General features: G+C 39.9%; 6 protein-coding genes and 1 pseudogene across 6 annotated transcripts; 2 read left to right on the top strand and 5 right to left on the bottom strand.

The window, feature by feature from the left end:
- Window positions 1-17,611: 17,611 nt before the first annotated feature.
- LOC143637190 (uncharacterized) lies at window positions 17,612-24,080 on the top strand. The gene is made up of 3 exons (XM_077104638.1): window positions 17,612-18,323; window positions 23,645-23,971; window positions 24,013-24,080. The coding sequence occupies exons 1-2, from the start codon at window positions 17,625-17,627 to the stop codon at window positions 23,966-23,968; spliced, it is 1,023 nt and encodes a 340-aa protein (XP_076960753.1). The 5' UTR covers window positions 17,612-17,624; the 3' UTR covers window positions 23,969-23,971; window positions 24,013-24,080.
- A 1,392-nt stretch (window positions 24,081-25,472) lies between these two features.
- On the bottom strand, window positions 25,473-27,662 carry LOC143637183 (uncharacterized). Its single transcript, XM_077104631.1, has one exon. It carries the CDS (start codon window positions 27,660-27,662, stop codon window positions 25,473-25,475), a length of 2,190 nt encoding a protein of 729 aa, XP_076960746.1.
- Window positions 27,663-29,164: 1,502 nt separating this feature from the next.
- LOC143637182 (small ribosomal subunit protein uS3z-like) lies at window positions 29,165-31,512 on the bottom strand. The gene is made up of 6 exons (XM_077104629.1): window positions 31,401-31,512; window positions 30,373-30,479; window positions 29,982-30,298; window positions 29,834-29,891; window positions 29,631-29,762; window positions 29,165-29,546 (listed from the first exon to the last, which is right to left on the bottom strand). Exons 1-6 carry the CDS (start codon window positions 31,510-31,512, stop codon window positions 29,346-29,348), a joined length of 927 nt encoding a protein of 308 aa, XP_076960744.1. The 3' UTR covers window positions 29,165-29,345.
- A 2,102-nt stretch (window positions 31,513-33,614) lies between these two features.
- Window positions 33,615-34,862, bottom strand: LOC143637173 (uncharacterized). The gene has a single exon (XM_077104622.1). It carries the CDS (start codon window positions 34,860-34,862, stop codon window positions 33,864-33,866), a length of 999 nt encoding a protein of 332 aa, XP_076960737.1. The 3' UTR covers window positions 33,615-33,863.
- Window positions 34,863-36,897: 2,035 nt separating this feature from the next.
- Window positions 36,898-38,380, bottom strand: LOC143637181 (uncharacterized). The gene is made up of 3 exons (XM_077104628.1): window positions 38,161-38,380; window positions 37,799-37,923; window positions 36,898-37,247 (listed from the first exon to the last, which is right to left on the bottom strand). The coding sequence occupies exons 1-3, from the start codon at window positions 38,378-38,380 to the stop codon at window positions 37,071-37,073; spliced, it is 522 nt and encodes a 173-aa protein (XP_076960743.1). The 3' UTR covers window positions 36,898-37,070.
- Window positions 38,381-39,321: 941 nt separating this feature from the next.
- Window positions 39,322-43,218, bottom strand: LOC143637189 (SH3 domain-containing protein 2-like). Its single transcript, XM_077104637.1, has 10 exons — window positions 43,103-43,218; window positions 42,364-42,486; window positions 42,127-42,196; window positions 41,891-42,042; window positions 41,661-41,762; window positions 41,391-41,591; window positions 41,254-41,316; window positions 39,887-40,066; window positions 39,740-39,814; window positions 39,322-39,669 (listed from the first exon to the last, which is right to left on the bottom strand). Exons 1-10 carry the CDS (start codon window positions 43,160-43,162, stop codon window positions 39,553-39,555), a joined length of 1,143 nt encoding a protein of 380 aa, XP_076960752.1. The 5' UTR covers window positions 43,163-43,218; the 3' UTR covers window positions 39,322-39,552.
- A 6,266-nt stretch (window positions 43,219-49,484) lies between these two features.
- On the top strand, window positions 49,485-51,493 carry LOC143637180 (arginine decarboxylase-like; annotated as a pseudogene).
- The last annotated feature ends 19,962 nt before the right edge of the window (window positions 51,494-71,455 follow it).

The raw sequence follows: 71,455 nt of genomic DNA, 5'->3' as shown, positions 1-71,455 counted from the left end.
TTTGATTTTCAAGATTCTTTTTTATTATTGGGTTTTTTCATATTGTTAAAGTTTGTTTCTTTAAATTGCTAAGATATATATTAAAAACATAATTTTTGAAATTCTCTCTACGATGATATTTTTGTTCTTTTTTATAGATTTATTTTTATTAATGTGTTTTATTTATGCAGTTAAAGTTTGCTGCTTTAAACCGCTAGAAATTATAATATGTTGCACTACAACGGACATAAATAAATGTTAATGTTTGTAAATGAACGTACATAAACTAACATTAGTGGACGAAAACGAACATTAACAGATGTAAAAGAACGTAACGTAAACGAACATTAATGGATGTAAAAGAACGAACATAAACGAACACATTACCGAACGTCCATTAACAAGCATACACAATCGGGGCCTCAGTTCGTGTTCACTTATTTAATTAACCGAACATAATTCTTTCTTTATGTTCGTTTGTTTATTAAGCGAACACACACAAATGAATTTCCCGTCGAAAGGTTCGCCGAACGTTTGGTTTGTTTCCAGTTTCAAACACGCATAAAGTTCACATAAAAATAAATAAATAAATAAAACAGTTTTATATGTATAGTTGTTGCTTGTTTTCATTTGGCAGAATGCCCGTTTTACCCTTTAATCAATTTAAGATGAAGATTAGTTTGAATCATAATAATTAATGTAAATGAATAGTTTATTTTGTGACAATTTCAAAATAGAATTGTGGATAGTAGTTTAAAGGAGATGAAAGTGAAATAAAAGATTATGAATTAACATTTGTGTGGATATGTATTCAAGACAAAGATGGAAGTGAAAAGAATATAAAGAAAGGATTACCCTTTGTATCATTTTCGATATGCGACTCTGTAGAGTTCAAATATGGTGAACACCGATCTAAAGATGAATAAAAAAAAGTTACTTTTGGAATCAGGGGATGTTTTGATATTCGCCGGTAAATCGAGGTAATTTTAGATGTTTGTATCGTGAAATTCAATTCATGTCTTATATGGCTATCTTTTATAACTATTTTGGATATTTGCAAATGTTAAAAACAAGGACATAAATATGCTTTGGACGGAGAGTTTGGATACATCAGATCTGGAAGACGATCCAATGTGCGCAAACAGTCGTTAAGAAGCTAATCGAAAAACCCGTTTGAATTTGGGCTTGACTATTAGTTTTTGGTGAGAAATTGGTGTTTATTGGATCTTTTTGATATTTAATATGTCGTTTATGTTGGTATTTTAGTTGGTGGTCATCAAATTTTCATAGTTTTTTTGTTTAAATTGACAGTGATTTTGCTTATAGACAAATCGATGACGATAACAATACCATGCTCAGTGCATTTATATAAAAAATGGTGAGATTTTTCATCGCTCTTTAACAGTTACAAAAATAGTTTATCCATATTGGGGAGTTTTATGATCTATGTATTCCCGCGCATTTTTTATCAATGGCTATATGAAAACATGAATTTTCAATTATACTTAGCGCACCAACTATTTGTTCAATATGCAGAAAAGATGCTTGCAAACCAACCCAATAAGTTCTTACTCTTAGTAAAATATCAAACATGGCATTTGTATGGAAAACTATATTATACTTTTGATATATAATATTTTTAAAATCTCATTTTAGCTTCGACAATTGTAAAGTTTTTGTTTTTCAGAGAGCACTAGATGTTTTTGTTAGCAAAGAGAATCAGGAGAAAAAAAAACATTTCCGCCTATCATTTTCTGATATCTTTACCCAAGTGTTTGAAGGTCTTGGTATATCTTCCGAGGTATATATATTCTTTCTTGCATGACTTGTGGCCCGTTTACTTATTAATGGGCGTTTTTGGCTATTTGTATTTCAACGGGTCAAGTGACCCAAGTTATAAAAAATTTACCAAAAAGTAGGATCATGGTTGAAAGTTGTATTAGATCTTTTAATACAATGATTTAAAATTACTTTGTCATTGTTTTCATATAACAAAATGTGCATGGATAGCCATGGTAGACTCGAGCTTGGCTTGTTTATAAACCGAACAAATCATGCTTGGGCTGTTTATTTTAACGGGCCACTTTTTCATTTTTTGTTTTTCTGTTTTCCTGAAATCTTAATAGGTCATGTTGGTGGTTTTTTTTAACAATTTCCTGTAAATGGGTACTTGTTTGGTCATGTAATATATTTACAGAAATCAAAACTGGATAATAAAAGGTAGAGCTGTCAATGTCAACTAGGGGTGTTAACGAGCTGAAGTTGTTTGGCTTACGAGACCTCGAGCCATTTGGAGATCTTTTTCTAAAGCTTGAGCTTGGGCTCGACGCGTTTAATATTATTAACTAATTAAATACATTTTTAATTATTTTCATATACTTTTTAATTATTAACTGTATATAAATATTAGTAATTGTATCGTGATTTTATATATACTCAGTTTTATACAAATACATGTTTAACATGCTAAATAAAAATTATATTAAATATAGATTCATTTATTAAACAAAATTATTTTTAGACTCGAGCTCGTTAATTCAAGCCTTTAACGAACCCATTTCGAGTCTTTCACAAGCTGGCTTAACTTGTTTACACCCCTAATTTTGACCAATTTGTGGTTACCGCTTTATCTATGATGAGTTAAATTTTAAAATATTAACATAAAAAAGGAATTGGACCAAAAGTTAACACCACTATTGAAATAATGTAAACATTTGGACACTAAACACTTGTCATAACATCTTTCACACCAAAATAGCTTCAGGTCAACCCAAGTTGACTTATTTTGAATGGTACATAAAAGACTACCCGTTATGACTCATGTCCATTTTTATTTTTTATTTTTTTGCAACCATGAATAACAAAATAATTACTAAAAAGATGTAATATGCTGACAGACCGAACATACAGAGAAAAGTTTTACTTTCTCTTTCTTCTGTCAATTGCGTTTCTTTGTTGAGAGGCGGCCCAGAAGGTACACTATACTGCATAGGCGAGGGAACTGGCGGTGCAGCCACCGGAGCAGATGAGGACGCCATGGTGGTGGAGGCAGGGGGGTATAGGTGACGGCAGTGCATTAGATGGTGGTGCAGCTGTAGGTAATATTTGTATTAGGTGAAAGGGCCTTTAGTCATCCTTGTATTTCAAGCTAAAATCAACTTATGAAAAACTGGAGAAGAATATGAAGTACAATTTGAGTAATATTTGTTAGTTGTTACTTTCATGGCAAAAATGGAAACACTTTGTGATTTTTAATTTTGCTTGTACTTTGTAGCCATTTTGGCCATCAATGGCGAAGAGGAAATGATTAAATATTAAGCCAATAAATAAAGGCTTAAGTGAAAATAAAGTTAATAATGAGACCGATGATTGTATTTTATTTCATTTCATTTTTGTCGTATATGGATGCTCTAAAATTCCATATATTATATACTCTGTATACTTTTTTTAGGCAAATATGTTTAAAATGTGACATTATTTTCTAAACCTTAAGCCCAAATTGTCTAACTTATTACAGAAAATACATTTACACAAAACTTCCATTCAATGATCTAGACGAAGTGATGCTTGTAGGTGGTTCAACACACATACAACTGTTAAAGACGTTGAAAGAAGAATAATCGGATAAGAACCACATATTACTATTAAATAGTTGGAGTTGTACGTTAGGGGATCTGGGAGGTGGTACATTTGATGATTCAGGTGGGAGATTTTGGGGTAATAATCTTTTTGTAGGAGAAGAGAGTGTGGTTTTGCTCCCTATTGGTTTTATATAATTATGTTTAGTTTTATGCATTAAGAATTTTAATTAAAGTATTTTTGTCATGCAGATTTATTTATCTTGATTTTGTACACGTACTATTAAACGTGTTTTTGATATTTTGTTTTCATTGATCATGAATATAGTTCTTGAGGTTGGGGATGGAGTATTTGAGGTGCTCTATGTTAAATGCAATGTTCTTCGATGATGCAAAAACACAAAAGAAACTGAAGAAACACTAATTGACCCCGGGCAGATTACGGATAATCTGGGGGTTAAATAGATGTTTCCCACGAGGGTTATGTCCGGCAAAGATGGTTCTGATAACCTGCAAAACAGACACCGTGAGCTCGTCACTGAGAAGGGGGGGGGGGGATACCTCCTTGTGACCACTCTAAGGCGTGAGAATCAGACTAGATTGCTCTTGAATATAAGTGTATATTAAGAGATTGCTAGAAAAGATAAGATGTGATAAGGTAATGTAATGTGTCCCTACCATTCCAAGGTGTTGGAGTATTTATAGCCGAAGGTAGGTTTCCAAGCAGGTACAGCCGGCTGAATAGTATTCCTGTTCTGCCAACTGTGGGCTACGCACGTGCCATGCTGGTGGTTGGTGGGTAGGCAGCGGCTGATAGTGACCAGGCCGGCTGTGTACTATTCCTGTTCCACCAACTGCAGGCTATGCACGTCCTCCGACAGGTTGGTGAGTAGGCAGCGGCTGATAGTGACATACAGTACAAGAGCGTGCTGCTCGTCATGCTGTTGTCAGTGACCTGTCGTATCTTTGGTCAGATCTTTTGTCCATACCTCGTCAGGTACAGTACAAAAGATCCTCCAGTATCGTACGGACTGGCTCATTTGTGCGGGAGTGTTCCCGGCTTTGTGCGGGAGTGTTCCCGGCTTGCTCACTCCTTCTTCAGGTGACATTACTGAATTATTTAAGAGTTAAGTGCCTTGTGCGTGTAGCCTTGCTGCGCGGGTAGCCTTCCCTGATGGCTAGTATCCGTTGCTGCGGGAACAGGCGGAGTACGTCGACCATTGGGAGGCTTTTCCTGCGGGAACAGCTTGCGTACTGCGCGTAAGGACGTCACGTCTCTGAGCATGGTGGGTCCTGCGGATCCAGTTGGTTTCTGCGCAGACGTCTCTTCAAGGTGAGTCTTGCGAGTTTAGCCTTTGCGCAGACGTCCCTGTTGAAGGTGAGTCTTGCGGGTTCAACTGCGCAGACGTCCCTCTTTGAGGTGAGTCTTGCGGGTCCAACTGGGCTCTGCTGGGACCTACCTCTTCAAGTCCCCCCAGTCCAATGTTCTTCTCATGAATTGTTAATAAGTGAGGTGAACTTTTGGACTTAAGCAAAGGGTTTTGAAAAGGGTTTAGTTTTAAGGTTTTCCATGGGGATTCTTCCCGCGGAAGTCCTAATGTCACGTGCAGAAATTCCCGACTTTTCTGCTTGATCTTTGGGTATGATGCGGGTAGGTCTGTAACCTCCTCGCAAGTCAGGAGCGTTGAGTTCCACTTGTATAGATTCTCCATGAGGTTTTGGTAGTTTTGAACATAGTGATCAATTATGTTAAAACAACCAATTCCATCTTGGAGCTTTAAACAATCTAGTTCTCGACGTTCCCGCTATGCGGGGATGTTATTCCCGTTTCCGCAAGCATGGCCCAGAAGATCCTTCTTGTATCAATTCCCTGCGGAGTGCTAGGTATGTGAAGGGTATCGCCTTGACACTGTACCCGCACTCGTCTTATAGTTACTTTACTTCCAAGGTATTCCTGGCTTCAATTCCTTGCGGGTGCTAAGTATGTGAAGGGTTTTGCCTTGACACTGTACCCGCACCCGTCTTATAGTTACTTGGTCGCCGAGGTATTCTTGGCTTCAATTCCCTGCAGGTGCTAAGTATGTGAAGGGTTTTGCCTTAACACTGTACTCGCACCTGTCTTATAGTTACTTGGTTGCCAAGGTAAGGGGTATAGTCCCGCTTACTTTTGAATCTTTTTGAATCTTTGTGAAATTCGAAGAGTTGGTGAAAGGATAAGAACAGTCCAAACTGTTGAAACGTCGTCCGACGGTTTCTTCTGACAGTGTCAGGACGTGCAGGAAGTTATGGCGACGTGACAGTATATGGTCATTCCAGACGCATTTTCAGGCGCGTGGGCGCGAGTTTTCGGGCGCGTGGCCGCGAAGTTTACGGCACGCATCCTGTCAACAGCTGTTGCCAGCTTGCTTTTTCCACGTGTCATAGTTTCATTGCACCAGCGTTTTCCTCTCTCTTCCGCATTAAATTCATCGCATTCATTGCGATGAGTATATAAAGGGAGGAGATGTTGCATCTCAACTCACAGTTTCACCTCTCTTCTTCTTCTAAACGATTTCCGGCGAATACTCTTAACTTTTCTGTCGAGCATTCTCCTGAAATCGTTCTTGTTTACATCCCAAACATGTCTTCTCATGATCCTGAGGTTACTGTCGAGGTTTCCGATGTATACCTCGAGAATCCGTCGTCCACGTCGGACAAGGATGACAAGAGTACTGCTGGAGAGTGCCAGTGTGCTCTTCCGGTCGACCTCTATCAGTACGTCGTCAGGAAGTTCATGCTCGAGCCTTTCGAGCCTGAGTTTCCTGCACCTCATCAGACGGTGTACGATGCCCCCAAGGGCAAGATAGGGGTGTACGCTGCCTTCTTCGTCTATGGGAATCTCAGGTTCCCATTGACGAAGTTTGTATACCATGTTCTGGAGAGACACGGTGTGCATCTGAATGAGGTACACCCAATGGCGATCGCCAAGATCAGCCATTTCGAGTGGGTGTGTCTCATTCTGGGTGTGGAGCCCCATGTTGACCGCCTGATGACCTTCTATTCCTGGAGGTGCATCCAGGGGTGGTATACCTTGGTCAATCGGATCAAGGGTTTGAAGATCTGCGCTACCGAGCGCAGTCTTCGATCTTGGAAGCGGGAGTTCTTCTATATCTCCGCTCGCGTCGTCCCCATAGCGATGACGTTCAAGAACGGGAGAGCTCTCCCGAACCTTCACGCTTCCAACTACCAGGAGGCGGAATGGTTCTCCAAGGTTTCCCGGATCCAGTCTCCGGTTTACCGCTGAGTCCGGGATGGTGATGCTCGGGATGAGCCGGGTGTGGAAGGAGGCGTCACAGATTCCCATCGTCCTCGAATACGGTTTGAACTCTGTCCCTTACGGTATGCCTCATATTATCCGTTAATTTAGGGTTTTTGTTCTAACCGTTTTTTCTTTTTGTTTTCAGAGGGAAACGACTTGCAGTCTCTCCTGCAGCCGCGGGAGAGTGATGGTCCCGCTCGGATGGGTACTCGTGCTCTAGATGAGAACGAGTTGCCCATCCTTGAGCAAACGGCGGATCGGTTCGTGGAGGTCTACCCGCCAGGCCACGAGATCCTGAGCGCCAGGCGGCCAGGTAAAGAACTTTTTGACCCTCGCCCTCTCAATGCTCAAACCTCTGCGGGAATTCCTCTAATTTTGTCATCTTCTGATGAGGAATCCGCAGATGGTCCTTTCTTGGCGAGGAAGAAGAAGGCTGCTGGCGGGAAGGGCAAGGCGAAGGTTGCCTCCACTGCCGATCAGGGGAATCGGTCAGAGTCGGAGACCGAGAGTGAAGAGGTGGCGGGGAACCCTGGTGGTGATGAGACCACTGTTCCGGAGGTTGAGACAGCTGTCACCTTCGGGCAGCCTAGTACAACGACGGTGACCGGCGTGAAGAGGCCGGCTCCATCGGGTTCGTCCCCGCCTATTCGCACCTTCAAGCTCAAGAGGACTCGTAAGTGTAAACTTTAACTTTAACTTCATATCTTTCCGCCATTTTATTTAAATATGTTGTCTTCATGCAGGCGCGGATGCAACCGCATTCCAGGGTGGAGCTGGGAGGAGCACTTCTGGACCCATGACGGTAGGTTTGGTCAACCTACCCGAGGCGATGACCCAGGCGGCTGCGCCTGCTTCACGTGTTGGTTCAGTTGCTCACTCGGTTGAGGCAACTGTTCCAACTGTGACGTCGTCTCCGCCGGCTGTCAGTGCCATATTCACTGATTCCTTCACTGAGCCGGCGGTGAGTTTTTCTGCGGGCTCTTCCGCAGCGGCGACCACGGTTGTGAGTTCACCTCCGGTGAGTTCACCTCCGTTGGTTCCTACGACGGCGGCTTCAACCGCGCATCCGGCACCGGCGACCACCTCGCCCCCGGCCGGTTCAGCAGGTATGTTTGGGGTTGGGGCGTCTAGCCAATCTCTGCCTCCTTCCCATCTGCCTGACCTCTTGGATGGATATCCGCTAGGTTCGGGTGATGGGTTTGGTGGCTACAGGCCTGTCGTAGACCCTACAGGTGCGTAGGGTTATTTTGGCCTGTTATGTTTTTTTTTATCATCTTTTCCTAACTGCTTTTTGTTTTTGAAGTGTCGGATTCGAATGAGGTGTTGTTCCGCGGTGGAACATCCGCCGGGGAACCACCCTTCGGACGGCTGTGGACTGCGTCGAGTGGGCGCGCCACGCCGCCCCCAGTGGTGCACTGGAAGAAGCTATGTCAAGCTACCAGGAGGGTAGGCTGACAAACGAGCTTCGAATTCTCCTTGCCCGGATGCAGCCGCGCGTCGAGCTGCTTTGTCGTGAAAACGACAAGTTAAAAGCAGCTCGTATCCAAGAAGTAGCTCAGGCGCGGGCTGTCCGGGAGGAGAACAGGAGGCTCTCCGCCGTTGTTGCGGAGAAGGAGAAGGCCTTCAAGGCCCTTGAGGTTGAAGTTCAGGCCCGTCTCGAGGCCCGTTCCAAGGCTGCCCAAGCTGTTAACGAACAGCTTCGGTTGGCTAAGGAAACCGCTCGGAACGCAACTGAGAAGGCCACCAGGGCTGAAGCTGTTGCTGAGCCTCTACGCACCGTGAATGAGGAGCTCAAAGCCAAATTAAAGAGGCTCCAGCGGGCTCATGACGCCTTGGCCATGGAAGACGCCAAGAAGCTTCAAGAAATCTTGGACCAGAGGGGTATGCTTGACCATACTGAGCGTAAGCTAAGGGGCGTTGAAGAGGCTGCTGCTAAGGAAGTGTTGCTTGCCAACCTTAACAAAAGTGAAGCCTAACGCGCCCGTAACCAAGCTCAAGCTGCCCTCCAGGAGGCTCTGGTTACCAAGGAATGGCTTCTACGAGAAGCGTTGTCGCAGGTAAGCTTAGCTTCATAATGTCTTCACGCTTTTCTTTATACTTAGAAAAGGTTTTGATACTTGTATTTTTGCTTTGTAGGTTGTGCATCGGGTCTTCACGGACACATCATATGACGATGCCATGAGCGCAGCCCTCAACGTTTCTCATGAGGATGGGGAAAAGGCTGGCTTCCTGCTTGGTCTAGGGTTCGTTGAGAAGGGCATCCCGCCTTCCAACTTCCCTTTATATGATGTGGATATTGAAGCTGCTTATAACCAAGCAGTGAACCAGTATGCTGCCTTCCCGCATCCAGTGGTGGAGAAGGTGAACGAAGTTGCTGCCGCTGATGATGGGTTGACCATTCTCAAGACCTTCCTTGAACCGCCACAGCCAACTGATGGTGCGGGTACAAGTGGGTTTGGAGGGAGTGGTCCTGAAGCTTGAACCTTTAGATCCCTTCCCACTGTTAGGATAGGTTTATGTTTTTGTATAGATTTACACTCTTGTAGGCGGGTAGATACCCGGCCATTCTTGTAATACTTGAATTTTTATGGAATGTAAATCTTTTGTGCAGGTAGGACCGTCACTCTTGCTTTATAAACTTTTACGACTTGCTCATGCATATTATAGTTTAATTTGGCACTTGTTTTGCCGCATAAACAATATATGATTCGCTTGTGCATACTTTAGTTTAACTTAGCAATTTCTTAAGTACTTTGAATAAGTTAACCTATCAACGTGACAGATAATAGGTTAAAGTTTTGCTTCCTCTTTCGTGATTGTGCGGGTAAGACCGTCACTTGCACTTAGTAGAATGGCTAAACTTTACCAATATCTGACCTGCGTGGAGGTTTTCCTCATTTTTTCCTTGAAGATATTTTCTAAGTGTTCTGAATAAGTTAACCGTTCGACGCGCGGTTGTCAATAGGTTAAAGTTTAGTTTCCTCTATCATGATTTGTGCGGTTAGGCCCGGCACTTTCATTTAGTGGGATGACCGAACTTCACCTATGACTGACCTGCGTGAAGATTTGCCGTTTTTTGTGTTTATGCGGGTTTTGCCGCCTTCCACACGCAACGATTTCTTCACACTTATTTATGCGGTGAAAACCGGCATATCAGTGTTTTGAATAAATTAACCGTTCGACGCGCGGTTGTCAATAGGTTAGTTCGGTTTCCTCTATCATGATTTGTGCGGTTAGGACCGGCACTTTTATTTAGTAGGATGATCAAACTTTACCTATGATTGACCTGCGTGAAGGCTTTCCTTATATTTTCTTTAAAAATTTGTCGTTTTGTGTTTATGCGGGTTTTGCCGCCTTCCACATGCAACGACTTGTTTTCCCACTTATGTATGCGGTGAAGACCGGCATATCAGTGTGGAAAGTTCATTAAGTATAAATGTAAGACCATCAGCGTCAATGTGATAAGGAGAATCATTTCCATTAGAAGTGGCTCTGGGCCTTTTCTTTTACAAGTTTGGAATTGATCTACATGCAGACTGTGTAATTGAGCTCCCTTCCATGTTCTTGGGAGTGTCATCGAGCCTTTCGAGCCGATATGCACTTGGTTCGGAATCTCGTTGTTTACGCAGTAAGTAGTCTCCGACATTGAAGCTGCAGTTTTATTCGTGTTTTCCCCAACTGGGGTTCTACACGCATTAGCCTGCTCAGTGTTCATTACGCCACGAGGTGCGTGAGCGTCCCATCTCTGACAAATGCTTCGACGATGTCCTTCAAGTCTACGCATTCCTCGGTGTTGTGGCCTCTTGTCCTGTGGAAGTCACAGAATTTGCTCTGATCAGCGTTGTGACGCTCTCGGATTATTGGAGCCTTTGGCCATGGGAGTCTCTCGGTGTCGAATATCTCGGTGACGCTTTTGGTGAGTGGCGTCCATCTGGAGTTCCGGTTTGACGACGGCATGTTATCCTTTCCGCCTAACCGAGGGTGCGAGCCGGATGAGGTGTCAAAGTTTACCCTTGACTGCCAAATGCCTAGCTTCCTCTTTTTGTTTAGTCGGGCGGTAAGGACATTGTTTTCTCTTGTTTTCTGGGTGTAGAGGTTTGTGCTCTGGAGAAGATCTCTACCCAGTTGCTTTTCCGTTTCCGCGAAGCGTTTAGCTGCTGTCATGATGGCATCCCATGTGGATGACATGCCATCTTTACCCGTTAAGGTGCGGATGAGCTCTGGGTCTTTTGTGCCCTGGATGAAAGCAGCGCGAACAAGATCTTCGCTAATACTACCCAGACTTAGCTTCTTTGAGTTGAAGCGAGTGATGAAGTCTAGCAAAGATTCATCTTCCTGTCGAATGCAATTGAGGATTGTCCATTGCTCTTCGGTATACTTTCTTTGTTGGCTGAAGTGTTGGCTAAACTTCTGTTGGAAGTCTGCCCAATCATAGATGTGGTGGACCGGTAGACGGTCAAACCACGCTCTAGCCGCTCCAACTAGCGTCATCTGGAACATATAACACCACGTGGGTTCCGTCCAATTGCTGACGGTTGCCCCCGCTATGAATCTGTTCAAATGATCGTCTGGGTCGGATATACCATCATAAGTGCCGATGTTGGGCATCTGCTTGGCACTCTTCGGGGCGATTGCTTCCGCAATGTCCCTTGCAAACTTGGACGTTCCCGCATTTGCAACAGCTGGTCTAAAAGCTTTGGAGAAGTCACGTGGGTTTCTACCCGCGTTTTTTGGTTTGAAAGTTTCTCCCAAATTCCTTCTCGGTTGGAAGTCCGTGTCCTTACGCTTCCCTTTCGCCCTATGTCGAGGGTTTACGTCGGTGTCGGATTCCTCCGAATCATCGTCCAAGTACTCGCACTCATTGCTCATGTTGAGCTGTTGAGTGCTTCCAAATTCGTCAACCTGTTGGAGTGAACGTAGGCGTTCATCCAACTCAGCTTGGAATTCCCTTTGACGTTTTTCCGCCCACGCTTTAACTTGTTCAAGCGTTTGGCGGGGGTGCCTCGTCTGTTGTCTTTCCACCTGGGTATCAATGAATCCCAGGGGAGGATTGTTTACTGCACTTGCTCCGGCTCGGGTAACCGGGGTAGTGTTCGTAAATTTTACTGCACTTGCCCAGGCTTGGGTAACCGGGGTAGTGTTCGTAAAATGTGTGTATTCGCCGGGTTCCCCCCAGTAGCTGGGGTTGTGGTTACTGGGGTTTCTTGGTTACTCCCTGGCCTGGGGACCGGAGTAACGTTAACCATCTTTTCGGAGGTTTTGAAAAAACTGAGAGAATTAGTTCTAGCTTTTAAGCACGGATGGCGCCAACGAAGAAACACTAATTGACCCCGGGCAGATTACGGATAATCTGGGGGTTAAATAGATGTTTCCCACGAGGGTTATGTCCGGCAAAGATGGTTCTGATAACCTGCAAAACAGACACCGTGAGCTCGTCACTGAGAAGGGGGGGATACCTCCTTGTGACCACCCTCCGGCGTGAGAATCAGACTAGATTGCTCTTGAATATAAGTGTATATTAAGAGATTGCTAGAAAAGATAAGATGTGATAAGGTAATGTAATGTGTCCCTACCATTCCAAGGTGTTGGAGTATTTATAGCCGAAGGTAGGTTTCCAAGCAGGTTCAGCCGGCTGAATAGTATTCCTGTTCTGCCAACTGTGGGCTACGCACATGCCATGCTGGTGGTTGGTGGGTAGGCAGCGGCTGATAGTGACCAGGCCGGCTGTGTACTATTCCTGTTCCACCAACTGCAGGCTATGCACGTCCTCCGACAGGTTGGTGAGTAGGCAGCGGCTGATAGTGACATACAGTACAAGAGCGTGCTGCTCGTCATGCTGTTGTCAGTGAGCTGTCGTATCTTTGGTCAGATCTTTTGTCCATACCTCGTCAGGTACAGTACAAAAGATCCTCCAGTATCGTACGGACTGGCTCATTTGTGCGGGAGTGTTCCCGGCTTTGTGCGGGAGTGTTCCCGGCTTGCTCACTCCTTCTTCAGGTGACATTACTGAATTATTTAAGAGTTAAGTGCCTTGTGCGTGTAGCCTTGCTGCGCGGGTAGCCTTCCCTGATGGCTAGTATCCGTTGCTGCGGGAACAGGCGGAGTACGTCGACCATTGGGAGGCTTTTCCTGCGGGAACAGCTTGCGTACTGTTGGTTTCTGCGCAGACGTCTCTTCAAGGTGAGTCTTGCGAGTTTAGCCTTTGCGCAGACGTCCCTGTTGAAGGTGAGTCTTGCGGGTTCAACTGCGCAGACGTCCCTCTTTGAGGTGAGTCTTGCGGGTCCAACTGGGCTCTGCTGGGACCTACCTCTTCAGAAACAATTGTTGGTGGAAACAAAAGTGACAATGTATCGGTCTAATGCTTTGGAAAAGTGATACCTAAATTTGCATTCTCTTTTCATTGTCTTCTTCCATCTTTGGGTTCTAATTTTCTACAATATGAACGTGAATAGTTTGACCAAGTTGGTGATGAATGGAGGGCTAGGGAAACTGCAAACGAAACTGCTATGGACTAGGTTATTGTTGATTTTGTTTTCTTTCATACTCTTACTTTTCTGTTAATATTCCTATTTCTTTAGTTTCATGATCTGCATTTTCTTGGGACAAATTTTTTTACAGGTTAACAAAATGAAAAAATTTGCAAAGCAAAAGCTTATGAAGAGAGAAGACGATTAGAATCTTAGGTGATGATCTTGTTATATACACTTGTACATTGAATAATTCATTAGTCTTTTGCTTTGCAATTTCCTTGTAAAACATTTTCATTCTCTTTGCTTTGCAATTTTCTTGGTATAATTCTTTCAGGCCATATTAATCTTGTAATATATCGATTAGTAAATCTATATATTAATTTAAGACCTTATGGCTTCTTTAGTGTGTTTTGAACCATTTTCTCTTATGAGCAAAGCCGACTCGGGTTGTAGCCAATTAATATAATAAGGGGAAACAATCAGTTTACAAAGGGCATGTTAATGTTGCCATATGAATTTCTTATTTTATGTGTTGTAAACTATATTTAAAAATTTGGCGATACCAAATGCTGGTAACATAACGAACTAAGTCCTACCAACCTAATTCTTCTTGCATCCCGCCGCAACGCGCGGGCTCATCTACAAGTATATATATATATACATATATGTTTCGTTTAGTTATATTTATATATTGTTCGATGGTTTAGTTGACAATGTTTATACATAGAGATTCATATCGATTTACTCACGGGGATATTTGCAAAAACCAACTTTGTATGATATCACAGGCAACGACGACAAAATTAGATGTGAGGTCGAAGTCCCCTTCAAATATAAACCAAAAACCCTAAAAGATAACGGTAAATGGGTATCGAACACAAGGAGCTTGTGGAAAATGTGTTTACTAAGGAGCTCGTAAATTAACAATATTAAAATAAAAAAATGTTGAATAATAATCTCAAAGTTTTGTTTGTTTGATTTGTAGAACTGAAATTAAATTGCAAATAACTAAGAAATTGGTAAACAATTAAGAGTAAGAGTGTTAATCCCGGGATTTAGGTTTCATATGAACAACCTACGTTAATATTCAACTCGAAAGAGCGACATAGACATGATTCGTTCATGTGCAATTGTTTGTAATAAAAGGGGACCAAGTACTCGAATTACTAGTGCACGAGGTTATCACCCGATGATCAATCAAAATAGCCAACCCAAATCCCTCCCATTAAATTTCGATTGCCAATGGCACCAAGAACGTATGGATCAGAACTAGATCGAACAATATTAACAAACTACAAACGATCTCACAAACACAATAGTAATACTAAGCACAACTTACTAGATTACTATTCCAGAAATTAAAGAACATCAGCATAGTCATTCACAATAAAACCTTACATCCAGGAAGAATAAAGAAAATTAGCAACTCATCGTTTGGATGATCATATCAACATCAAATCCGAAATCCATAGACGAAATAGCTTCAATCCTTAATTAGAAATCACCAAATATTTTGTTCTAACCCTAAAAATCGCCCCAAGAGGTTTTGTTTCAGAACTATGACAAAAGATAGTGAAAGGTCGCTCCAAAAGTTAATTATAAAGCAAAAAAAAACGAAATTAGCGTCCAGTCTTTACCGTAAGCTACGGTGGCTATCAAACAGTTATTGTAGCTTCCCACTGAGCTACGGTGGAAATGTTTGAGTTTAGTCTACCGTAGCTTACGGTAGCTACCATAAACTACGGTAGTGATCCAATTCTTTAAAATTAAACAATTAAGCATACGATGATTATTATATTTATTATGGTAATTAAATGATACAATATTATTTAATATTATTTGATGAATTTAAAGTTTGATTTCAACGGAAACGAATAACCTTATTATGTTACATAATAATCACAATAGTAATTTTATTCTTAAGAAGTTTTATTTGTGAAAAAGAAATCGTATATGTCATTATTTGTAGAAATAAATATAAATAAAAACAAATGTGAATTATGAATAGAAATAAGAGCAAATATCATAAAAACCAAAATACTTTCTGTTTTTTCATACAAAAATCCCTCAACAATTTTTTGCACGTAAAAGTCTCTGCACATGTTAAATTTGAACAAAAAAGTGACGTAACTTTTAAAAACAATGAAATTGATTTTTTTTTCTTGTATATTTGATTTTTCCTCAAGTGTGTGTGAATATATAATTTCTTCCAACGCTATAGTTAATATTATATATGTATATAACTACAAAGAATTAAACAACTCCACTGTCTCCACCTAATTTTCCAATCCATCTATCAAAATTGCTACATCCAACACATAAAATCCTTGTGTAGCAAATAATAATAATAACAATGTAATAACCATGTCAAAGATGAATATGTGATGAATTTAAGCCAACATACTTACTATTAGTTAGCTGAAATAGTACTAAATAATTTAAACAAATCTGAACGCAAAAACATATAATAAGATTGTTTAAGTTGTCTGATACAATTTTAATCGTGGTTAATTAAAAATATTTGTGAATAGAAAAATGTTTTTTTGGCTATATCTTCCCAAGAATCCATTATACAAGGAACACGTCCTACTCACGTAGTATAAAGTTTAGGAAAAAACATTTAAAGCTTCAAAAAATCAATCTCATATTGTTTTTAAAAGTTACATCAATTCTTTGTTCAAATTTAACATGTGCATGGACTTTAACGTGCAAAAAATTATTGAGGGACTTTTGTGCGAAAAAACAGAAAGTATGTTGGTTTTTTATGGCATTTTTCCTAGAAATAACTAGCAAAATCAATCCGCGCGTTGCAGTGGAAATTCAGGAAAACAAAAGTTTTGTTTCAAGACACTAATAAATTGTTACCATTGTAAATGTTGTGCAACACTGCAACAACGTCCATTTACAAAATTACAAACACCCTGGATTCATTCCAAGATGATACAATCTATATGAAAAAAATTGATCTACAATTCTTCGGATGACTATGTTGTAACACGGATTAAAATATACAAATGAGTAAATTTGAACATAAATTGCATTTTAAAAGTTCATTCATATTAATATTCTAGCCACGCACCACTTTTTATCTACGTGTTATTTAGGCAAATCAAATTAATAACCGTATATACAACATGCATGCATCTCCCAACATGTAAATTATTAAAATTTCTATGGCTCTAGTTGTCTTCGTTCGGTAGGGGTGAATGGGTTAAAGTCAAGGCGTTTAGACGGTCCTTGCATTTTTACATCATCAAGTTGAACATTAGCGCCCGAAGCATGTGCTCTTGCAATCCGATGCCCGCAACCTCTCGCACTTCAAGTGAACGGCATGTTATGCCTGATTTTACCGTATTAGGTGCATTAACCACTTGCCACTACCGCAACCCGGTGCACGTGAATGGAGGGTGTGGCGGTGTGGTTGAAAATGATGGTGGCGGATTCGTGTCTTTTTCTAATGTCATTGGACGTTATGTGCCTGAACCACTCTCCACGGTGGTGCACATGGAGGGGTGGATTATGTGCGTGCTTGAATTGTAGTGTTGTCGTTATCCATTGTTGTGTAGGATTGATTGAACTTTTGAATAATAGAAATTTTGTGGATATGAAAGATGGATTTATAGGCAAGGCGGTTAACTTTGACGGTTGGCGGTTAATATTGGTGGTTATTTTGAGAAAAGACGTGACCGTTGAAGAATTTGTTAAATGGTGTCTAAAAAGATATCAAAGCAAACGTAATATATTACTTACTTTGACACAATTTATAATGTTGGATTCAATACAATATGATTAGGACGTAAAATTATTCTTGAAACATTACTTTTAAGTGTAACAATAAAATTTAATAAAAATTTAGGATGGAACTATAAGTATATGTAATTTATATGTAGGTTTATCTTATAAAAAGGTTGGAAAATGATTTGCTAACAATTCTAAATGTAGTAGAGATAATAATATAAACCGTGGCTCTAAACCCTAAACTTGAATAAAGCTCAAAACCCTATCGAATCTTTTTCTTCTTCTTCTTCCCGCCACCGAATCTTCAAGGTCAGTTAATCAGTTTATATATCCCTCCCTCCCTCCGTCGATTAACTTATTATTCTTGTTACTGGTTATTCATTTAGTTTTTTTTTAGTTTAATTTTATGAATGAATATGAACCCGCCCGTGTTTTAAATGAATAGATACCATGTTCACATTCGTTTCTTATTTATATACATGCTTCTTCTTATAGGTTTCAGCCCCTGAAGATAATAAAACATTCATAATAATAATAATAATAATAATAATAATAATAATAATGAAGAAGAAGAATCAGCTGCTGCTGCAAAAGGAGGATGCTGACCTCAAAACCCTAATCCACGACCACGCTCAGTTCTTCGACAGACTAGTCAAATTGATACCCGCAAAGTTCTACCTTCCCGTTTATGACGATTCCAAGCCCTGGTTTCAAGGCCTCAGCAAGGTCAAAAGGGCATCTTTGAAGCAGCAGACGTGCGACAACATTAAGAAGGCGCGTCGAGATCGTCTCGACCCGGAGAAATCACAGACCACAACGCTAGACCTTCTCAAGAAAAACATCAGTAACAGCGCCAATGAAGATGATTCAGATGATGACGAGGAAGAGATTGAAATCAAAGTCAAACCGATTAAGAATTTTGAAGGTGAAACCAGTAACAAGTCTGTTACGTACGAGGAGTTGCAGCAGAGACTGCATCATAAGCTTGAATTGCTTCGTGCCAATCGAGGCCAGGGGAAGAGGACAATGTTTATGAATGAGGTCAGAAAGAGGGATAACTACACCGACAAGAAACGCAAGAGGGAAGACAAAGAGGATCGTACCAATGGTAGTGATAAGGTGAATGTCGAGGCTGATTTTGAGTTTGGGAAGGTGAAACTGGGAGATGAAGACGGGAATAATAATAACAATAAGAAGGCGAAGAAGACCTCGAAAGTGAAGGAGTTGGAGAAAGCAAAGAAATTGAAGGAAGCCAATGATGCAGCGGTATAAACGAAATGAAGATCGAATCACGTTGATTCGGTGAATACCCGTGACGAACTTCGAAACTCTCAAATCCCACCCAAAGGTTCTAGGGAAAATGAAGAGAAAATTGATAATTATTAAAATTCAAGTCTACCTTTTGGAATTACATTACAAGCATATAAAAAGACTTCCAAATACAAAATGAGCCTAAAATGGGCCATGGGCCAAACACAAACCCAAAAACAAAAAGATAAAAAGTGTTGAAAAAAAGATAAAAAGGCCCAAAACTTTATTTAGGAGGCGTTTTTGGGCTTTGGACAAGTAGGCGGTTTGCCACAATGGGCTCCTCGTCTCAAGCTTCGATTTGACTGGTAATAGGCCTGAAACGTAGCTTCGTGGGCCAAGTTATGCCCGTTTTCGTGGGCCACCTTTGGAGACACGATCATGGGCCTCCAAATATAACATGGCCTGTTCGTCAATACTTGGGCCTTCATCATTCCCTCCTGGATAGACAAAATTCGACCTCGAATCTGCAGCAACCTCATCATCAGACGAATCCCCATAAAATGGCAGCAAGTGTTTGACATTAAAAACATCCAAACAACGAATATGACTTGGTAACTTCAGACGGTAAGCATTCGGATTTATTTTCTGCACAATCTCCACTGGCCCGATTTTCTTGGCTGACAATTTGTTATACTCCCCAACTGAAAAACAATCTTTAATTAAAACAGCCCACACAAAGTCTCCTACTTTAAAATCAACTTGTCTTTGTTTTTGATCAGCAGCCTGCTTGTACTTTGAATTGGCTCGAACCAGGTTGTCATGCACATCTTTATGAATCTCATGTAGCCCCTCAACAAAATCTTTCACTTTCTTAGGTACAGAACCAGGAACAGGAAGTGACATCAGGTCAAGGGGACCCCGTGGCTGAGCAGAATAAACCACCTGAAAAGGACTAAACCCAGTACTTCTATTGACAGCATGATTATGAGCAAACTCAGCTTGACATAGCTTTTTATCCCAAGACCTCACATGATCACCCACAAGACATCGTAAAAGATTACCAAGTGACCGATTAACAACCTCCGTTTGCCCATCCGTTTGAGGGTGATAGGCACTACTGAAGCTAAGCTGGGTGTTCACCATTTTCCATAGGCTGCGCCAAAAATGACTCAAGAAACAAGTATCCCGGTCAGAAACAATAGAAGATGGCAGACCATGCAAACGATAAACATCCCGAAAGAATAACTAAGCCACATTAACTACATCTGTCGTCTTCTTGCAAGGAATAAAGTGCACCATCTTGGAGAACCGATCAACAACAACAAAGATCGAATCGTTACCCCTCTGAGTCCGAGGTAATCCCAACACAAAATCCATACTAATGTCAGTCCAAGACTTTTAAGGGCCTGGTAAAGGCATATAAAGACCCGCATTAGTAGCTGTGCCCTTCGAGACTTGGCAAATTCGACACCTTTTGACATAACGATCTACCTCTTTCCTCATAGTAGGCCAAAAGTAGGAAGACTGCACCAAATGTAAAGTACGGTCACGACCAACATGACCCTCCCCATGTAACTCCTGAATAATTTTCAACCAAAGACTGGAGTCAGGAATACATAGCTGATTCCCTTTGAACAAAAACCCATCATGCAAAAGAAAGTCTGACTTCTGACCCGCTTGCACATCCTGCAATACAACTAAAAAATACGGGTCAGTGGTTAACTGCTCACGAATAACATCCAAGCCCAACACATTGATCCTCACAGCAACAAGCAGATTCCCCCTCCTGCTCATGGCATCAGCAACACGGTTTGAAACACCAGTTTTGTGTTTGACCACAAAAGTAAACTTTTCAAGAAAAGCTAACCAACGCCCGTGCTTATGAGATATCTTGTCTTGCGTGCGAATATGCCTTAGAGAATCATGATCAGTGAATAAAACAAACTCTTTATGAAACAAATAGTGACGCCAATGCTTTACAGCTTGGACCACTGCATAAAACTCCAGGTCATAAGTACTATATCTCAACTTTGCCCATGTTAACTTCTCACTAAAATAAGCAATTGGTCAACCCCCTTGACTGAGGACCCCGCCAATACCAACCTTCGAGACATCAGTATGAAGTTCAAAAACTAGTGAAAAGTTAGGCAATACCATAATTGGTGCGGTAGTGAGTTTTTCCTTGATAACCTGAAAAGCTAACTCTGCTCCCTCTGTCCATACAAACGTCTTTCCCTTCATGCAATCTGTCATTGGGGCTATAATGGAACTGAAGTGTGGAATGAACCACCTGTAAAAAGAAGCAAGTCCATGAAAACTTCGGACTTCAGTAATGGTGGTAGGAGTTGGCCAGTTTTGAACAGCTGCAACTTTAGATTCATCCACCTGTATCCCATCACCTGAAATAGCATACCCTAAGAACAAAACTTTAGGGGTCATGAACACACATTTCTTTGTTGCTGCATAGAAATTGTCTCTGCGAAGCTAGGCCAAAACCTCCTGGACATGCTCACTGAAAGAAGCACTATAAATAAGAATGTCATCAAAATATACCACAACAAACTTCCCAATAAAAGGCCTGAGCAACTGATTCATCACACGCATAAAAGTACTAGGCGCGTTTGATAAACCAAAAGGCATCACCAACCACTCATACAACCCTTCATGAGTCTTGAAGGCTGTTTTCCACTCATCCCCAGGTCTAAGACGAATCTGGTAATAACCACTCTTCAAATCCAACTTTGTGAAAACAGTGGCACCACTAATCTGGTCAAGTAAATCATCAAGTCGAGGAATAGGAAACCTGTACCTCACAGTAATCTTGTTGATGGCTCGACTGTCAACACACATCCGCCAGGTACCATCCTTCTTTGGAGTTAACAAAGCAGGAACAGCACAAGGGCTCATACTTTCACGAACATGACCCTTAGAAATCAACTCCTCAACCTGTCTACGCAACTCTTCATGCTCTCTCGGGCTTATCCTGTAATGTGGCCTATTGGGAAATTGTGAACCAGGCTCCAAATCAATATGATGTTGGATGTCACGCAAAGGTGGCAGCCCATCAGGCAACTCCTTAGGAAAAACATCGGAAAATTCCTCAAGTAAAGGAATCATAGCTTCAGGAACCTCAACTTCCTCGGCCACTGGCTTCCCTATCAAAACAAACACATTGTCTGCTTCCACCAACTCATCTTCAAACTGACTAATGGTCAATAGGTTACCCGACTGCTTTGTGACTAGCTGTTTAGGCTTGCTAGGAACAAGCGTTATCTTTACCCCACCAAACATGAAGCTATAAGAATTTGATCGTCCGTCATGTTCTATACTTCGATCATACTCCCAAGGTCTACCCAACAACAAGTGACACGCATCCATAGGAACCACATCACACACAACATCATCTTTATATGTGGTCCCGATAGAAAAAGAAACAAGGGCCTTTTTAGAGACTGTTACCTCTCCCCCCTTTTTAAGCCACTGAAGCTTGTAAGGCTTGTGGTGACTCTCCGTCTTCAAGGCCAACTTTTGGACTGCCTCTTCAGAAATCAGATTGTCACAACTTCCAGAATCGATAACAAACGTGCAAACCTTCCCCAAAATGGTACATGTGGAATGGAAGATATTATGTTTAAGTCATCCGTCTCCATCAGCCTTTGGTGTATAGCAAGAACGCCTAACCACCAAATTTACCCCCACATCACCGGTCACAAACTCCTCCTCGTACTGGGGTTCTTCATCATACTCTGGGGCCCTTTCATATTCTTCATACTATTCATCTTCGGATTCAACAAGCAAATGCCTCTTACCCGCCTGTTTACAGTCAACTTGTCGATGACCCGTCTCACCACATTTGAAACACTTCACCCCGCTACTACTAGACCCTTTAGAAGTCGACCCAGTGTTGTTGGCCCCCGACCTCTGTTGACTAGGCACGACACGAGGTCCTCCACTACCCGACCCCGAATTTCCTCCAGCAAGGGCTGGTGAATACGAACCGCCCACCCGACGGTTTTGTTTTTCAAAAGCCAAGGCCCTTTGGTATGCCTCGGGGACCGTTAACGGATCAAAAAGATTTACAAAGTCCATGATCTGAACCCTTAAACCTCCAATATACCGAGCAACGAGTTGTTCATCGGTTTCTTGAATATCATTACGAGAAATCAAATGATAAAACTCGGTCGTATATTCATCAACCGACCTGGATCCCTGTTTCAGATTCTGCAAACGTTGATACATCAACCGTTGAAAGTTGTGAGATAAAAAAGTGTCCCGCAAACACTTTCTCATCTTGGCCCATGTCACGATCCGTGACTTCCCGAGTCTATTTTGTGTCATCTTCAACTGTTGCCACCATGCTGACGCCCTCCCACGTAGCCTGGTAGCAATCAAAGAGACCCGCTTATTTTCAAGGACCTCTCGGAACTCAAACACCTCTTCTACAATAACCAACCAATCAATGAACCCTTCCAGATCCAAACTAGTCCTATCAAATTCTGGATATCAGTTCGGATCCTAGCATCCCAACGCCGGTTGCCATCACCAGGTTCTTGCCTTGGTCCCCTCTCGTACCCCTCTTTGAAAGACGAACCATCATGACCAAAAAATGGATTATCGAAGTCACGCCCGCCCCTCCCTGTTTTCAGGGACCTGTCTTCTACGATTCATCAAGTCAGCCATTCGATCAGTGAGTTGATCGACCACTTGATCCAATCGTTGCTCCACCCGCGCCATAAATCGTTGTTCCAACTCTCGTTCGTAAACCTCATCGAGCGGTCTCTGTTGTCTCCTTGGAGCCATATTGAGCCAGGAATTCGGCTCCGATATCAACTGATGCAGCGGTATAAACGAAATGAAGATCAAATCATGTTGATTTGGTGAATACCCGTGAAGAACTTCGAAAATCCCAAATCCCACCCAAAGGTTCTAGGAAAAATGAAGAGAAAATTGATAATTATTAAAATTCAAGTCTACCTTTTGGAATTACATTACAAGCATATAAAAAGACTTCCAAATACGAAATGAGCCTAAAATGGGCCATGGGCCAAACACAAACCCAAAAACAAAAAGATAAAAAGTGCTAAAAAAATATAAAAAGACCCAAAACTTTATTTAGGAGGCGTTTTTGGGCTTCGGACAGGGGCCAAACCACCGTAGGCCACAATGGGCTCCTCGTCTCAAGCTTCGATTTGACTGGTAATAGGCCTGAAACGGAGCTTCGTGGGCCAAGTTATGCCCGTTTTCGTGGGCCACCTTTGGAGACACGATCATGAGCCTCCAAATATAACATGGCCTGTTCGTCAATACTTGGGCCTTCATCAGCCAAGCAGGTGAGTACGGTGGTGGCTAAGAAGCATTCGTGGAAGGCTGCAACCGAGAAGGCGATGGGAGTGAAGGTTCATGATGACCCGAAGCTTTTGAAGAAGAGTTTACAGAAGGAGAAGAAGAGGCGGGAAAAGAGTGCCGGGAAGTGGAAGGACCGGGTGGAGACGCAGGAGAAGATGAGGGAGGAGAAGCAGGCGAAGAGGAGAGGGAATATAGAAGAGAGGGCGAACCAGAAGAAAGCGAGGAAGATTGCTAAGAGAGAGAAGAAGCTCATGAGGCCCGGGTTTGAAGGCCGGAAGGAAGGGTATATTGGTGAAAAAAGTGGTTAAAAGGTGCATATCCTTGTTTGAATTTTTCTTGTAGCTTCTTATAGTTGATGTCTTCATATGTATTTTGACCTTTGAATTTTGAAGAATTGATATAATGTTGGGAGCTTTGTTTGAATTGCCAGTATGTTGCTGACATTATTTACTTTGGTTTTGTCAAAAGTGGGACGGTTGTTAGCTAGCCCTTAGACGTAAGTTTGCCAATGGATTTTGTGTTACTTTTGGAGTGATAATGTAGGTCATTGCATTAGACTTGGTGGGATTAACAGTCGAGAACCATCTGCCTTTGTTGGTCACCAAATTATTTTTATTTGGACTCAATTAATATAAGTTGCTTTTGAAACAATTACTACCTTAAAAAACTTACATACTGGCAAATTATTACACTTAAATGACCATTCTAAACCATTTTTGTAAGTAGTAATTTCAACTGTGATGACCTGACCCAAATTGGCTCTTAACTTTTGAACCCCGAGCTCATTTACATTCGACTTGTTTTGTTGCAGTATTGAACCTGAATGTTTTCACAGGCTAAACTTTGTTTCGTCCTTTTTAGTTCCCGGTCACTATCCATTAATTTCGATTAAGTTTGGCATTGTTCATTAATAGGTTCTGAGAGTTGATTTTGTCTGCTGAGATATGGCTTTTATGTGGTCAACTGTTAGTTATGAAGCTGCCAGAAAACAGACTGTTGTAGTGAGATGCAGTGTTGAAGACAGAAAAATATATTGCCGGTTTTCTATATATTAGAGAAAATTAGTTAATTAGAAATAGAATACGAACTCAACGCCTAACTGCAAATTCAAAAGTCACATGGTGCTAGCTCTAATAAATGAATAACAATTTCATTTCATGTATATTTTTGTAGTTGTTTGTTTAGGAGGCAACCTTTTTGGTTGGTTCTCAATTATTTATAGTTATTTGTCTTTTTCTTACATTTAGTTTTTGAATAATATTGTAAACTGAAAGCAACTTATAAACAAACATTTTTAACAATATACATTTCTCCTTCATACTTTCTTTTTTGCTCATTTAAAAAGTAAAAGTAATAGTGACTTCATAGTTAAAAAAATGCAATTTGGGTTTATATGCAAAAGTAAACTTGAGAACCCTTCTGTTTTCTAATACACTATTCAAGTCATGTCATGATATGGTTTTGATGCCGGGAGTCTCACTGAAGCCAGACTCTACAGATAGTTTTTGCAGCGTTTGCTACAAGTGAAATTTTAATAGAATGGTGGTGGTTAAACAAAAGTAAACACAAAGTGTATACTAGATACATAGGCTTTAGATGCTGAATAAGGTCAAGAAATTGCATAATAAAAATGGTCTGCAAATATAAGTTCCAAGTTTTAACACATATCGAAACCGTGTATGTCACCAAGTTAACACGCTATACAAATCAGTAAACTCAATAAAAACACAAATATAGCCAGATGAGGGCAAATTTTGAATCTATCGTAGGAGATAGAGATGCCATGCCACCCCATTGACTCGTTGAATGAAGTCATGGTTGATTCAAATGAAGTCTCCATTCATCGATATATACCATTTTATTTGGATCCATTCTTGGTAGTTGACGCACTTCAAGCTTTGTTAATATCTCTCCAGTACTACCAAGAAGCTTGGCTGCAGCCTCGACACTAGCTTCACTCACGCTTTCATTGCATTTCTTCATTATTACTAGCGGTATGTTGGTCAGACAAGCGGCCAATATGTCGGCAATCATGCTACATATCAGATCAAACAACTCCATTTCACTAATGGATCCCATACTTCTTGGGTAGTTGAGCATAACTGTTTGTGCAACACGATACATTGAATTAGCCGCGATCAACTTCTTTGGGGGGTTATCTCTGTTGAAACTTTTGTTTGTTATATCTGTTACAATTTCTTGTGCTTTATCAACAAACCATGTAAGAATTTCAACCGATGTGTTCCCTTTAAAACCGCTTGTTTCTAGACTATTCTCCAACCACTTCTTGTTATCTTGGACCTCATGCCATAAGGTAACAGTTGTCTTTTGAATATCTGCATATTCACTTGCAGTGTTGAGGCATTCTTCCACCATACGCGCGTACAAAAGGCCTTCACCGACTCTTGAAAACAAGCGACGAGCTTTCCGCTTATTAATCTTTGGAAGTGTGATTGCAATGCATGTTAGGCTCACTACTGGTAAGCTCCAAGTGTTCACGAGTCGAGGTGAAAACAAGAGTTGAACTTGATCATTGTCAAAGTTCATCACTCCCTCAAATGAAGTAGATTTTTCAACAAGCTTCAAAAGATTCTTGCTTTGTTTCTTTCTAGCCTTTTTCATGAAATGATTGAAAGATCTTGAAACGCCTATCAATGTTTCTTGAGTAGGACGAATCCCGTCTTCAAGTTGCACAGCGTAACCACTAACGTCCTCGTTGGTATCGTCACTGCTTGGAGCAATAGATGTAAAGCAACACGTTACACACCTCCAACAAAATGAACAATACACAACCATGATTACCATCATTTTGCATGATAGCACAATTACTTTCTGAAACATAATCCAAAGATTAAGAATCCTCCGTTTCAAATTATGGACAAGGACTCTAGATCTAGAGGAACTTGATGTGAAAGTGATATCACTTTCTTTCCATTCATTCAACTTTTGTGTCCAATACTCTTCGACTTTTAAGTTCATCAAAATTTTCCATTTCAACACCATATAACATCTGCAGATTGGGGCAATGGCACCAACCACAACTCCAGTGGACTGCGCTACAAGAATTGAAGACGTTGTCGACTTATATTGCGATCCATGCGCGCTTTCACGAGGTTGTTTCAACATTGACAGCCCAAAACATACATAAAAGAATACACCAACCGCACAAATGACACCAGAAGCAAAAGATAACGGACTACTGGCCATCACAAACTGAGGGCTACCGGTTTCTGCAATCACCCAATACCTTCTCACATATCTTCTCAGTCTCTCAACAGTAGACATTACGATATCATGTGGATGTTGATCATATAGAGCTTTTTGACTTGTTGCTTCATATTTCATTTCTAGAATTTGTTTAGTAGTTGGGATTGTTATTGCTGATGAAATCAATATCATGAGTAAAAAGATTGTTAAAGTTATATAGATATTTGCCATACCAACATGATTGATAACGCCGGTGCTAATCTGGATGCAAACATTGACAATCATAGTGATCACAAGAATGACCAAACCTATAACATTTGCAGCAAGTGCCTTGTTATCCATGGATGCTAAAGAAGGCATTAAGTTAGTCATCATCGTGCTCGTGAACGCCATGCTTCCGAGCTTGGCTACTTGGTCAACATAACCGGGCATCCCACTACTCAAATCCATAGGTAGTTTCATCGTGACCGTTATAATGGTAACTGAAGTAGCATTGAGAGAGAAGAACTTACAGGGAAACCATATTTTCTTGCGTTTGAAACCGTTTAATAAATCGACCGACATAGCAAGAACACAAAGCCATGATGCTATTGTGATATAGTTCCCAATCCATACCATGGGTTGGCTATACATCTCATCAACTTCTGAATCATGTATCTTTCCACAGTAAAACTTCAAGGACTCCAAGCTTTCACGTGTGATGTTTACACATAGTCCCCGGGAATATTCGACTTGTGAAGATAGCGAGCTCACAGTGTCGTCGCACTCCTGAGACGATAGATACGATACACCCATGTTCTGAAAAGAATATATTTGTCAAGTGATGTGTAACTCGATTCTAACTAGCTAGCTCATTAAGTTGGCTTATTGTTTCTTATAAGTTGTTGGATATTAAATTGAGAAATTTGGAATTGAAGAAACTTCACTACAGATTCTGGCCAGTAGAATTGGTAAGTGACAATATTATTATAGTTAGTCAGTATATAACTAAGTCATGATCTATACTGGCAGGCAGTCACCTGTGCAAATGTCAAAATGTGTTTTGTCACCACAGCCGACTTGGTAATGTTTTTTATCTGTACTTGAGTTAATATATATATATATAATGAAAAACCCAAATGATTTAAAAGAAATTGCATAATAAGGTCTAGAAAGACAAGTTTCAAGTTTAACACAACCAAACAGAGCAATGTCACCGAGCCAACATACCTTACAAGCAAACATGTCCAATAAAATCCCACATATAGCAAGCTATTGGTAGAGTCTGAGATGGTGGGATGAGACAATATCAAATCTATCCTAGGAGACAGAGATGTTGCCCCATCGAGACCAATGTCTCAAAACATTTTTAACAAATAATAACGATACAAATAGCATATAGTGTGGCTAAGGAAAACAAAACAAAAATTAGTAAATTACTGATAATAGTAATAATTTTTTGGGGAATTTCTACAAACGATTATCTTTGGATATCTGAGAGTCGTATAAACACTATCAGATCAAAATTATTTGTGGTCCCCAAATATTTTGACCGCATGAAACTCCGAATTAGTTGCCGCCCCTTGGACCCTGCTACTAGGGGCGCTGCCCCCCGGACCCTCGCCAAGGGGGCAACCCCAATGACTTAGGCGCTTCGCCCCTAAGTTCCAATTATAATAAGATCAAATAAGTGTGCACTCCGCACCCAACTTATTTAGATTCATATTAAAATTAACTTGATAAACAAGTTAATCCCCAATTACACTAAAATCACTAATAATAATACCCTGATTAAAAAAATAGTTAAACAACTAATAATAGTAATAGTAAACATAGAAAGAGAAGAAAAATTAGCACTAATCACATTTAAGGTAACCACATGCTCCTTTAAAAGTCTATGCACTCGATGAGTTGCAAGCTAACACACCATTACAACAAACTAAGAAACTAAAATAGTTATTCCCAACACAAAGAGATGCTGAATATCAAGAGAAATGAAGTCATGGTTAATTCAAATGAAGTCTCCATTCATCAATAAATGCCATTTTATTTGGATCCATTCCTGGTAATTGACGCACTTCAAGCTTTGTTAATCTCTCTCTAGATATTAACAAAAAATCCAATATTTTATATATCATGAGTTACCAAAGCTTCAAGCTTTGGTAATCTAAGAGATATTACCAAGCTTCAAGATAGGGAGGGGGCGTGGGTAGAGAAAAAAAGGGAGATGGTTCTTGACTGTTAATCCCACCAAAGTTTAACTTGTTTTATTCACATGACACATTATAGTATCATACATTGACCTACATTATCACCCCTAAAGTAACACAAAAACCATTAAACTAACAGTAAATAGTATGATTACAGCACCAAAACATAAGTACACATTAAAAGCCCAAAAGAAAATTCAAACAGAAAACACAGCCAAAATTTATCCCTTATAACATGCAAATTTTTAAAGTAACCACAGATTTCTAATCTAGTGTTGTGACTTGGAATCTAGAAGGGAACCGACATAGGCAAAGGCTCGTCACCAAGCACAAGTGGTGGCCTGTATTCCTCAACCTCCTTAGGTGGGAGTGCAACCACATCATCCTTGGGCATATGGATTACAACATTATCAGGTAGCGGAGTTTTAGGCCCAAGCTTTCCGGTTGGGTCCCAGTCAAGCATGATCTTAACTTTGATACCCAGAACACCCTGTTTGTTTTACACCAACCAACATCTGTTAATAATAGACATATCTAAACGATAACATATAAAAACAATATATCGATTCCCAACCTGTCTAAGAAGCACGTGTCTGACAGCAGAGTCAATATACTCCTTGACTGGTTGACCAGACGATACCATGTATCCATCCTTGAATTTCATTGCTTTCGCACGCTGAGCCCTAAGCTTTCCGCTAACAATCACCTGAGTATAGTGAACAACACACAGAGTTGACAATTTGCCATATAAAGTAACAAAAGAATGACCATACATACCTCACACCCTTTAGCTCCATTCTCCATAACAAACCTCAAAACACCATAGCAAGCCCTGAAAACCAAAAAATATTAGTTAATGGTATCTTATCAAGCTCAATCTGCTGCTTTATTATTATTATAGCTATATCGGGAGAAAAAGAAACTGCGAACAGCAAGACCTCCAAGAAGCTTATAACGTAAAGACTCAGCCTGGGCAATGGCACATAAGCCTCTGTTGTTAACTCTTTCAGCATAAAGCTCAACACTGTTTTCGGGAAACTTAAATCTCTTCTGAACAAGTGAAGTCAACTCCCTGATTCTCCTTCCCTTCTCACCAAGAACGTTATGGGTACGGGTAGCTCTGATGATAATCTCTGTACGCATGGGTGTAACCCTAACTTCAACACCGGAGTACCCATCCTCTGCAAGTTCCCTGGTGAGGACCTCATTCAACTCGGCAAAGAACACGCCGTCAGCCACAAACTGAGGCCAAAACAATTATTAGTAAAAATGAAGAAATAAGTTCAACTTGTATTATTAATTAATATTATAGTAACCTTTCGCTTTTTGCTCAATTGAGTCGCCAAGTTTGTAAGTAGTGTATAAAAGGTAACAAAGACTAAGCCTGAAAATTCAAATGAAAATGACCCATCTTGAGAATGAAAATAAGATTGTAGAAAAGTAGTAAGTGAAGATTATACATGTATAAGATAGACCTGAGCAATCCATTCATACAATACATCTTCTTCATAAACTGGTATGGTATGGTATATATTATAGAAAACAGAATCTATAGCATATACATCATCTATGAAATTATTGATATCCTACCAGTACAAGTAAGTTTGGAAAAATCAAGACGACTTTTTAACTAATCAGTCTGTAAATTCCAGCCAAGCTTTGTAAAATAAAATACATGCATATAAAAATATAAAACTGAAAATTATTACATACAAATATTAATTGCAATCGCTAGTCCCCATCCCACAACCGACTACTGCAATGCAATTGATAGATGAACAACTAACTCATAAGGCATCAGGAAACGTTTTATATTGAAAATATATATCAGAGCATCAATGAAACATAAATAATACAAGTAGCTTAAGAGCAGAGATTCATCAAAAACAAGAGTAAAGGTACAATAATAATAATAATAATAATAATTTACCAGCAACAAAAAAGAATATGAATATATATATACATATCACAAATAATGAGCAGAAGAAAACCAAACCCTAACCTCAATCAAAGAACTGATGATTCGGCTCGGCGGTGTAGACTGAGGAAGAAAAGAAAGAAAACAGTGGATGTGATTTGTTAGGGTTTAGTATTCATGGAATGGGCTTCTGGCCTGGACTCAAGCAAGGTCCGGCCCATACAAATTAACTCTTGTAACTTGTATTTAATATAGACGTTCAAACCGTAAACAAACGAGCCAAGCAACGAGCAAACCTTCATTCGGTGTAACATTGTCATATGTAAACATGGGCTTGTAATTGAGAGCATCTCCAAGTAGAGGTGGCCATAAACCCTAGTTCCGGACTCATCCAACCCAGGTTTCGGTTTCTCTAAGAAACTGTACCTAAACCCGGACACAATTCCACCTCTAACCGTTCAAATCCCGATAAAAACCTGGTCAAAAACCGACCATAACCAGTTTCTGCCCTACCAAGTTGTTGACCAACCGGTTCCATGTTGCTGGAAAAAAAAACCCGATTTGCCCACCTCTATCTCCAATGGGAGAGATTTGTACCCCTTCCCCAGATTGCACGGCAAGGAGCAAACACAAAGGATGCGGACGAGTAGCATTGTGGAGTTGAAGTACGCGGACTCGGTATGCTTCTCCTGACGATCCGACGGATGGCCCGTGGCCCCCGCTCTCTCACATACAAATATATGTTTTTTAAATACAACTTTAGTTTTTTTTAATGGTGTGTGTAGGTTTGTTGTTGTATAAGAAATTGGGTATTTCCAAAAGATGTTTGGAATCTGATGTGGTACAAGTGTTGGACCGAGTGTTCGAATCCCACCTATTTAAATTAGACTGTCAATTTCCCATCAAGTGTTGCCACAAATATAGTATGTGTTGTTTACTTGGATTGTTGCAGTAGTGAAGGAGATGGATTATAGTGAATTTGTAAACGCCATAACAAACCGTTAGAAAGGGCCCCGAGTGCCTTAAACGTTCAAGTCAATCTAGGATCTTACAACTCATAAGAATAGACATGTATATGCATTGCATATTAGGTGAATATGTCTAGCATCATGCCAATTCAAAGAATTCATGTACTTCCAATTTAAATGCTTCTCAAGTAACGGACTATTGTTTCTAATGCATCATAACTTAATAGTTTATGAAATTAGATTCAATATTTTGAACAAAACCATGAAGTCAGTTGACCTCTTTTACCATCAAATATTCAAATACACATTCACAAGCTACAACTATAGTTCAATTGTCAAGCCACATTATATCAGGTAGTTCGGTTTTGCTCTAGGCTAGTCTGATTTCAATCAGGACCAGACAAAAAAACCAAATTTCCTCAAAAGTCCAAGACCGCACACCATTTGAATCCATCAACCACATTCCTTCCAACATCTTATCTTATGGAATTATAAACTTTTCGATGGAATGTTTTGAGATTACCAAAACACCCATCCTTTCTTTCTCTTCCAACACTAGTCTGTATGACTCAAAATCTGAATCAGTCGGAAAAGAGAAATTGAACAACGAGGATCAGAATCAAATAATCATCTCACTTCAAAATCAAAGTGCCAACCATTTTTTCTTCAGATCCCCAATGAGAATAAAATAAAAAAGCATCTTTAAAAAAAACAAAACCTAGAATCATCAGAAATCAAAATAGAAGCAAACACATGATCACAAATACAAACCGAAAGAGATGGCTTCAGTTCTGCAAGTTTGATGAATCAATTGGAAAAGAAGCATTTTATAGATTGGCGATTTTCATTTGAACGGAAGACAGTGATTCAACATTGATCCAAATTTCCAATAATAGCAATCCTCATCCAAATGAAGTTCAGTAGTTTTCTCAGAACCGGGTGGGATAAGGGCAGTTTCGTCCATTTAGATATATGGCACTTAAATTTCATCCAATGTTTTACAAACCAAACACAACCTAGTTTTTCATTGGAATTAATACAAATTCTGACAAATTTCAACTACTATCAAACATTCCAACTCCTTTTAAAAGATTATGCGAACTAAACCATCTCTTAATTACTCTCATAAGTAAGCAAAAAAAGTATAAGATTGAGCAAAGTTAGAGAGAAAAAAAAAAAGAAAGACAGACAAACTGTAAAGTTAACACTTTAGCAGGTGATCACCACAACACTACCAGTCATCAAAGAATATCAATCAGCATGTCATAGTCATCAATCTAGTGAAATATCTCAAACACAGCTGAACATATGTACCTCACTGTAGGGGTGTAAACGACCCAATAACTAAACGAGCTTTGCTTGAGGATCGATCTCAAAAAAGCTCGGCTTGTTTGCACCCCTAGCACTCAGAAAAGTTGGCAAAAAAAACTAATAAATATTCCTGAATTGACCATAATATCCCAGAAGAAATACCCACAAACTGAAAGCCATAGAAGTTCTAAAACAATGAGATTAGTAAAGCAAACTGAAACACCAAAAAATGTATTTAAATGAACTTTTAACATATAGCTTAGATCACACTCTGGTACTAAACAAGTTCCCATCATTGAAACTAAATATTTGTAACATGAAGCATCTTAAATAAAGGATTACAGACCAGTCTATCACTCCCTAGCATTACCATAATAACATCATTAGAGAATCTAAAGCCACTTACAAAGATAAATCAATTATAAATAATATTGGACAGCTACCGTCCCACTTTTGACAAAACCAAAGTAAATAATTTCAGCAACATATTGGCAATTCAAACAAAGCTCCCAACATTATATCAATTCTTCAAAATTCAAAGGTCAAAATACATATGAAGACATCAACTATAAGAAGCTACAAGAAGAATTCAAACAAGGATATGCACCTTTTAACCACTTTTTTCACCGATATACCCTTCCTTGCGGCCTTCAAACCCGGGCCTCATGAGCTTCTTCTCTCTCTTAGCAATCTTCCTCGCTTTCTTCTGGTTCGCCCTCTCTTCTATATTCCCTCTCCTCTTGGCCTGCTTCTCCTCCCTCATCTTCTCCTGCGTCTCCACCCGGTCCTTCCACTTCCCGGCACTCTTTTCCCGCCTCTTCTTCTCCTTCTGTAAACTCCTCTTCAAAAGCTTCGGGTCATCATGAACCTTCACTCCCATCGCCTTCTCGGTTGCAGCCTTCCACGAATGCTTCTTGGCCACCGCCGGATTCACCTGCTTGGCTTCCTTCAATTTCTTTGCTTTCTCCAACTGCTTCACTTTCGAAGTCTCCTTCGCCTTCTTATTGTTATTATTATTCCCGTCCTCATCTCCCAGTTTCACTTTCCCAAACTCAACGTCAGCCTCGACATTCACCTTATCACTACCATTGGTACGATCCTCTTTATCTTCCCTCTTGCGTTTCTTGTCGGTGTAGTTATCCCTCTTTCTGACCTCATTCATAATCATTGTTCTCTTCCCCTGGCCTCGATTTGCATGAAGCATTTCAAGCTTGTGATGCAGTCTCTGCTGCAACTCCTCATACGTAACACTGGTTTCACCTTCAAAATTCTTAATCGGTTTGACTTTAATTTCAATCTCTTCCTCATCATCCGAATCATCATCTTCATTGGCGATGTTTTTCTTGAGAAGGTCTAGCGTTGTGGTCTGTGATTTCTGCGGGTCGAGACGATCTCGACGCGCCTTCTTAATGTTGTCGCGCGTCTGCTGCTTCAAAGATGCCCTTTTGACCTTGCTGAGGCCTTGAAACCAGGGTTTGGAATCGTCATCAACGGGAAGGTAGAACTTTGCGGGTATCAATTCGACTAGTTTGTCGAAGAACTGGGCGTGGTCGTGGATTAGGGTTTTGAGGTCAGAGGTGGAAAGTGCATCCTTTTGCTTCTTCTTCATTATTATTATTGTTATTATTATTATCTTCAGGTGCTGAAACCTATAAATAAGAAACGAATGTAAATAAAATCGATGGAGAATGTAAATAGTTAGTATCCAAAAAACATAACAGCACTGCTTCATCATACTAACATAAGAGTGGTTATGAGATAAGATTATTACTTTACTACATCATCATAATAATAACAGCAAAAGAAATCGCACCTCGATATTCAAGTTGAAGTTGGAAGATTCAGCGATGATAGACACAACAGAAGAGAAGAAATGAAGATGAAGGAAACAGGTAGGGTTTGGTATTATTATTATTGTATTCCTTCCATACACACGGGCCAGCCGCTAGCCCACTATCAATTGGGCCGATGCTGTAAAGCCCAAGCTTTATGGGGTGCAGGCGGTGGAGATGGCGTATAGAAAAGGAGTCGTTGTGTTTAAATGCTATTCACTTGACTCGGCTACATGAGGACGGTAAGATGGCAAGGATATCCTTATGTAGCACTTGGCAAAAAATATTATAAAATCGGCAGATGTTTTTCCACTATTGGAATGAATTTGAAAAGTTTGTTTGTTAGATTCTGGTTTGATATTTGGTTGTGTAGGTTTGCATTGAAAGACTTGTTCCCAGATTTATATGCGTTGGAACTTCATAAAGGTTGTTTGGTGAGTGATGACGGTCAGTGCGGAGTTGGTTGATACTGTTTGGAACTGGTCAAGATCCAGACTGTCTTCTGAAATGGTTTCGGATATTGCTGATCTGAAGCTAATGGTGGTGTCGTATGAGTTCCATACTGGAAAAGCGGACACGTGGAGATGGATTGGGGACAGTTCTGGTATGTTTTCGGTTCAACGTTTGAGAGGGTTTATGGCGGAAGCTTTATATGGGGCTGGTGGGGTCTCGAACGGCTTTTGGGATAGGTGGATGCCGATTAAAGTTAACTGTTTTATTTGGAGGCTTATGAAATATAGAATTCCAGTTGCGGTTAATCTAATTTCTAGAGGTATGGTTTCGGTTGCTCCCGAATGCATACGTGTGTCTCGGTATTCGAATCGGTGGATCACGTTTTTCTGGAATGTAAAAGAGCGAAGGAGGTCTGGAGAGCGGTTTCGTTATGGTGCGAGTGAGATGTCACGGGCTTTGATTCAATTGATCAGCTTGTTGCTGTGGAAAGTCAACCGAGGTTAAGATCGAAAAGGAGGCTTTTGAAGGCTATCATTTTCACTTCGATTTGGTTCATATGGAAGCAAAGGAACGAGGGTAGATTTAAACAAAGATGCTTGTCAACGGACTTGGTAGTGGAAAATATTAAGTCTGAACTCTTTGGTTGGATTAAACATCGGTCTTCTCTCAAGGAGTTTGCTTGGTTAGATTGGATCAAGTCTCCTTTATCTATTGTTTTGAGTTACTGATGTTTTGAGCTAAACTTGCTTAAATTCTGTTTTGTTTTATTGGGCTCTCTCCAGCTTCCTGCTGGAGATCCTTTTATTTCTATGTTGCTGTTCTAAAAAAAAATAAATCTATCTATCTGGACCATATCAATCTAGAAGTCGGCCTTTTCAAATACATGCTGCAACGAGGAAACACATGCTCTCATGTCGAATGGTATCTGTCAGATGGGAAACTTACTTGATTAACCAATGATAATGATAGGCACGGGCATTTCGTGTACGCAACATAAACATAGCCCTACCAGCACGCGGTTGAGAAAACCAGTATGGGTTCTTTTAACAAGATACGTAGAAAAAAAGGCTTCATTTATTTACCCTTATTATTCCTAGTTATTATTAACTAGATATAACTTTCTCTTCAACTCACATTTTCTCGGAAGAATGGGACATTAGGGACATAAACAACCAAACCTGAAACCGTATAATCCCATGGTCTTAACGCATGCATACCTCTAACCTCAATTTGACTAAAAATTAAAAAAAATCTATGTGCCTTTAATTAATTACATAGCAAGTATGTTCTGATTCTTAATAGAATACATACAAGTACAACCTGTAATTTAAAATGAAAAAAGTTTATTACCAACCAACATACACAAACTACTAACTTATACTTGTTCCTGAAATAAAAATAAAAAGTACACATTAAAATGCATCGTTGAAACAAAAAAAATCAGATGACATCCAAATCATGAATCACAAAATCATTATTTTTAAGAGAAAACTCAGCATAAATAAAAGACTACAACTAAGAAGATGCAGAAATTAAGCCATAGCTTCTGCGGCTGCCTTGTTTTTATCTTGTTCAATCTGCTGCAACTCTGCTAGTCTTTCAGCCCATGCTCTATCCCTTGCTACAGCTGCCATTTTCCTTTCTATCCTCTTCATTTCCTTCTTCTTCTTAGCTTCCTGCAATTCACTCTTTCGCTGCTTCTTTTCAGCCTGCGCCACACATTTAAATTTTTTGGTATCTTTTTTTGATCTAAAACAAAACACTTTTTCCTCAAAATTTTAAATCTTCTTTTCTTTACAAGTTCCTATTTATTAGTATTACATTATAAAATCCCTTAAGATTTAACTAAAAGGACCTTTTTAATCAAACTGTTTTTAACAAAAATGCCTAGGCCTGTAAACGAACACACGTTCGTGTTCGTTTGTTTAACTTAGACCGAACAAACAGAATTTCCTTCGTTTATGTTTGTTCATTATTAACAATATAAAGCAAAAACAAATGGTTCACGAACGTAAATGAAAATAGATGATGAACATAATAACTAAGCTAAAACCATCAAAAGTAAATAAGGATATGTTGAGCCTAAAAGTTTTAAAAACTAAATTAAAGTATAACTGACCTAAAAATTGAAGTGAATATATGAACGAAAGAAGTGAACAAACGAGACAGGTGTTCATGTCCGCCCACATTAACTAAAGCAAAGCAGGCGTTTGAAAAAAGAAAATGAATTAGAAAAGCAGATGAGATGAGAAAGGCGTACCAGTATAAAGGCCTTGCGCAGTTTAATCCGCTTTTTTTCATTTCTACGTTTAAGACTTCCAGCATTGGGTTGAGTTGCAGGTATGGGTTCATCACCAGGAAGATGCTTAACCCAAGCATAAGGCCCTGCATTTTCCAATAACTAAAAAAAATCATATTTTATACTAAACAATACATAGAAAGACTTAGAAATGAATCACAAGGAACCTAAACAATTGGGTAGTTTAGAAGGCTTGTTGTTGATGGTTGGTGTGAGTTAAGAGTCTAATTGTTACATGATAATAATAATAATAATAATAATAATAATAATAATAATAATAATAATAATAATAATAATAATAATAAGGAAAGAAAGAAAGAAACCTGGAGGGTTGAAGGTAGCCCTTTTCCTTCGGGAGAGATTATTATTATTATTAAAAAGGGGCCTTCGTTTAGGAAAGCGAGTATCGGTGAGGCTCTGTATAAACCTTGCTGATGTATTGTTGCAGGTGGGTGATGAAATCAACAACCCCAACCCCAATGGGTTGGTGGTGAATACGGATCTTAGGGGGGTGGTTCTTGTTGATATGGATCTTATGGCCATGATTTTATTAGCTCTTGTGAATAGCAGCAACTGAAACAAACAAACAAACAATTCAAATTCTTGGTTTATTATTACTGAATTCGATCAAGAAACAAACCAACCAACCCTAACAGAAGAAATGAAAGCCCATCTATCTATCTGGACCATACCATACCATACCATACCATACCATTACCAGCCCATCTTCATTTCCAATTAATGAACTATAACTTAACATCTTTTTTATTTTTTATTTCAACTTACTTTGTCATACCAAATCTCTTTTTTTTATCTAAAATCCAATTAACTTTTATATCTGTACTTGTTATTGAAAGTAAAAAATAAAAATCAACATTTTTTTTATTTATAAACGCTGTATATAGGATGGTATTGTTTTAAGTCGGAGATTAACATTTTATAAATCGTCTTTTTAAAACCAATACTAGGTCACAACTCTTAGGTAAGGAGTATAAAAATCCATGATTTAGATTATTAATTAACTTTATCTCCAACCTAGCTTATGTGCTTCTTTAGAAATTACAACCGTGCCTGCCTGCCTTTATAGTATGTTCGCAAAACAAAAATAAACAATATTGGATAGTAACAATATAATGTAGTAGTAGCTCATAAGTCATAACTAATACTTATTCTTCATTTTCTTTCTTTTGGGAAAGGGCCATTCGTTTAATATATTTTTATTTCAAGAATCTCAATATTATGTGACCCATCCATAAACCCACCCGTGACCGTGAGAGAATATCAATGAGATGTGACTCGGTCATCTTAATATCTTCTTTAACATACTTTAAAGTTTTAACAGTATACATACTAAACGCACAAGTATTATCAACGCCGATTTCATTTTAATTCCACACTATGACACGATATAGTTCATTGAGATCTCTTATTACAGTTGATGAGGTTATCATGGCAACGCAAAGAGCGCTCGTCAAACCAAAGGGAAAAAAGAATATAATAATAATTATATAAAGATAAAAACCACAATACATACATACAAAAGTTTATAAAACTTGAAACTCCTACAACAGCATCAAGTCAAAACCAGAGCAAGAGCAAGAGCAAGAGCAAGAGCAGACAAGGATGGATGTCTTGCGAGAACAAAAACATGTCATCTTTTTATATAAAAAATACATACAAACAAACACACAACCAAATTCAAAATGGAACATGCTCTAAAAGACTTGAGTAACCTTGCTTGCCAGAACACGCTCACGTCTTTCGATGTATTCAAACGGAAACCATCCTGCTTTCCCCTTGCATTCACCTTCTGCCCAACCATTCTTTGCCACCTGCATACATTAACAATAAAAAACTTAAAATAAAAAATATAATACGCAATAATATGTATGAGCTGAATACCTGTCTGATAACAACATAATCACCAGATGATAAACTGAGCTCCACGTCAGATACTGCATTATATGGGAACATAACCTGCATTCAGAAATGATTTAGTAGTAATACAAAAAATAAGTTGCTTGAGAAAACACATACGAAAAAACTTACCTCTCCTAAAAAGTAATCCACATCATAATTGGAACCATTTTGCATTGGAGGGGAGGACATGTTATTAATATGAACTTCTTCGTATGGCGGGGGTGGGGGCGGAGACGAAGGTGTTTCCACAGTTGGAGGAGGGGGAGCAGAAGGAGGAGCTGCTTCAATCCGTTGGCGTTCAGATGACATCTAATGATTCACAAACCGTCTCATTAAACATTAATTAAACAAAAATCTTGTATTAAGCTTAGAAACAGAAAAACAAACATTCTACTCGCCAAGGATAGACTGCCAGAAAAGTAAGATCCAAAAACCAAATATATGACTAAAGAGTAACTAGGAATCACTATCGGTATGTTTAATCGTATGATCCGAAAACCAGATATTTTTTGCTATAGCTGAAAGCTAATATCTGCATTGCATTCGCTAACTGCATAGTTAAACTGCCATACAATTCATTAATAGAAAGAAAGACACTCAGAACCCACGCTCTTAGGACCCAAAATTCAATCCAGGCACTATTAAAAATCTGTCTGTCAAACCCAAAGGTTCTCAAGGGCATACCTTAACCAATTTAGGCTTAAATCTGGAACTGTCTATCTGTCTCCTTCAAGCACTTGGTATTTAAACCTAACATATGGCACTCGGCCTTTGCGTGATTAACCTACCAGCTACCTAAAGTATTAGATTTTGATCCAAAATATGTTTGGACCATGTTCCATACAAATTTTCTATGCAGTTAATGTGGAATAATATCGGATATCAGTCAACGACCGATATTTGAGATATCGGTTATCGTGGTGAGATATCGGTGGGATATTGGTAATTTTCATATCATGCAGAGTTTATATATATAGCAATTTAACACTGACAATTCAGTATACTCTCCTACCATTAACAAAGCGACTTACAAAACACTAACAATTGTAGCAAGTAGGAACTAATTAAAACTTAAAACACTAACATTAAACACTAAAAATTGAGAATGAAGACTTAAAAAACTGATATAGGGAAATTCGGTGATATATCGGTCCATATCGGTCAATATTGCCGATATTCTCAGGACTGATAATTTGCACCGATATTTTACTAAAGGGACCGATAACCGATATATCGGTGATTTCTCAGCGACTGCATAGCACATTTTTTAGTCATTTTTGTCCTATTCCAAAGCAACTAAAACCACTTTAGTTACTTCTTGCCAGTTTATTATCAGTAACACTTCCTTTTAATGCAGAGTCACAAATGCATGATAACATCATTATCCTTCAAATCTACGCATTTAACAGTTTAACTATAATACACATATAATCTCTTCATGAGCAAATGCTATAAGGAAAATATGTGATGGTAAGGGTGACAGGACAGCTGCATACCTCCCCTTCAAGTTGATCAAGAATCTGAATAACCTTCTGGTGATAAGCACGTTCTGATTCAATCTATCAAAATCGGTGTTTCAGATAACATATCCTAACATGTGAAATGTAAATAAACCATTAAAAAAAAGCTTTACCATGGAAATAAGTCTTTGCAGTGTCATGTTTTGCTGTTGAGCTTCAACTGCAGCCATTGCTGATGCAGCTTCCTTTCCCAATACTGCCATGTTGGACTTTAAATCTTGCAACTTTGCTTCCGCTGCTTCAAGTCTTGAAAATAAGTCAGGATTCCCACTTCCATCTATCACTTTTGCTTGTCGTTTAGAAACTTCAATAACCTATCACTATTTAATATTAAAAGTTGAACAATTATTAAATTCCAAAAGCTTTAATTTACAAATTAAAACCTGTGCTTCTGCTTCTTGTCGCATTCTGTCATAACGTTGAGCAAGATGTCTAGCATCTTCAAGAGGGGCTCCCATCACCATTGCTCTTAATGGCTCTGCAACCTACACAATTTGATAGTAAAAAGGTGCAATTAAACAAATAATAATCATCATCATACTCAGTAAATCCCACCAATTAAACAAATAACAATATATTCTTTTATAAAGGAGATACAAAATCTACTCCAAACCTGTGTTCCAAAAGATTTTAGTAGATTTCCTCGTTCTTTTTCCATTTGGACACGAGCTCGTGAAAAGCTGACTGCAGCTCTTGATAGTGTATTTCCACTAGTACATGTATTCTCAGTACCATATTTTCTGCTATCTTCTGATAATTTCGTTCCTGTGAAAATATCACATTCATAAATGTTTATAATAATCTTATTTCTTAAAGTTCAACTAAAACTAGAAAGTATAAAAAACTTGCCTATTTCAACTTGTTTGGAACCAGTGACTATATATCCTTCAACGCCACGAACAATGTCTCTTTGAAAATGCTGAAAAGTAAAAACTCAGCAGATGGCAAGAAAAGAACGTAAAATATAACTTCAACTTCAGAAAAAATATTAATAGTTCTGTACATGACTTATGCTATAACTAATGAACTACTTCATACTTTATATATATGAAACAACATACAGCACTAATATGTGAGGGAAGCAACCTTGGCAGCACGGGTAGATATGTATAGCCTCTCAAGTTTCTGGTGAAGCATGAGTTCTGCTTCATCAGTCACCATATTATCTGAACCTCCATAACCTCCACCACCAAACTGCTTGAAAACCGCCTGAAATTGAAAGCAAATTTTATAATATAATCTTGCATTGTAATTAGGTAGTATAATATTAAATCAGTAACAAAGTATAGAGTTTCTGAACACGTTAATTTTCTAGATAACTATTAGGAGGTTGAGGTCGGCAGTTGATATTCCATGCGCAGAATTTTTAGCAATTAATAATTAGGTTGGTTGAGCAACAAGAGACATTCTGTTGGAATTTAGTGGTTGAAAGCAAAATGTCATTTCATCACTTGGCAGATTTCATTTGAAAAGTAAAGGTAGTGGTGTAATCAGCCCAATTCTAAAGGGAATCAGATATTTGGAATTGAAAAGTATACTATAGAGCTCCTATAAACATGAAAGATATAGATAGTTGTTGGATCAAGCATAGCTAAGCAATGAAGCTACAAGGTTAGGTTTAAACTAAATTATTTTGATAATTTCTAGGTTAGGTTAAGAAGTTGATCCAGCAGCCTAATTGCTATCTATATAACAAATCATCATCACTTTGTAGTTTTTTCTGATATCAGATCTTAGCTAAATTAACTAACAGCTGTCAATAATATTAATATTAATATGAACATCAATCAGAGGTGAAATTAGGGCAAAATGAATGAATAATAACCTGTTGTTGTCTGGCGACTTGTTCTCGAAGCTTCGTTGCCTGCTTCCTGATGGCTTCCATTCACCGGAAATCGGAAACACAAACTGATCGGAGGAAGTTGACGGTCTGTAAATCGACTAAGATTTCAAAATTTATTTATGATTTTGAATAGTCGTCTTTTATCTCCGTGTGCTTTCAAGAGGAAATCTCACCAGTAGTCGTATTAAAGACCATTTTGACCCTCTTGTTCGTGTTCGTTTGTTAAAATAAATGGACGGTTTCTCGACACTTTACCAAATGAAACTTTGTTTGCGTTCATGCGTGTCCATTGGTTAATTTGTTAAACGGCGTAAACTTAGCAGACACTAATTGATAAAATGTTTAAGCTAGGAGTTAAAACATTTAACCGGGGGCTTAAATATTAGGATAAAAAATAAATATAAATTAGCGATGGTATAAATCTAATAAATGAATATTTATATGCATAAACGAACGTAAATGGAAGTGCTTACTACCAGACCAAATCACATGTTCGGTTTTCCAATCAATTATAAACTGAGAATGAATTGGTTATTCAGTTAAAATATCTTTATTTGGTTAACATTAAATAGAAACAAATAACAAATCATAGTTATTTTGGTTTTATCTCAACCCAAATACAAATTTAGCCGAATCTTATTTAGCCCAACTCAATACAATAATAAATAATGATTGGAAATATGCATTCGTTTGAAACCGAAAACATAACCGTATTCGAGTTTGGTTTGGTTTTAAATCATCGGTTCATTTCAGCTCTAAAGAAACATGAGGCTGAAATGGTATTTTCACATGGTGTTGTTAGTCGAGAGTCCTGAATCTAGAGGGCATTGAGTATTGGGATTTGCAATGAAGAAAGATGCAAGGAAAACAATCGTGTGGTGATGATTAGAACTAAGGATGAGCGTTTTTGGTGTGACAGGTAATGAGACGAATCAGTACTAAGTTTTTAGTTTTCGGTACTGAACCGAACATTTCGGTAGGGCTGTTATAACATGTCAGACACTACACGAAAGACACGATGACATGTTGTACTAAACACGAACACGAACACGACACGATGACATGTTGTACTAAACACGACACGATAACTAATCGTGTTATTTTTTCCAAACACGAACATGTTTAGTAGCATGTTAACCTATTAAGGGATCTGTTTAAACATACAATGAATAATACATATTTAATGAAACAAAAAATTTCAAAACAAATATAAAAGTTTTAATTAATACATAACTCATAATATATTTGAAACAAAAAAACCACAATTCTTTAACATATAAAAAATCACAAATCCATAACATACTTGAAACAAAACCCATATAAGCAAATCATAATATCCATTAAAAATATAATAGCGGATTCTGACAGACATGAGTGAAATATCCTACATATTTTTACTAGGTTAGCTACCCGTGTAACACACGGGTTAGAATAAATAAATTTATTTAAATAATAATACTATGTAAAATACAAAAAATATGCTCAACAAATACAAAGATATATTATATGGTAGAATAAATTACACAATATATAATATGAAAATAAAATGTTTTTACAACATTCATAAATCTCAAAATATTTCTTTGAACACAATGTTTGTAGTTTTATTTGTAGTTTTACTTTTGTATATCAAAACTTAGTGGTTTCAGGTTGTTTCTGCTTTAACTTTAGATAATGCAATACATAACTGACCATAAGCTAAACTAAATAGTCTAAAAAACAAACCAATTATTTATAATGTTTGACCTTAGCTTTTATTAATCTTCATTGCAAAACAAGATAAAGTGAGAAATTCATTTTTTGAAAATAATTATTTTATCCAAAGGTGTAGGAAATTTTTTAACAATAAAAATATGAGTTCCAATATTACTTTTGGAAATGATTTCGAGTTCTATAGCACGGTTATCATATTGTATTTTCATATGTAGTTTAGTTTCATTGCATAGACCAATTTTCTAGTTAATATTTTAAGCAACATCACTGCAAATTGACTTTTAAGACTAACATGTGAGTTGACAACCTTAGATTTTGAAGCCATTTGAAACATCAAGAAACTAATATTTTTTTGTAACATATCATTTTATATTTGATAGATACCGTCTGAAAAATGGTAATATTTTCATCTCCCCGAAAACATGGATAACAAACATTTGCTAATTTCTTGAACGACCTCATTTTTTGGTGCAAGTACAACTCGTTTACTAAAGAAATCTATATTTTGAAATCTTCAATAATAGAAGGATATACATAGTCAATTTGTCATCTGACTAACTGTGTGTTAATGTCTAACATTTGCATTCCAAAGATAAGAAGTTGTCTTATCTACTTGAAAACCAAAACATGTAGTTTAGTGTTTATATTTTTGTGAATTTTTAAGATGGTGAACTTAACATGAATGATGAGTTGATTAAATAATCAATTAAAAAAGAAGTTAAAATGGTTACTTTTTAAACCAACCCGTGACCGAAACTCATTATAATCATAAACTGTTTTGACCTGAACCATGTATGATACTTTAACCAGTTAAAGAAACTCGCTCGTTTAAATTAACATAAACACTGAGTATACATCAATAGTCATCGTTAGCCATTGGTCGTTAAGGCGTATTCTCACAATACCTATATCTACTGCTTTAGTGAATTTGTCTTTTAAGGGGTTGAAAGAATTAATCTTGAAATCTGGTAAACAATCATATATATATATATACATATATATTTAAAAAGTTAAAGTTTATTAAAATTTTAAATTTAAGTTAATCTTGCCTCTTCATTCAATTAATAATATCATTTTTTTTATAAAATCTTAATATTAATTAACTAATATATAATAGATTTAAAATCTTAATCTTTGCAATCATTATTCAAAATCAATGTGAAAATTGATTACTTATAAAAACCTAATACTAATAACCAATACAATATATTTATAAAAAACAAAATAACATATTTATGATGTTATTTAATTTTTTAAATCAAGAAAAGTATTCTTCAAAAGAGAAAATAAAGTATTAAAAAGAAAAAAAAATGAAACACAAACTTGTTAATAAGAAAAAGAAATGCATTTAATATGAGAAAAATTTTGTAAATAATATTATGATAATGACATGTGACATTAAAAAGCTTTATTTATTATTCAATATAAATTTAGGTTTAGACTTTAGGAGTGTGTGTGTTTGTATGTGTATATTAAATTAAAAATCTACATAGGCTAACAACTTAATAGGTTTTTAACCTGTTAGGACACAAATTGTAACATAACTAAAACATGTCGACGTGTTTAAGATACGAAACATGTTAATCTCAAACCAAACATGTTAAAACCTGTGTCGTGTTAATAGGCCCGTGTCATAAATTGTCAGCCCTACATCTCGGTACCGGTACTAAATATTTTTAGTTTTTAGTATCGGTACCATTCCCAATTAGAACAACTCATAAAAAAACATTATCGTCACCTTGGTAATGGTCTCTCAACGCATACAAGAGTGTAAAACAGAAATAGGTAGTATAAGGTTGCTTTTAGCTCGAGGTGTGAGATTGTCAAGGCGGTGAATGTGGATGCCTTTTTGCACAGGACCCACTGTTCAAGCAGCTCAATACCATTGTCTCATTTGCATGGTCGTTGTGGTGGTCCCACGCGTACATGTTGTTTAGGTGCCATTTTTCCTTGGTAACACTATCGTTTTCATATTCGAATCTAGACCTAACCCGATTCCAAGGCCATATCCCTTCAAGTTCATTTTGTTTGAAAATTCAAACCGAAACCGCTAACAACCCATTTATAAAGAGAAATAAACTAGTATTTTGAACCCCCTGCGTGGCGGGGGCGGGGTGTGGTAAGAGCATATTTTGACCCGAAAACCCAGCAAACATGAGTAATCGCCTTCGGCTACACACTAAAATCTTTGGTTTAAACTCCAGCAACCGTAAGAGGGAGACTCGGTTTTGTCGAGTAGTCAAAAGCCAAGCAAATTTCAAGTAGTTGTGGTAGATCCTGACACATAATGAAACCGACACATTAGGTTGATATTTGTCAAGCATTTGATTTTCAATTAGTTTTAAGGTTTACTACTTTAGCTCAAAAGCAAATTAGAACTAATGATCAAACATCATATTTTAGTATATGTAATTATGTAAATATGTTGGTTCAGCATCCTGTATCGGTCTTAAAATCTAACAGATTAAAACTCTTGCAACTTTTGTGGTTTCAAGATATTAAATTGAAACTTTTGAAATTTATGTCACTCTTAAAATCTAACATACTGAAAGTTTTGAAACTTTTGTAGCTATATATTATGGTTTTTAAGATGTAACTTACTATCAAAATAAATAATTTGTTGGATTTACCTTCCATTGGTCTAAAGTACTTCAAGAATATGCATATACCATATACGAAGTATATAAATATATAATCTTTAAACCAGTTTGGGTGCGTTGACCGATTTGTACACCTTTATATATCAACTATGGTAACTCAAAAGGCTTCTTAAACACAAAACTTACAACTCATTCATTAATCGACTTGTATGCCTATACCATCATAACGAAACTAACAATCAAATCAAGACAGCAAAGAGAAAAGAAAGTGACCTCCACATCCGAAGGTGCTACCATTGCCACCTGCTGCTTTCCTCAACACCAGCTACCTTCTTAGCCAAATAATGCCGTAAAGTGCGTTATAAGCCATGAATAAGTTGACCCATTTGGCACATTAGAAAGAAATATAACAAACATTGACTGACCCATTTTAAATTAAAACACTTCAGTTTTATACCTTGAAAATGGAGTCACGTAAATTACTAAATCATACCTCGTGTATGAATCCATCGTACAGAACGGCTTCAATTTCAATCGAATAAAAGTTTGCATGAACGACTTCAGTTTTATACCTTGAAATTGGAGTCACATGAATTACTAAAAAAGTTTGTCTTCAATTTTTAGGTAAAAAGTTAAAAGATTTTTGTTTGCCCTATATATCTCCACACACTATAGAAATATGTAAAAATGGCATATGTTTAACAATCAGTCATTAAAAAAAAATCATCAACAACTATTTGGTTACTTACAGATTTGCCATAGTTTAGTAATTCATCAAATGTGGAGTTAAATGTTTGTGTATCTCCATCTCCTGTAAGTCTCATGAATCTCATATACCCTTGCAAAATAAGTGAAAATAATGAATTACTTATAATTAATAATCATGTAAAATAACCAAGAAAAAATACCTGCTTGTAAATAACATCATCAAAATCGCTTTGTAGCTGCTTCCTACATCATTAAAAAATTAAGAAAATATAGAATACTAACCAAACCATACTAAACATTAAAACATAAAGTGTACTAAAATAATAGGAAATTGTCAACAATAAGAGGCATACCTTATATGAAAATATAGCTATTATGTTCAAACAATCAATATTAACTTATTTGAAGCCATATGATCAACTATCCCATATTGAGACTCAAAACTGTCTTGTGACCAGAGAAAGATTACACCATCACGGCTGCAGCAGCAGAGGTTGCGAGTGGAGACGTAGATATATGTCACACACTCACCATCCTCCAATACTGCCATGCCACTCGTCAAAGAAAACAAATCTTTTCTGTAGCTTACATTCATTATCATAGATATACATGTGTAGCCCACCACAAATTTGTATTTTTAGTAATTATATTTCTTCAAATCGTACGTCCTCCCCACCTCTTCTATTATTCTCAGTGGCATTGACATTTATGGCATTTGGTCATGGTAGCATTGAAACCTATCCGAAATGATAGCCATCAGAATTGTAAATGCATGCGAATGATGATTGATTCAACAAACCACGAAGAAAGACTGGTACATGGCAGCGGTGAGAAACTACCACCGACACCGTCAAACAACAGCAACCCCACCGGACGGGTACACGGTAGTGCTGAGACAACACCACTGCCACATAAGCCCACCGTCGCCTAGGGTTAAAAAAATGGAACCATCCAACCGCAAATAACACCACCGAACCACCACACGGCGGTGGTGAGGAACCACAAAAAAGGCTACAATCGATGGTGGCCAAGCGATCCACCGTCGCTGCCATAATCGGTGGAAAACAAAGAGGAAAAACTTCATATCCATATCCATACCCATACCCTTACCAGACCACCGCCACCTATGGTTTCGAAATCGAACCCGGCAACAGTAAGCCTATTGCCTGTAGAAACGACAACCTTAGTTCTATATATAGCCGCATCATTTCCTCCCATGCAATTCTCACCCACTTTCACATCTCTTCCCGCCCCCGTTAGGTTTCCGTCACATCCTTCCAAAACCAGCATATATATATATATATATTTACCTCCAACGGTGCTGCGGCCTTGGCTGCCAGCCCATGCCGTTTTCCGACACCGTTAATTGGACGCCGTCACATTCTAACGATCTCTACAACATCGACGGATGGGGGGCGCCTTACTTCTCCGTCAACTCCAACGGTAACCTCACGGATCCAAAACCAAGGACCACCAGGAGATAGATTTATTAAAAGTCCTCCGATTCAAAACATGCCGGAGGCCTAGACCTCCACCTCCCGCTCATTATCCGCTTTCCGGACGTCTTAAAAAACCGCCTCCAATGCCTCCAGGCCGCCTTTGATAACGCCGTCAAGGCTATAGGTTACACCTCCCATTACCAAGGCCTGTACCCGGTTAAATGCAACCAGGACCGCTTTCTTGTCGACGACATTGTACGATTCGGATCCTTCGGCTTGGATCCAAACCGGAGCTGCTTCTTGCTATGAGTTGTATGTGCAAAGGCAGCTCCGAATCTTCTTATATAATATGCAATGGATTTAAAGATTCTCAATACATCACGTTAGCGTTAATCGCTCGTAAGCTTTCGTTAAACACGGTTATTGTCTTAGAGCAAGAGGAGGAGCTGGAGTCTGTTATTGATGTTAGCGTAAAGTTAGGCGTTCGTCCGGTGGTTGGCGTCCGTGCGAAGCTACGGACGAAGCATTCTGGTCATTTCGGATCGACGTCTGGCGAGAAAGGCAAATTCGGCCTGACCGCGACGCAGATTATTCGTGTTGTGAACAAGTTAGAACAATGCGGCATGTTGGATTGCTTCCAGTTGCTTCATTTTCATATCGGGTCGCAGATCCCTACCACGTCCTTGGTTGCGGACGGTGTCCGTGAAGCTGGACAGATATACTGCGAGTTAGTCCGCCTTGGTGCGAACATGAAAGTGATTGACGTGGGCGGTGGGCTTGGGATTGATTACGATGGTTCGAAATCACAGTGTTCGGATGTCTCTGTTGGTTATGGTTTAGAAGAGTACGCAATGGCGGTTGTTCAGGCGGTTAAGTTTGTCTGTGACCAAAACTCGGTTAAGCATCCTGTTATTTGCAGTGAGAGTGGCCAGGCGCTTGTGTCGCATCATTCTGTGTTGATATTTGAAGCAGTTTGTTCTAGCCAGTGCACGGTTCCAACGATGTCGTCTTTTGACATCCAGCATTTTGTCCAACAGCTTCCGGCCGACGTTCGTTATGAATATGATAGCCTCTCTCAGTCTGCTGGTAGAGGCGATTCTGAAGCGTGTTTGGCTTGTGTTGATAAACTGAAACAAAGATGTGTTGAGAAGTTTAAAGACGGATCGTTGGATATCGAACAACTGGCTGCTACTGATGGGTTGTGTGATTTTGTAGCCAAGGAAATTGGGGATTCTAATCCCATAAGCACTTATCATGTTAATCTTTCGGTTTTCACGTCGCTTCCTGATTTCTGGGGGATACAACAATTGTTCCCAGTCGTCCCAATCCATCGCCTGGACGAATGTCCAACAAAAAGGGGGATTTTGTCAGATCTAACATGTGACAGTGATGGAAAGATTGACAAGTTCATTGGAGGCGAATCGAGCTTACCGCTCCACGAATTGGATGGAGGAACCGCGATGAAATATTATTTAGGGATGTTTTTGGGAGGGGCGTACCAGGAGGCGCTCGGGGGTGTGCATAATTTGTTTGGTGGTCCCAGTGTGGTCCGTGTGTCTCAAACCGATGGTCCATTTGGGTTTGCTGTTACACGATCCATGCCGGGCCCATCCTGCAGTGATGTCCTTCGTTCAATGCAGCACGAGCCGGAGATCATGTTTCAGACACTTAAGCACAGGATTGAAGAACATGTTCATGATGATGGTGGAGCTGTGATTGCTGGTGGCATTGCTCAGTGTTTTCACAACATGCCTTATTTGACTGTTGGGCCGACTTGTTGCTTGACTGCTGCAAATGGGAATAATGGCTATTATTGCTGTTCTGATGAAGATGTTATCGCGGTAGCTGATGCGGTTCCCGGTGATGATGAGCAGTGGTCCTATGTGTGTGCTTGAGAAAACCAAGGTTGTTCTGTTTTGTAGTTGAAAACATTGATCTTTTGTTTTGTTATGTTATGTAGCCAAGTTCTGTATTTATGTACATCTGGTGTTTCTTCATGTTGTAGTCCATTACCTATGATAATACAAGCACCTCTTTGCAACTTACTGGTTCTTTAATTATACGTTTGTAAATGACATCCAATAAAGTTTCAATCTTTGGAACGAAGCTACCTTGTGCCGAAAGGTATGCTTACTTGTACTCGCATGCGATTGTTAGTTAACTTATTCAGTGGATGTTGATATGTAAGCATGTATTGTATGTAAGCCATTTTAATGGAACAAGATTCTTGAAAAGCTATCTATGATTCTCATTTCCCATTTTTTTATGAATGTGGTTGTCATTACCTACTTTATGTCTTTATGTCTATCTATCTATAGGCAATGCCCTTTAGCTTAAGCTAACTAGTTAGTTCTAAAACATATGATCGATCTCTTGTAGTAGTTAGACCCTGGCCTATATATATACCTTCCTTATGTAACTACCTATACATAATTTTCAAACTAATTTCGAGTTAAAAGAATCAATATTTTAGTGCCCTCGATCTTTAGTGGAAATGAATTCGTTTAGTTTATTATATAGGTCATATTTGTATACGACCATTTTTAACCTATATATTTATAACAATTTGTCAAAGCGTCTATGACTTGACTACAATTATTCAGCCGTTTACGACCCGTCTGAAGTCGTCTAGATAAATGGGTTAAACGACTAGTCTTCGGGTTACACAATTTTATATGTGCCAGGACGAGGTTGATGTCTTTGATACAAATTATATATATGGGTCGTGTTTGTTTCAATGATTCAAATATTCAATCCGCCAGTTTGACACACGTGATGTGACGAGGACCTATGAATTGTTTGGTCCACAACTCTTGACCCTTCAACTTTTAAGGTTTTAGCCATCCCATTTTGGATATTCCTATCCGGTGTTTATAGTTTAAAATGCAAGCAAAACAGTTTGTGAGCCACAAGGGTTAATGTGGTCCTATCTTTGTGACAGCTTTAGTATTCTTTTTTGGTGGATGAAGGTCACAGCCTTTAGAATATTGTTTTGGGGTTGGTTATTTAGGATGATGATGGTTGTGCTAAAACAATTTGAACATCCATTTGCTAAAAGCGAAGAGCCAAGCAATCTAGCAGGAAATGTTGATGGTTGTGCTTGCTAAATAACAAACTGAAACAGCAACTTGCATTTTGACCTTTCATGCTTTCAAACACCAAATTCAAAAAAGCTGACTTTGATTGTACTCTGCAAATCATCAATGCATATGCATAATTATATGATACGGATTTTGACAGATTTCTGGTTGTAGGATGCATATGGATAAGATGGAATACGACAATGCCCGCCTTTGTTACCCTTATAGCATAGAAGAACGCTATTGACGTGTCGTTCAATCACCACTAGCGTATCATGTGGGTCGTATTATGACATAAAGAAAATTGTCATATGGATCGTGTGACATGGAAAAAATGGCCATACAGGTCGTATGAGTGTCACATTATTCTACCTGTATGATGCTGATTTGATTTGACCATTGACAAAAAGTCAGAGGCCCGTATGTTCATTTTCACTCCAAAATACGATGCATATGATGTGACATGCTCTGATTCGATATCTTGCGACTCATGATATGATAGACACAAAAGGGCACACTATTGGGGTAATGTTTGTATAGCAAGGGGCCAAGGCCCTTGCCATATTATACAATGTGGCCCATTTTTACTATATAATATAACTCTTTTAAGAAACTAGATAAGTTATTTATAATGTTCATCTGGTTTTTGAAACCAATTCCGACCAGTGGACTAATAAGGTGGTCTATTCAATGACCAGTCTAGTTACAAAAATATTGATTATACCTTAACTTTTCCTCACTATTCTCAAATGAAGAGCCAGATTTAAATAAAGAATGCAAATAATTATTGTGGTTGTCAATCCAGAAAGAAGATGACTAAAGGGGTTGTTTCGAAACCGCATATAGATAGCACATTATTCTATGCTACTTGTAACTACGGCTGCTTAAAATTTATAATTAAGTGACATGGATTATGACATGTTACACACTAGTGGATCAAACATTAGGTCACAAGTGATTAGTTTAGTATTTTGTTAGATCTGATCATGACTTAGAAGATACGAAAACAACTGATCAAATCACTGAAGTTTAAAAGTGAGCAACGTCTGAGCATTATATATATACAATCCACTTAACACGCCAAAATGCCTAAAACTCTTCATATCATATGCAGATCCTTTATATCCGAATATTTCCTATGCTTTCATCACAATCACAGTAATCTTACCGCGTAGCCTCTTTAAATATGAATTAATTCCCGAACGGCTCCAGATCCAAATCAATTATTGACATAAACAGTAATTTTGAAACAAAAATATGTCATTGGTTGTGGACTGTTTATACATCTGCTGAATATCAAGAACGAATAAGAATGTGGAGTCATAAATAATACTCACTTCTTTATTTTCAGCCCATTCATTATGGATATTGTTTTCACAACAATTTATTAAAAGCATGTATAACGTAAGAGAAATAAAGGTGACACACAACACAAGAATGTAAGTTTTGCATGAAAGTTGGCAAATTGGAAAGAAACGTTGCGAAAAACTTAAAGAAACACTTGCTTCTCGAGACAACTGTCAACAAAAATATATACAAGCTTAAATGTAACACAAGAGATTGAAGATCAGGCCATGATCAGTTATAGCCCAAGAATAATAGTTATAGCATCAGATTACAAGAAATGAAAAGTAACCTTATGCATAGGACCAGAAATTACACAAAAGACAATTTTTGCTAGTATCACGAGCCAGATGGAGAGTGTAGGAGGCAAATAGAAAATAATGGAAGCAAGAATCCATCTATTAATGTTTTGGCAATCATCATTAACATTCGCTTTTGAAGTTTGAGTGTTTAGCAAGAAGAGAATGATTATTATATGGCATGATTGGTTTGATTCTAACCTTGATTTATTGTCATGGAGCCCGTATTACTTTTGGCTAATGGTCATTCAGTCCCGACCATAATCATAAACTATCTCAATCTGCAGTAACCAGAAAACAATGACCTTAAGCACAAAGGCACATAAATGTTGATTTACGGGGCCTGATTTATATTGCATGTGCACGATTAAAAGCTTAAAACATTCGTAAACCAACTTTCCAATTGTATCCGTTTTCTGCTTAATACTTCTAAAGAAATATTAGTGAATTTTATAACTTGCTTAAAACAATTGTATTTACATCACCAAGTGGACAAAATGGTGCACGGTGGATTATAATCTCTCTCTTAAAACACATTTTTAATCGAAAAAGTCAAACCAATTTCAGTGTTTACATGAGGAGGATCCCCTTCGTGTAACGAGCCTGACAGTGTTCTATTAATCTATTTTGCAGGTTTGGTCTATAAGCAAGTCTTGATCGTTCAGAAATATCTCAGTCCTAAACCCGATAGACACGTATCCCAGCCTGATAGAAGAGAATATATCTTTACACATAATCACAATATCACTAAGACATATGGTAGGCATGCTAAGGGTCTAGTACAATTTATTAGCGGTTACTATTTTTCTTTTTAGCTGCATTTTGCCATTTTACGGTTAGTATTGATAGGTGTCATTTGGATTATTTTTGGTTTGTACATTATGAATCAGTTATTCGACTTTTATGCGCACTATTACAATTTATGTGGAATAACTTCAGGAATGTAACAAAAAGAACATCGTCACCTCACATACAATTTTACTTTTATTTTTCGCTTATCACTTTGGTTCAACTACTACTTACCTCCTGCAAAAACCAAACCATTCCAAACAAAACTCCATCATTAACATCAAACTGTTCATTGAATGTTCATCATCTCATTGTCACAATTTGCAAGAAAATGTTTGTTGCTTCAAGATAGACAAAACAACATGGCTTTGTCGTTCTAAAGTTCAGAATTGTGAACAAGAATAAAATAAGCTACAAATAAACCGGACAAGGCACTCACTAAAACCAGCTTTGTATTATTCGAGTAATTCGAATTTTCACATTTCAGAGTATTTGGTTTGTCGAATTATGAGAAAAAATATTTACTAAATAAATAATATTTTAACATTTTCAAATCGGTTTGAAAACCTGCAGTAAATAAATTAAAAAAGAAAAAAAAAACTCACCAAAAATTCCGTTTCCGGGACTTAAACCCGGGTCTCTCCGGTGAGAGCCGAGTATCCTAACCAACTAGACTACAACGTACTTGTTAATGGTTAGTATTAAAATATAAATATATATATGAAGAATTCGTATCAAGAAATCACATCAACCAGCACTTTTATGAAATTATCTAATTATATATATAAATAAATATCAAATGTTTGTGCCTAACTCCTTTTTAGAATCTCAGTGTTTTAGTACTTATGTTTTTAGTTTCACCACCAAATCAAGTTTGTTAATGATGGTATGTTGGCTTAAGTGTCTTTTGTTAACTTCTTTGTGGTTAAGCTGTCAGTATGGGTAACAATACTCAAACCCTTTCAAATGAGTCAATTTAAATTGTTTTAAAAATTAAAAATTAGTTTGGGTAAAAGGTTTTAACTAAATGGGTCAAAATGAGTCATTTGAAATTCTATCCTTTTTATTTTCGGGTCAAAATTGGTCGATGTGGGTTAGTGTCCTAAGGAAATGTGACAGGTTTCGGATCCGAACGGATTTTCGTACAACACAGGTTTCGACACGAAACGGATTTCAGATTGGAACAGGTTCGGTTCAGGTTTCAAGCCAACACGAGTTTTCACACGGGACGGGTTGAGTTTTAGTTTCTTTTGTTTCTTTTTGGTCGATTCCGGACTCGTTTTTGTCCGTTTTTTAGTTTCGTTTTTGTTCGGTTTGAATTCTTTTAGTTTCGTTTTAATTGATTTTTTTTATTTCGATTGATGTGGTTCGGTTTTGGCTTTTTATTTCATTTTTGTCAATTTTTTTGGTTTCAGTTCGATTCTCGGTGAGTTTTCTTTTTAATTTTCTTTTTGTTTTTATGGAACAAGGACAACACATGAAACATTTTAGTGTTTTACCTTTTTTGTTTATGATTATATTTTAAGTTATATATTTTTTTTATTATTATTTTTTAATATTTTTTGAGGGTTTTTGATCTTAATGGAAAACCCCTCAAAAAAATTTTTAAAAAAATAATAAAAAATCATAACTTAAAATATAACAAAACTAAAATGTTTCCGCCAATATTCTCGTTCACAAAAGAAAAAAGAAAGGAAAAAAAAACCCTCAAAACATAGTCCGACCATAACCTATTCTGATCCAAACAAAAACAGCTTTTTTTTTACTTGACCCGTTCTGACCCAAACTCGTTTTGACTCATGACTCGTTTCAACCCATGACTCGTTTAACCAAACCCAACCTATTTGCCACCTCTAGTTGTCAGGGTTCGAATCATTGGTTTTGGTTGTCCAATTTTTTTTAGCGTACTCATTGTTTTATTTTTTATGGGCTGTGGGCTGTGATACGTTTTTGAAATTTAGATTCTTTTTATTAAAGGTTTTTTTAGCTAATAATTTGAGGATATTGAGTTTTAAATTTGGTTTCGGTATTGTAATGAATTTAAACGACGTCAACTAAAAGCGCAACGCCTCGTCGACGCAACACCCGTGTTGTTGCTTATTCGTTTCGGTACCGTAACAAACCTAGCCAATAACAAAATTATTTTTTTATGTTTACTTCTGGTACGATAATGCACCTAATAGTTACCGACCGAATGTATGTCGACTCGTCGCGGCAACGCCTGTGTTTTTTTTGTTTTTTGGTAATTTTTTTGTTTTTTTTATATGTCAATTTTTCGAAATTATTTTTTGGGTCAAGTTACAATGATGTGGCGAACCTATAGTTACCAACCGAATTTTCGTCACAACGCCTGTAATTTGCCAACCGAATAAACGTCATTTTACTTGTATTACTTTTTGCATCATAAGCTATTGTGTTTACTAATTTATTTTTATATCAGATACCGATTATATATGTATCTCTTTCATCATAAGCTGTACGTGTGCTGACACTATATTGGGCATTCACATATAACTTTTTAATTTAGTGTAGGTGTCGTGACAAACTTAACCGATACCGACCGAATTTGCGTCAAGTCGTCACCGAAACACGACGGGTTTCAAACGTAGCTGATATAATTGAGAAATTTGATGCTACAAATATGTTTTTTAGGCTTTTGTATATAAAATATATTTGTAGAACAAATTCATTATCTAGGTACTTTGTAGCGTGGCATGTGGGATTCCTTTAATTCACTTTGTTGTGACAATTATTAAGAGCGTTCGAATCCACCTCCACACCTACGTGTGTTTCTACTTTTTGTTTGTAATGATTGCATACTTTCATTGTAGCACTGTTGCGATTGTATCCCTATAGCGATTGATTTCTATATATACATGTGGTTCATCTTAAAAATACGGACGTGTTTAGCATGGTTTATCTATATCTATATTCTATATCTATATCACATATAAAACATTTTAAATGGACAATATTGTAATTTTACCATTTCAGACGTTGTTAAAACTAATTTAGGAGACCTCGCTATATTTACTACCCTTCACCGCCGGGACGTGACTACATTCAATCCTCCGGTGGGCATTCAATTCTTCAGTGGTGACGTTACAATTCAGCTTCAGGCTACGTTACGACCATCGTTCCCTCTCCTTCTCTACTTCAATTGGTGTTTATTATACTACAAATTGGCTATAAATCCCGCATCCACATCTTCACTTTTATACATCAATTATCATGCAGTTGTAATACCAGATGCTAGAAATTGAATGCGACATCAACACCCAGCCTCCGACCATGAATTGCAGGTGATTGATTTCGAAGAATCTTAACCTTTCTGTGTAACTTAGGGTTAACAGTTCTGAACTATTAGAATAGTTGATTTTCTTTGGTTACCGGTTGCTGATCAATCTTACTTTAGTGTTTAGGGTTTCCTTTTCGTGTTCGAGCTTTTCCAAATTATATTGTATTCGTAACAACACACTTGATTTGATAAATAATCAAAGTGGTCTGACATGTTCTGATTATTTAGGTATTTACAAATAAACTGAACCGTAAATAATCATAGAAGCAAAAGAAGTTTGTTGTAGCTATTCTTAAACTGATTGTATGACCTCTAATTAGTCAAAAGCTATAACATCTTCATTGTCACTTTTTTTGGAGTCTTGATATGTCATGTAGTTATTTATTTACTATATAGATTTAAAATACTCAATTACCAATAACACAAATGATTCAAAGAACAATTAATAGTAATTGGTATTAATTTGAAACCCCCACCCCACCTATTTTTTTTTGCTTATTTATGATAGCTTTGAACATAAATTTGTTGTATATCATTCAATATAAATCATGTTATAGTTGCTAATTATTGATTTCTTTTTTTTCAGGCTCAAGAAGAAAGTAGACTTGCTTAAGAATTTTGCGGTGATCACATTCCGAACCACCTTAAGACTCGAGGCAGACACTTCCTTCTTCTATCCAGTGTAAACATGAAAAAACTTTAAATACGCTTTATAATATCTAGATATTTCTTTTATGAAGAAACACTAAGTGACCCGGGGCAGATTACGGATAATCTGGGGGTTAAGTAATGTTTCCCACGAGTATGAGGTCCAGCAGAGAAGGTTGTTCTTCAGGTGACCTGCAAAACAGACACCGTAAGCTCGTCACTGAGAAGGGGGGGGGGGGTTCCTCCTTGTGACCACCCTCCGGCGTGAGAATCAGACTAGATTGCTCTGAATATAAGTGTATATTAAGAGATTGCTAGATAAGATAATGAGATATCAGATGATGTCCTTACCATTCCAAGGTGTTGGAGTATTTATAGCCGAAGGTAGGTTTCCTAGAAGGTACAGCCGGCTGAATAGTATTCCTGTTCTACCAACAGTGGACTACGCACAGGCCATGCTGGTTGGTGGATAGACTACGGCCGACAGTAACAAGGTCGGCTGTACACTGTTCCTTTACTGCCGGCTATGCACTGTTCCACCAACTGTAGGCTGCGCACGTCCCATAGTAAGGGTTGGTGAGTAGGCAGCGGCTAATAATGACAAACAGTACTAGAGGGTGCTCCTCCTCGTACTGTTGTCGGTGAGCTGTCACCCTGTGATTGGTTCACGGGCTGTTCTGGTCAGATCGTCTGTTCTGCCCATACCTTAGTAGGTACAGTACAAAAGATCTTCCAGAAGCATTCGGACTGGCTCATGTAGGCGGGAGTATTCCCGCCTTGCTCATTCCTTCATGTGACTACTGAAGTAGCTAGTGCCTTGTGCGTGTAGCCTTGCTGTTAGTGCGGGTAGCCTTCCCTGATGGCTTGTATCCGCAACTGCGGGAACAGGCGGGGTACTTCACTATTTGGAGGCTTTCCCTGCGGGTACAGCTGGCGTACTGCGCGTAAGGTTTTCTCTGAGCATGGTGGGTCCTGCGGGAGCAGTTGGTTGTTGCGCAGACGTCCCTGTTCAAGGTGAGTCTTGCGGGTCCAACTGGGCTCTGCTGGGACCTACCTCTTCAAGTCCCCCCAGTCCAATGTTCTTCTCATGAATTATTAATAAGTGAGGTGAACTTTTGGACTAGCAAGGGGTTTTGAAAAGGGTTTTTAGTTTTTAGGTTTTCCGTGGGGATTCTTCCCGCGGTTTTCCTGATGTCACGCAGAAATTCCCGACTTTTCTGCTTGATTTTTGGGTATGAAGCGGGTAGGTTTGTAACCTCCTCGCAAGTCAGGAGCGTTGAGTCCCACTTATGTGGATTCTCCATGGGGTTTTGGTAGTTTTCAACATATTGATCAATTATGCTAAAACCACCAATTCCACCTTGGAGTTTCAAACAATATAGTTCTCGACGTTCCCGTCATGCGGGGATGTTATTCCCGTTTCCGCAAGCATGGCCCAGAAGATCCTTCTTGGTTTGAATTCCCTGCAGAGTGCTAAGTATGTGAAGGGTTTTGCCTTGACACTGTACCCGCACTCGTCTTACGGTTACTTTACTTCCAAGGTATTCCTGGCGTCAATTCCCTGCGGGTGCTAAGTATGTGAAGGGTTTTGCCTTGACACTGTACCCGCACCCGTCTTATGGTTACTTGGTTGCCAAGGTAAGGGGTATTTTCCCGCTTACTTTTGAATCTTTTTGAATTTTTTTGAAATTCGAAGAGTTGGTGAAAGGATAAGAACAGTCCAAACCTCTGAAACGTCGTGCGACGGTTTCTTCTGACTGTGTCAGGACGTGCAGGAAGTTATGGTGACGTGACAGTACATGGTCATTCCAGACGCTTTTTCAGGCGCGTGGGCGCGATTTTTCGGGCGCGTGGCCGCGAAATTAATGGTACGCGTCCTTTCAACAGCTGTTGCCAGCTTGCTTTTCGCCACGTGTCATAGTTTCATTGCACCTTCGATTTCTCTCTCTTCCGCATTAAATTCATCGCATTAATTGCGATTAGTATATAAAGGGGGAGAGGGTTCTTTGTAATCCACACTTTCACTCTTCTCTTCATCTTCAAAACGATTTCCGGCGAATACTCATCTTTTCAGTCGAGCATTCCCTTGAAATCGTTTTCTTCTTTCATCTGCAAGATGTCTTCACGTGATCTCGAATCTACAGCCGATGACAAGAGTACTGCTGGCGAGTGCCAGTGTGCTCTGCCTGTCGATCTGTATCAGTACATCGTCAGGAAGTTCATGCTCGAGTCTCTCGAGCCTGAGTTTCCTGAACCCCATCAGACGGTGTATGATGCCCCCAGAGGCAAGATCGGGGTATATGCTGCATTCTTTGTCTATGGGAATCTTAGGTTCCCATTGACAAAGTTTGTTTACCGTGTCCTTGAGAGGCACGGTGTACACTTGACCGAGGTGCACCCGATGGCGATCGCGAAGATTCGCCACTTCGAGTGGGTGTGCCGGATTCTGGGCATTGAGCCCTATGTCGACCGCCTGATGACCTTCTACTCTTGGAGGTGCATCCAGGGGTGGTATACGTTGATAACCCGGATCAAGGGTTTGAAGATTAGCGCAACCGAGCGCAGTCTTCGCTCATGGAAGCGGGAGTTCTTCTACATATCCGCTCGCGCCATCCCCCTTGCCATGAAGTTCAAGAATGGGCAAGCACTTCCCAGCCTTCACGCCTCCAACTACGAGGAGGCGGAATGGTTTTCGAAGATATCCCGAGTCCAATCTCCGGTTTACCGGTTTGCGGAGTCCGGGATGGTGATGCTCGGGATGAGCCGGGTGTGGAAGGATGCGGATGCGCGAAAGATCCCGATCGTCCTCGAATACGGTTTGAACTCTGTTCCTTACGGTATGCTCTGTTTCTTTTTGTTGATTTAGAATTTCTTCTAACTTCTTTCCTGTTTATTTCAGAGGGGAACGACTTGCAGTCGCTCCTGTACCCGCGGGAGGCTGACGGTCCCGCTCGGATGGGTACTCGCGCTCTAGACGAGAACGAGTTGCCCATCCTAGAACAAACGGCGGATCGGTTCGTGGAGGTCTACCCGCTAGGCCACGAGATCCTGAGCGCCAGGCGGCCAGGTAAGGCGCTATTCAACCCTCGACCCCTCAATGTTGAAACCTCTGCTGGAATTCCTCTAATCGTATGTTCTGATGAGGAATCCGCAGATGGTCCTCCGTTGGTGCGGAAGAAGAAGGCTGCCGGCGGGAAGGGGAAGGAGAAGGCCTCTACTGCCGATCCAGTGCCTCGGTCTGACTCAGAGGCCGAGAGCGAGGAGGTGGCCGGGAACCCCGATGGTGATAAGACCACTGCTCCGGAGGCTGCGACGATTGTCGCCTCCGGAGAGCCTAGGATGACAACGGTGACCGGCGTGAAGAGGCCGGCTCAATCGGGTTCATCCCCGCCTGTCCGCACTTTTAGGCTCAAGAAAACCCGTAAGTACAAACTATATTTTTAACTGCATAGTTTTCCATCATTAATACTTCTTCTTTGTGCAGGCGTGGATGTTGACGCATTCCAGGGTGGAGCGGGGAGGAGTACCCCTCCGCCCGTGACGGTAGGCTTGGTCAGCCTACCTGAGGCGACGACCCAGGTGGCTGCGCCTGCTTCCACTGGTTCAGTTGCTCATTCCATTGAGCCAACTGTTCCAGTTGTGATGACATCACCGCCGGCTGTCAATGCCATCTTTACCGCATCTTTCACTGAGCCGGCGGTTACTTTTGCTGCGGACTCCGCAGCGGCGACCGCGGCGGACTTCACCATGCCTCCTCCGTCATCGGCCTCGACGGCCGATCCTTCAGGTATGCATGGGGCTTCTCGCCAACCTCTGCCTCCTTCCCATCTACCTGACCTCTTGGACGGATTTCCCTTGGGTTCAGGTGACGGGTTTGGCGGCTATCGGCCTGTTATTGACCCTACAGGTGCGTAGGGTTCTCTTGGCCTATTATATATATATATATATATATATATATATATATTTTTTTATATCATCTTTTCCTAACTGCTTTTTGTTTTTTGCAGTGTCGGATTCCAATGAAGTGTATGTTCCACGATGGAACATCCGCCGAGGAACAACCCTTCGCACCCCTGTGGAGTGCGTGGATTGGGCTCGTCACGCAGCTCCCAGTGGTGCGTTGGGGGAAGCCATGGCTAGCTACCAGGAGGGTAGGCTAACCAATGAGCTTCGGGTTCTCCTGGCCCGGATGCAGCCGCGCGTCGAGCTGCTTTGTCGTGAAAACGACAAGTTAAAAGCAGCTCGCATTCAAGAAGTGGCTCAGGCGCGGGCTGTCCGGGAGGAGAATAGGAGGCTCTCCGCCGCGGCTACGGAGAAGGAGAAGGCGTTCAAGGCCCTTGAAGTTGAAGTTCAGGCCCGTCTCGAGGCCCGTTCCAAGGCTGCCCAAGCTGTTAACGAACAGCTTCGGCTGGCTAAGGAAACTGCTAGGAACGCAACTAAAAGGGCCACCAAGGCTGAAGCTGTTGCTGAGCCTCTACGCCTCGAGAATGAGGAACTTAAAGCTAAATTAGAGGCGCTTCAACAGGCTCATGATGCCTTGGCGATGGAGGACGCGAAGAAGCTCCAAGAGATCCTGGACCAGAGGGGCGTGCTTGACCACACTGAGCGGAAGCTAAAGGGCGTCGAAGAGGCTGCTGCAAAGGAAGTGTTGCTTGCCAACCTTAATAAAAGTGAAGCCGAACGCGCCTGTACCCAAGCTCAAGCCGCCCTCCAAGAAGCTCTGGTTGCCAAGGAATGGCTTCTTCGAGAAGCGTTGTCTCAGGTAAGCTTTTCATGTCTTTACGCTTTTCTTTGTAAATAGAAAAGGTTTTGATACTTGTATTTTTTCTTTTTTGTAGGTTGTGCATCGGGTCTTCTCAGAGACGTCTTATGACGATGCTATGAGCGCAGCCCTCAACGCTTCTCATGAGGATGGGGAAAAGGCCGGCTTCCTGCTTGGTCTAGGGTTCGTTGAGAAAGGCATCCCGCCTTCCAACTTCCCTTTGTATGATGTGGATACTGAAGCTGTTTATGACCAAGCAGTGAACCAGTATGCCGCCTTCCCGCATCCGGTGGTGGAGAAGGTGAACGAAGTCGCTGCTGCTGATGATGGGCTAGCTATCCTTAAAGCTTTCCTTGAACCACCACGCTCTACCGATGGAGCGGGTCCAAGTGGAAGTGGTCCTGAAGCTTGATTCTGAAGATCCCTTTCCACCATTAGCGTAGATTTTTGCTTTTGTATAGCAATCTTTGTAATATTTGAATTTGATGGAATAAAGATTGTGTTAGTTCTTTGCCTTGTTTGTTTTACGCATGTTTTGATCTAACTTAGCAATTTCTTTAGTACTTAGATAAGTTAACTTTTTAACGTGGCAAATTATAAGTTTGTTTCGCTTCCTCTTTCATGATTGTGCGGGTATGACCGTCACTTACACTTAGTAGGATGGCTTAACTTTACTTATATCTGACCTGCGTGGAAGTTTTCCTCATCTTTTCCTTTGAAATTTTCTAAGTGTTCAGAATAAGTTAACCTTTGGACGTGGTAGATGATAGGTTGAAGTTTTGCCTCCTTGTTCGTGATTGTGCGGGTAAGACCGTCACTTGCACTTACAAGGATGGCTAAACTTTACTTACATCTGACCTGCGTGTAGGTTTTCCTTAAAACTTGAAATTTTTACCGTTGTGTTTATGCGGGTTTTGCCGCCTTCCACACGTAACGACTTACTTCTTCCCCTATTTATGCGGTGAATACCGGCACATCAGTGTGGGAAGTTCATAAGTATAAAGGTAAGGCTATTAACACATTGCGAAAGGAGAATCATTTCCATTAGAAGTGGCTCTAGGCCTTTTCTTTACAAGTTTGGAATTGATCTACATATAACATTTGCGTAATTGAGCTCCATTCCATGTTCTTGGGATGAGAGTGCCATCGAGCCTTTCGAGCCGGTATGCGCCCTTTCCCAGAACTTCTTTGATAAGGTATGGCCCTTCCCAGATCGGGGCCAGCTTTCCTGGGCGTTCTTGGTTCGAAGCCTCGTTGTTACGCAGTATGTAGTCTCCTACATTGAAGTTGCAGAGTTTTACCCGCGTGTTGTAGTACTTTTGCATTTGTCGCTTGTAGTTCTCTTCACGTACTGCGGCTAAGTCTCTGCGTTCCTCGGTTAGCATAAGATCTAACCGTCTTTCCGCATCATTGTCTTCTGGCTGAATCAAGACCCTTGGTGAGGGTAAACCAATTTCGACCGGGACCATGGCTTCAGTGCCATAAGTGAGACTGAACGGGGTTTCTCCCGTACTGGCCTTCTTCAGCGTTCTGTTTGCCCAAAGGACGTGCGGAAGCTCGTCCACCCAGCCGGATCTGTGTTCCAAGAGTCTTTTCTTTATGCCTTCAACGATGCTCTTATTTGCTCTTTCCACCTCACCATTACCTTGCGGGTGTGCCACTGAGGTAAAGGTGTGGGTGATTTGAAGTTCTTTCAGCCATTGTTGTAGCTTCTTGTCAGCAAAGTTGGTGCCGTTATCGCTCACCAAATTCTGTGGAAGTCCAAAATGACAAATAATAAATTCCCAAATAAATTTTTTGATATGTTTCGCGGTTGTTTGGGCTAAGGGTTTTGCTTCTATCCACTTGGTGAAGTAGTCGATGGCTACCACTAGGAACTGAACATTTCCTGCTGCTGTAGGAAATGGGCCTGTCACATCGATGGCCCACTTCTGAAATGGCCATGAAGAGGTGACTAGAACAAGTTCATTCTTCGGGCGGTGCGTGTTGGGTGCGTAGAGCTGGCAAGACCTGCATTTTCTGATGTATGCCAGCGCATCCGTATGCATCCCCGGCCAAAAGTATCCCGCGTTGTTTAGCTTAGCTACAACAGCGCGGGGACCTGCGTGTACTCCACAGATGCCTTCGTGTACTTCCCTTAGGAGGTAGTCAGCATCTTGGTTGTCCACGCATCTTAAGAGTGGGCCAAGAAAGTTACGTCTGTAAAGGATGTCATCGATGAGTTGATAATTCAGTGCTTTACAGCGTAGTTTTCTTGCCTGTGTTTTTGACTCTGGTAGTGTACCTGCCGCAAGGTATTTTATTATTGGTGTCATCCACGTTTCTGTGCCGGTTTGGATGACACAAATTTCCTTGTGCGGGACCGAAGGTGTCTCGAGGAGTTCAATGCGGATGTCCTTTCCTAAGTGGGTGAAGGCTAATGATGCAAGCTTGCTTAACGCATCCGCAGATTTGTTTTCACTTCGCTTGACGTGTATGACTTTGCAGTCGTTGAAATCGCGCATAAGGGATTTTGCTTGTGCGAGGTACAGGGCCATTGTGTCGTTCACGGCCGTGTACGTCACGTTGATTTGATTGGCTACTAACATGGAATCCACGTGGGCTTCCAAGTTTTTCACTCCCATCTTACGCGCAATTCTCAGCCCAGCCAAGAATGCCTCATACTCGGCTTCATTATTCGTACTTGGAAAATCCAGTCGAATAGCGTAAGTGTATTCTTGGCCTGCTGGGTTGGTTAGTTTCAGCCCTGCGCCTGAACCCTCGTTACTGGCTGCTCCATCAGTGTAGAGTCGCCAGACATCATTGATGTCTTGTGCTGGAGAGGGTTGAGCCTCTTCCTGGCACTCTTTTTCCCGCGATGCAGGCACTTCCGCAATAAAGTCGGCCAAAACCTGGCCTTTTATGGCTGGTCTTGGCTTATACTTTATCGCGTACTCCCCCAACTCAATTGCCCATTTGGCTAGGCGTCCCGATAACTCGGGTTTGCCTAGAACGTTTGCAAGTTTGAAGTTGGAGAGAATGGTGATTGGGTGACCCTGGAAATATCGTCTTAACCTGCGTGAAGCGTGTATAAGTGCTAAGACTAATTTTTCGAGGGTAGAGTACCGGGTTTCTACGTCTGTTAGGATACGACTGACATAATAGATTGGCATCTGGATGCCTTTTCGCTCTACTAGCAGGACTGCCCCGGTTGCTCTATCTGTTGCGGAAAGGTATAGGATTAACTCCTCTCCCGCTTTTGGTGCTGTGAGCGTTGGGAGTTCGATCAAGCGTGACCGAATCTCCTGAAAAGCTGCTTCTGCTTCTGGTGTCCAGCGGAAGTGCGTTTTCTTTAAACAGTTTCTCAACGTTGACACGAAGGGAAACGACTTATCCGCGTGGTTTGCCAAAAAGCGATTAAGTGCCACTAGTCGTCCATTCAGTGTCTGAGCCTGTTTGATGGTAGTAGGTGATTCCATTTTGATAATGGCTTCGACCTTTTCAGGGTTCGCTCTGAAGCCATCTTTAGTGACGATGACCCCCAAGAACTTCCCTTCTTCCATTCCAAAGGCACACTTGCTCGGGTTGAGCTTCATGTTTATCTTCCTGAGCGTGTTGAAAGTTTCTTCGATGTCTTTCAACATCGCTTCTGGGTCAGGGCTTTTGATGACCAAGTCATCCATGTAGACTTCCAAGTTCCTCCCAATTTGGGCATGAAACTGGTTGTCCATCAGGCGTTGGTATGTGGACCCGGCATTCTTAAGTCCGAATGGCATCATTTGGTAACAAAATGTGCCATCGGGCGTCCGAAAAGCTGCTTTGTCCTGATCATCAACGGCCATGTGGATTTGATGGTACCCCTTATACGCGTCCAGGAAGCATTTAAGGCGGAACGGTGCCAACGAATCCACCTTAAGATCAATTTCGGGTAACGGATAACAATCTTTGGGGCATGCTTTGTTCAAGTCCTTGAAATCTATGCACATGCGCCATTGTTTGTTATTCTTCGGTACCATAACGGGATTTGCAACCCATGTTTGATATCTACTAACGCGTACGATGCCTGCGTCAAGGAGTTCCTTGACTTGGGTTCTACACGCGTTAGTTTGTTCTGGCCCCATTACTCTGCGCTTTTGTACGATTGGCGTAACAGCCGGATCGCATTTGAGCTTATGCTCTGCCTTACTTCGGGGTACACCAGTCATGTCAGCTGGTGTCCATGCGAAGATGTCAGCGTTTTTCTGTAATAAGCGCTTGAGTAAGGTGCGTGTGGGATCAACAACTGTTGGGCCAATGGAAACGGCCTGGTCAGGGTACTTGCCGTTGAAGGCCCATCTTTCTGGTTCGGTGATGGTTGGTTTAGCCATCTTTGGTTTGGGTTTAGATGAGACAGATGCGATGCATACCTGGGGAATGCCGGTGATCATCGCTACACCCTCAGCTGTTGGCCATCCCATCATGCCGTGGACTAAGGATACCACGGCGTTGAATCTTGCCATCCCGTCTCTTCCGAAGAGAATGTCGTATGTGTGGTGTGGCTTCCTCATTACGATAAAATCCACGTCTTCTGTGCGTGAGTGATTCCCGTCCGTAAGAGTGACGGGGAAAGATAGGATACCCAGGGGGGTGTTTGTGCTGCCATCGAACCCTTCCATCGAGGCGCAGATCGTTTCCAGGCGTTCCTTGTCTTCGTCATCTAGCTTGTCGAAGAACTGCCTGTACATCACCGTTGACGAGGCGCCGTTGTCAGCAAGAGTGCGAGAAGTGATGTAGTGCCCCAGCTGGCTTTTGATGACGATAGGGCCTTCTTTGCTGGGTCCTCCTGGTACTCTCGGCAAAGCGCTTGGCCGCCGTCATGATGGCATCCCATGTGGATGGCATGCCGTCCTTACCCGTCAATGTGCGGATAAGCTCTGGGTATTCGGCGCCCTGGATGAAAGCGGCGCGAACAAGATCTTCACTTATGTTGCCCAGACTTAGCTTTTTGGAGTTGAAGCGAGTGATGAAGTCTAGTAAAGATTCATCCTCCTCTCTGACGCAGTTGAGGATCGTCCACTGTTCTTCAGTATATTTCCTTTGTTGGCTGAAGTGTTGGCTGAACTTGTTTTGAAAGTCCGCCCAATCATATATGTGGTGGACCGGTAAACGATCGAACCATGCCCTGGCCGCTCCAACCAGAGTCATCTGGAACATATAACACCACGTGGGTTCCGTCCAGTTACTGACGGTTGCCCCCGCAATGAATCTGTTCAAGTGGTCGTCTGGGTCGGATAGACCATCATAAGTGCCAATGTTGGACATTTGTTTGGCACTTCTCGGGGCGATTGCTTCCGCAATGTCCCTTGCGAACTTTGACTTTCCTGCATTTGTAACAGTTGGTCTAAAGGTTTTGGAGAAGTCACGCGGGTTTCTCTCCGCATTCGTTGGTTTAAAGGCTTCCCCAAAATTCCTTTTCGGTTGGAAGTCCGTTTCCTTACGCTTCCCTTTCGCCTTATGGTGAGGGTTTGCGTAGGTATCGGATTCTTCCCGCTCATCGTCTGAGTACTCACACTCACTGTTCATATTGAGATGTTGGCGAGTACTGCCGAATTCGTCAGCCTGTTGAACTGAACGCAAGCGTTCATCCAATTCAGCTTGGAACTCTTTCTGACGTGCTTCGGCCCACGCCTTAACTTGATCTAGTGTTTGGCGAGGGACCCTCGTTCGTTTTTCCAACTGAGCATCAGTGAACCCTAGTGGAATATTGTTTACTGCACTTGCCCCGGCTTGGGTAACCGGGGTAGTGTTCGTAAAATTTGTATAACCGCCGGTGTTCCCAGTTGCTGGGGTTGTGGTCACCGGGGTTTCTTGGTCACTTACTGGCCTTGGGACCGGAGTAACGTTAACCATTTCTTCAGAAATTTTGAAAAAACTAAGAATTAGTTCTAGCTTTTATGCACGGATGGCGCCAATGAAGAAACACTAAGTGACCCGGGGCAGATTACGGATAATCTGGGGGTTAAGTAATGTTTCCCACGAGTATGAGGTCCAGCAGAGAAGGTTGTTCTTCAGGTGACCTGCAAAACAGACACCGTAAGCTCGTCACTGAGAAGGGGGGGGGGTTCCTCCTTGTGACCACCCTCCGACGTGAGAATCAGACTAGATTGCTCTGAATATAAGTGTATATTAAGAGATTGCTAGATAAGATAATGAGATATCAGATGATGTTCTTACCATTCCAAGGTGTTGGAGTATTTATAGCCGAAGGTAGGTTTCCTAGAAGGTACAGCCGGCTGAATAGTATTCCTGTTCTACCAACAGTGGACTACGCACAGGCCATGCTGGTTGGTGGATAGACTACGGCCGACAGTAACAAGGTCGGCTGTACACTGTTCCTTTACTGCCGGCTATGCACTGTTCCACCAACTGTAGGCTGCGCACGTCCCATAGTAAGGGTTGGTGAGTAGGCAGCGGCTAATAATGACAAACAGTACTAGAGGGTGCTCCTCCTCGTACTGTTGTCGGTGAGCTGTCACCCTGTGATTGGTTCACGGGCTATTCTGGTCAGATCGTCTGTTCTGCCCATACCTTAGTAGGTATAGTACAAAAGATCTTCCAGAAGCATTCGAACTGGCTCATTTAGGCGGGAGTATTCCCGCCTTGCTCATTCCTTCATGTGACTACTGAAGTAGCTAGTGCCTTGTGTGTGTAGCCTTGCTGTTAGTGCGGGTAGCCTTCCCTGATGGCTTGTATCCGCAACTGCGGGAACAGGCGGGGTACTTCACCATATGGAGGCTTTCCCTGCGGGTACAGCTGGCGTACTACGCGTAAGGTTTTCTCTGAGCATGGTGGGTCCTGCGGGAGCAGTTGGTTGTTGCGCAGACGTCCCTGTTCAATGTGAGTCTTGCGGGTCCAACTGGGCTCTGCTGGGACCTACCTCTTCATTTTATATATAATATTTTGTATTCTTTGCTACACTGAGTTCTACACATACCTTACCGAAAGACAATTTGTTATTAGCTGTCTCAAAATATCTAAAATATCCTTGTATAGTTGCCACATTTTAGTTTTGGGTCAACACATTTGGGCAGTGTTGGTTCTACTTTAGCTTAATGATGTGTCAAACAACTTACTTCACGTCTTTGCATCTTATACGCCTAAATGATGTGACATCTTAAGTGTTAGTCACATATTTGATTGCTTGGTGCAGATGTGTAAGGCCCCGTTCCCGGTGCCCTACATTGGCATTGGATTTACTAATAAACACAGTTCTAAATATTAGAGTCAATTAAAACTTTCGCGGAATAATAATAAAGGTCAACCATTCATTACAAACATTCATAACTTGTATTTAAAACATAACATAGAATACAATATCAAATAATCATGACGAATCTTCAGATGCTAGCCTCTTCTGATCCTGCCATGTGCTCCCCTCAAGCCAGCTGTCTTAGTCTATTTACCTGTGTGCATACTAAAAGTCAGCTACGCTGAGTAAGTTCTAGTTTATCAGGTAACATATAATACATATACTTACTTTCATACACGCATCCGAAGATGCATATTATATAATTTACATGTTTACCTTCCTTTCGTACATACCTTAATTCATACATACATTCTTTCATACTTTCAATGCTACATACATAACTATCTTTACCATCTCATATATTATTAGGGTCTGGTCCCTTCTATCT

This window comes from Bidens hawaiensis, unplaced genomic scaffold, assembly GCF_021521415.1.
Source record: "Bidens hawaiensis isolate Kalapana, Puna unplaced genomic scaffold, B.hawaiensis_p1.1 tig00008141_1, whole genome shotgun sequence".
Classification (NCBI taxonomy): Eukaryota; Viridiplantae; Streptophyta; class Magnoliopsida; order Asterales; family Asteraceae; genus Bidens; species Bidens hawaiensis.
The sequence above is the reverse complement of the archived record's forward strand: the minus strand, read 5'-3'. Positions and strand labels throughout refer to the sequence as shown.

Bases quoted from the DNA above. Each gene is read 5' to 3' on its own strand.
- LOC143637190 (XM_077104638.1), top strand. From the start codon at position 17,625: ATGAAGAAGAAGAATCAGCTGCTGCTGCAAAAGGAGGATGCTGACCTC. The intron at 18,324-23,644 runs GCAGCGGTATAA...TCAGCCAAGCAG, and splicing joins AATTGAAGGAAGCCAATGAT to GTGAGTACGGTGGTGGCTAA.
- LOC143637183 (XM_077104631.1), bottom strand. From the start codon at position 27,662: ATGGGTGTATCGTATCTATCGTCTCAGGAGTGCGACGACACTGTGAGC.
- LOC143637182 (XM_077104629.1), bottom strand. From the start codon at position 31,512: ATGGAACCGGTTGGTCAACAACTTGGTAGGGCAGAAACTGGTTATGGT. The intron at 30,480-31,400 runs GTACAGTTTCTT...TACAATCTTATT, and splicing joins GGAATTGTGTCCGGGTTTAG to TTCATTCTCAAGATGGGTCA. The intron at 29,763-29,833 runs GTATGTATGGTC...CACTATACTCAG, and splicing joins ATGGAGCTAAAGGGTGTGAG to GTGATTGTTAGCGGAAAGCT.
- LOC143637173 (XM_077104622.1), bottom strand. From the start codon at position 34,862: ATGAAGAAGAAGCAAAAGGATGCACTTTCCACCTCTGACCTCAAAACC.
- LOC143637181 (XM_077104628.1), bottom strand. From the start codon at position 38,380: ATGGCCATAAGATCCATATCAACAAGAACCACCCCCCTAAGATCCGTA. The intron at 37,924-38,160 runs GTTTCTTTCTTT...TGGAAAATGCAG, and splicing joins GGCTACCTTCAACCCTCCAG to GGCCTTATGCTTGGGTTAAG. The intron at 37,248-37,798 runs GTACGCCTTTCT...TGTGTGGCGCAG, and splicing joins TGCGCAAGGCCTTTATACTG to GCTGAAAAGAAGCAGCGAAA.
- LOC143637189 (XM_077104637.1), bottom strand. From the start codon at position 43,162: ATGGAAGCCATCAGGAAGCAGGCAACGAAGCTTCGAGAACAAGTCGCC. The intron at 39,815-39,886 runs GTAAGTTTTTTC...TTCTGAATGCAG, and splicing joins TGGATTACTTTTTAGGAGAG to GTTATGTTCCCATATAATGC. The intron at 39,670-39,739 runs GTATTCAGCTCA...TAATGTATGCAG, and splicing joins ATTATGTTGTTATCAGACAG to GTGGCAAAGAATGGTTGGGC.